A 72,089-nucleotide genomic window follows, 5' to 3' on the forward strand; every position below is an offset into this window, starting at 1 on the left:
GAAGTATTTCAGAAACGTGTGCACAATACATAATTAATTTTCTAATGGTAATACATTCTACAAATTATTACAATGTGGTTTCTTGAAGAGAGCAGTATTTCAAATGAAGAAACTTAGAATTTCTCGTGAGGGGATGATCTATGCCACAGAAAATCTAGGTAAAGTATTTTACTCATGTGTGCAACCGTTGATATTTCGGCTTTTCAGGAAAATAACATGCTTTAAAAATTTAATGCAGATAACGAAAATCATCAAGTTACAAGAATTCACAAAATGCCTAATATACTTGAAAGAAAATTATGGAAACTTCTCAGGACCAGAAATAAATAAAGGTAACGATCTAGAGAAGTATCAACCTAAGAGGCCAGTGCTCCATTTAGATGCATCTGATCCCAAGGATGTCAAATCCATGTGGGTTGTTCAGTTTCTAACAAGGCAAATGGAATAAACATAGATGAACTGATTGCAGGCATCCCCAGTGTGCTGTCTTCCATATGTGAGAACTAAATTATAAATTATGTTACACAAAAGGAGATAAGTTACTAGCGTGAAGCGTTAGATAAATTATATGGCACATAAAACTGAGATATGAGGTTTGTATTTACATGATTGCCAATATAATAAAAAAGAAAAATAATGTGGCAAAGAACTATGAGATTGTAAAATCATATTTGGAAAAGAGGCAAATGGAAAGTAAACTATTGAAAATGTGGTAAAACTAATGTACAGCATACAAATTACACATTAAAATAGGCTGAGCTGATGAGAGGACTAATAAACTGAAACGCTGAGCACAATTAATGTAGTCATATACTTGTTAGAAGGCAAATTAATACAAAATACAAATATATTTATTTATATATGAAGATTACCTGGGAAGAAATGTAAAATATTTTGTTTTACTAGACTATATAAACGGGAAGGTATTACTCAAAAAATCAGTGACTCATAAGTTTCAGAAATTGGAAACACATGAATCCTATCAAAGAAATAATGGTTTTGGTTATTGTGAATACTGCTTCAATAAACCTGGGAGTGCAATTATCTCTTTGACATACTGATTTTATTTCCTTTTGATATATACCCAGTGGTGAGATTGCTGGGTCATATATATGGTAGTTCTATTTATAATGTTTTGAAAAATTTCCATGCTGTTTTTCCGACCTGGCCGGGGCTCCGACAGCTGGGCATCCTGCCGCAGTCCCTCCCTCAGGATCCCCCCACCCTCCGCCTCCCAACAGCTCGGGCTTTTTGCGTTCGCTGTGGCTGCTGCTTCTGCTGCCGCAGCTTGGCATTGGAGACACCTCGTCCTCCTCTCAGGACAGATCCGTGAACCCATCCGCAGCGGCGGTGAGCGATGCCTTCCCTCTGCCGCAAGGCGCCGCCTGCAGAGCCTGACGCGTCCGCCACGCCCAGAGGGTACCTACAGCTCAGCGCCGAGTTAGTCCTGCTGGCGGTGGCCAGGGAGTGACTGGAGTAGCGGGACACCCCTGGGGAGCAGGCGAAGGAGGAGCCGCAGCCGCCACGTCCTCTCTTTCCCCAGGGATGTGCAGAATTACCATGAAATTATGACTCCTCATCCTAAGAATTACCAATGGGAAAATTGGAGTCTAGAAAATATTGCCATCATTTTAGCCCACCGGTTCCCCAATAGCTATATTTAGGTGATAAAGTGCTCCCGAATGCATTGCACAGACTCAGTTGCCATGACGATTTTGTGAAAAGTAACATGTTTGGTTCCCCAGAACACAATACTGACTCTGGAGCTTTTAAGCACCTTTATATTATTAGTTAATGCTTTTAAGTCAGAATAGTTTATCAAAGAAAAATTTGAATGGTTGGAATAAGGACTCCACGCATGTAATTGCAGTCCAGTTTCCTGATACTACAAATCATTTCCAGGGAGAAAAAGAGAGGACCTGTGAAAAACCTGATGAGTTGGCTATGAGTTTTTATCCACCATCACTAAATGATGCATCTTTTAATTTGACTAGATTCAATAAAGATTGTATTGTTTTGAATCAGTTTCTTTTTGAATTGAAAGAAGCCAAGAAACACAAAGATACAGATACTTTCATTAAAAGAATAAGAACAATATATTGGCTGGAGGGTGGTCATTCCGTGGGAAGTAATACCTGGGTTACTTATCCACAAGTCTTGAAAGAATTTGTACAGTGAGGGATTATTGTTCACACCCATGTAACACTTTACCAAGTACATGATCCAAAGAGATCTTGGATTGGAAAGGAGCAAAATAAATTTGTTTAGATGCTTGGGGATATTGGTATGCAGGTGACTAGCTGAATTCATTTCACAAAGGAAGCTCCCTACATAGAGAATCCCTTCAGAGTTCATGAAGTATTTTGAGGCTACAAGTATATTGATGTACTTGTTCAGTGGAAGAGCATAAGCACTTTGAGTGTTATAAATTCAGATAATGGAATGTAATTCATAGGTGCATTGTCAGTTTTGGGGAAACACACATTCCTGAAATATGAGTGAAACATGCAATAGTATTTCTTCCTTGGGAATGTGAGCAGTTTTTAATTTATGTTGAGTTAGAATTAGTTAATTTAAAATATAACAAGGTGGTTTGTGATAATACTGAGGAGATATAAGACCCTTAAAAGGAAAGTTACAACATAGTACTTCTAGAAGATAACTAAAATTGTTTCTGTTGGAAATAGTGATTCTCTGAGTAATGTTATTAATTGTGGTGATATTTTAACAGTAATTAGCTATTTTGGCACTTAAAACTTGAACAGAAACAGTTTATTTCTCTTCAAACAAAAGCAAAGGCACAATGTTGTTTCCTATCAGTTTGGAATAACTGTACCCTGCCTCTTGTGTTTTGTAAACTCATTCACTCATTCTTTAATGTGCCACCAAGTACTTTTTTCTTCAGAGTCAAAATATATTTGTTTCCCAATGTCCAAAAATGTGCAAGAGTGTAAAGCTGGTTTTTATAAACATAGCCATGTGATGGCATGTGCCGTTAGTCCCAGCTACTCAGGAGGCTAAGGCAGAAGGATCCCTTGAGTCCAGCCTGTAACGCACCATGATTGTGTTTGTGACTAGCTACTGCACTCCAGCCTAAGCAACATAGTGAGACCTCATCTCAAAAAAAAAAAAAAAAGAAAAGAAAAACAGAACAAATTAGACTTAAGTACCATCACTTAATTTTTAGTTGACAGTCTTTAGTTGATTGTTTTGGATAAGACATTCTGGGGCTTCTTGAATCTTGGCCAAAAACCAGTTGTTTTTGAAAACTGTTTTAAATTAAGCATATTTATGTATTTTGGATAAAAATCAACTACAAAGAAAATTTCATTTTTTTCATTATATTAGTCTTTTTGAAAGAGAACAACTTAGGGAAGATAAATATATAATGCTCTATTTGTCAATGCTGTATTAAAAAGGAAACAGATTTCATATATCTAAATCAATGTTTCTCCAGAGTCATGACTTTGTCTCAAAAAAAAGTTATTTTTGGCCAAAATGCAAAATTATATTGCTGTGAGGACAGTCACAAGGAATAGCTTAAACATCATCCAGCCTGAGGCCAGATCAACATATGACAGTCACAATTTCAACTCTGAACTGCATCCATGTGTGAGATTTTGAGTCTCACTAGTGGACTCTGCCCATGTATGAGGTTGACAATCCTAATTGTTTTCTACATGTGTCTATGAGTATCACAAGGTCACTGTTTGCTGGGCCCTGTTATGTAACTCTCTATAAACCCCAAGGGGTTTATAAAATACATGTGAGTGTCATAATCTTCTGTGGCCTTTTTAGAATTAGTAGACCAAGGACCTTGTTGTTGCCCTAAGCCTAGCTATTAAAGTCAAAATTACTCTTTCTGGCTGGGTCCATGTAAGAAAGCTGTCATCATGACTGTGGCCTGGGCCTAGGTATAGGTCACACCCCACCTGCGAGCAGGAACAGGGAGGAAAACCACATCACCTGAATGCTGGGACAGGGAAATGTCAGTATTGTTCAACTGGTAGGACCCACACAGGAAAGTCACATCACCTTTGTGCTAGGCTCAGTGATATGTCACAATGCCCACTGTAGACAGAACCCTGTCAAAAGAGTCATATCACCTAGGTGCTGGGCCCAGCAATATGTCACAATCCTCCTTGTTAACAGGGCCCAGTCATGAGAGGAGATTCATATCACCTAGAAGATATGCCCAGATTTCTGTTACAAACCTTACTGGAGGCAGGGCACAGGCAGGAAAGTAGAGTATCATCACTCAGGTGATGGGCTCACAGACACATTACAATGTCCCTTGTGGGTATGATCCAGACAGGACAGTCACATCAGCTCAGTGTTTGGGTCAGTTGTATGTAATAATCCCAACTGTTGGCAGGGCTCATGCAAGGGAGTAAAGTCAATCAAGTGGTGAGAAAAAAATTGTATTTCAAAGTCACACCTACAGGAAAGTCCAGGGATGAGATTCACAGTCCCACACATTTTCTGACTCCTAGGGTAAGAGACAACAGCTTCTGTGAATTTTGTTAAAGTACACAAATCACAATCTCAATGGTGGACAGAGTTCATGCATGAAAGCTCCAACCACACCTGCAAACAGTCTAATTAGAGCAGCCACGGTCTCACAGGTGTGAGACCTGGTAAGTCACCATTCTACCTGTGAACTGTATCCATGTATGAGAGTCACAATGTGAACTTTCAACTGATCTGGGTGTGATATTCAGAACCTCAGCAATGGTCTATGTCCCTATAGGAAGATGACATTCCTCTCTGTACGTCATGTGTGCATGGAAGAGTCAAAATGCCACCTGTGTGCTGGGCCTTTATTAGTCACCCTCTGTGCCACTTAGTGGCTTCATATGGTCTGCATGCGAATGAAAACCTGCTCTAAGATTTCATGATGGCATAAACCCATGATCCTACATGTTGCCCTAAGTTGAGGCATGAGAGTCAAAACCTGTCTTATTTGCTGGCTCCATGTATGAGAGTCATCAACTCAACCTCAAACAACACACATTAGAAGAGTTAGAGCCTAACATATTTGCTGAATCTTAGTCAGAGACTCACCATCTCACCTGAAGGCGGGACCCACATATAACAGTAGTAATACCACCTTTGGACTGCCTTTGTGTGTGAAATTCAGAAATTCAATGGTGGGCTGTGTCCATGTGGGAGTGTGAAAAACTTTACTGTCAGGAGTGTATGCAATGAGAGTCAAACCTTCAACATTGTACTGGGCCTTGTTTTATTATTCTTTGCAGCATCTATGGGTTTTTATACTACATGTGAGACTTGCAATCCACTCTGAAGCCTTTGTCCTTATATAAACCCATGATCTTACTTATTGCTCCAAGCCCAAAAACGAGATTCAACATCTCTTCTATTGACTGGTTCAGATATGAGAGTCATTACCATGCCTGTGAGCTAGGTTCAGCAATGAGTCACCCATGTTAATTATGGGCAAATCCACATGTGGCAGTCAAAATTCCAACTGTGGACTGTGTCTACAGGTGAGATTCAGGGCCTTCACAGTGGGCTCTGTCCATGTGTGAGACTGACAATTTTAACTGTTAGCTGTGTGTTGGGCCCTGTAATGACAGTCTCTGTACCACCAAAGGGCATTATCGAATACACATAACCTTTCTAATGCTTTGTGATCTTTCCAAAAGTAGGAGCCCGAAGTCATGATACATTGTCAAAAGCCCAGCTAGAAGAGTCAAAATCTCTTCTATTGGTTGAGTCCATGTAGGATAGTCATCATTATGCCTGTGAACTAGACCCAAGTATATATGACAATACCACCTGTACGCAGGAACCAGGAGGAGAGCCATATCACTTAAATGTTGAGCCAGAGATATGCCAGTTTTCATTTTGAGAAGAGAACCCTGGCAGGAAAGTCACATCACCTGGTTGCTGAGCCCACTGATATTTCACAGTGCCTTCTGTGGGCAGGGCCAAAGCAGAAGAGTTAAATTACCTAGGTGCTGAGTCCAGCAATATGTCCCAAATTACCTTTTGGACAGAGCCCAGGAAAAAAAAGAAGAGTCATATGACCTAGGTGATGGGCACAGAGATATGTCATAATGCCCTCTAGGAAGAGCTCAGGCAGGAGAGTTATATCACCTAGAAAATATGGCCCAGGTATATTTCACATTCCCATCTATAGACATTGCTTAGACAGGAGAGCCACATCACCTGGGTGCTTGGCCTAGGTATACGTCACAATCTCATGTTTACACGGGTCCCAGGCAGAAGAATAAAATCAATCAGGTGCTGGGAAAAAATATGTATCAAAATCACACCCACAGAAAGGTCCAGGGATGAGATTCACAATACTGCATGTGGTCTGGCTTCAAATATGAAACTCAACACCTTTTGTGAGTTCTGTCCAAGTAACAGAGTTACACTGTCAACAGTGGACTGGATCTGTGAATGAGAGCCCCAACCTCATCTGAAAAAAGTGTCCTAATAAAGGAGACAGCCTCACAGCATGTTTAATCTTGATCCAAAAGTCACCGTCTTAACAGTGGTCCAGATCCATATATGAGAGTCACAGTTTCAACTTTCAATTGCCTCCAGGTGTGAGATTCAGAACGTCAACAATGGGCTGTGCCCATGTAGGTGAAAGATAATCTTTACTGTTAGCTAAGTGTGCAGACAAGAGTCACAATTTCGTTTGTGTTATGGACCCTGTTATGAAACTCTCTTTACCACCTGAGGGCAATGTGCAATATGCTTGAGTGTTGTAGGGCTCTGTGACTTTTGTACAATTAAGAAACCCAGAACACTACCTGTTGCCCTAAGCCTAGTTACTAAAGCATACATCTATTTTATTGGCTGGGTTCAGGTATGAGAGTCATTACTGGGCCTGTGAGCTGGGTCCAGAAATGAGTTACCATGCCACCTGTGGCCAGATTTACATATAGCAGTCACAATTCCAACTGTGGACTTCATCTGCATGTGAGATTCAGGAGCTCACCACTGGGCTCCCTTCATGCATGAGGGTGACAATTCTAAATTTCAGCACGATGTGGCTACAAGAGTCACAATATCACCTGTGCTCTGGTTTGTATTATGAAACTCTCTTTACCACTCAAAGGCTTCATAATATATGGGTGTGTGTGAGAATCTTCTGTAACGTTTTACAAGTAGGAGACTCAGGACCTTACCCTTTGCCCTAAATCTGTCTATAAGAGTCAAAATCTCTTCTATCAGATGGATCCACATCTGAAAGGTATCATGATTCCTCCTGTGTGCTGGGCCTAGGTAGAGGTCATAATCTTAGCTATGGGTGAACAGAAGGCAAGAGAGTCACATCACCTGGGTGACGGGCAAGAGATATCTTACAATCCCTTCTGTTGACAGGTCCCAAACAAGGAGTTACATCACCTGGATGCTTGGCTCTGTGATATGTCACATTGCCCAGTGCAGGCAGGGCACAGGCAGGAGAGTCACATTACCTGGGTGCTTGGCCCAGTGGTATGTCACATTCCCTTACGTAGGGAGGGCACAGGTAGCTAAAGGGAGTCATATTACCTAGGTACTGGGCTAGAGCTATCAGTCTCTTGGTTGTTCAGGGTGAGGGTTATGATCTCTTTAGACATCCATGTAACAGAGCCCCAACTCCTTCATCCTCAGAAGCAAAGGCCAGTGGAAGCCAAATAAGGCTTGAAAGTTAAGTCTTCTAAAAAGGCAGAATGTCCTAGGCTTTGGCCTCTCCTCTTTAAGCACAACCAGATCATAATCTCTCTTTTGGCTTCTCACTATGCCGCGCACTGGAACAAGGCTCCTGACTCCACACCCTCGTCTTTTCACCTCTGTAGGTTTATTGGGCAGACCAAAGACCCGGCGACCTGAACTCTGGGACAGTCTGGGGAGAAGCAAATCCAAAAAGGGTTGGGGCAGCGACGGCTGAGCTCCCACAGGTGCCCCGGACCAAAACTGCAGGCCCAGGCTGTGGTCCATGTGGCACTTGGTGCAGGTTCTGCGATGCCACTGGAAGGCCTGGAAAACCCACTGCAGCTGCTGCTTCTTCCTTTTCTTAAGCGCTGAAAGGTAAACACTTTCCCAAGCTTTTCAGATACGGCCAGGCACCCCCAACTGAAAAGGGGGATAATTGCATTCTTCATCATGGTTTATCACCTCGCCCAAGCACCAGCCAGCCCCAGCTTCGCCAATCCAGCTGCTCCAGGCTGGAGGAGATCCTGTCAAGTCTCCTCCCTGAAACTCCACTCCTCCTCTTTTTTTTCTTCCTCAACCTCTGGCATACTTTTGGTCATCCTACTTTTCATCCCAATGGGGCACCTGATACCATAAAGACCTGGGAACCCCACTGATCACAGGTCCTGCAGGGGTCAGGCAAACATACAGGAAGTCCAGAAGGACAGTCATCTGCCACCTCCAGTACGAAAAGAACAAAACCCCCGCACTCCATGAAGAAGTCAGGAACCCAGTGAAGGCTGCAGGTCCAGCCCACAACAACCTATGTATGTGGGGTGCTCCATGGCTCACGTGTGTGTCCTGCAGGCTGGAGCCCAAGCGAGGGTTCGCAATCTTTGTTCCAGATGGGGAACTACTGCCTCGGCTTATTACCCAGGCTCCCTGATGGGGAAAGGAAGGAAATGGCAAGAATCTTCAGCACAGCAAATCCCATCGTTCTGGCAGAGACAAGTCCCACCTGCGTGCTGCACCAGCAGCCACAGGCTAGAGGCAGTCACATCAGGCCTCCCTCCTACAACATTTTGTTTTGTTTTGTTTTTCAAAAGGCCCTAATCACCTACTTTCAGTCATCCTCCTTGTCACAATGGGGCACCTGACACCATAGAGACTCGAGAAATGTACAGATCTGGGGTCCTGAAGCGTCCAGGCAAAGGTGCTGGGAGTCAGAGAGGAAAGTCCTTTGAAGCCTCCAGAAGCAATGTAACAGGACCCAGCACTGCAGGAAGAAGTGGGGCACCCAGTGGCAAATGCAGGCCTACGTGTAAGGTGCTCCCTGTCCCTCACCTGCTCCCTGGAACCTGGAGCCACGCCTAGGATGGGGATCTCCATTCCAGACACAGAATAAGCTCTTGGCTAACTCACCCAGCACCTGGCCATGCCAGAGAGAATCTTGGCTGGGGCTTTCCCATGGTCTGCAGTGCCTTCCACTTTGGGCCACCCTAATAACACTTCTCCCACAGGGACTCCGCTGTGTCCAGCTCACCAGCCTGGGGTTTCTCATCACCCAGTGATTCCAAAAGAAACAGTCTACAATGACATGACCAAGTGCCAGAAACAAACAAACAAAATATCTGAGGAAAGTCCATTGGTTACTTCGATTTTTCAAAGGTAACATTTGTCCCTCCTTGAAATCTTAAGAGTGCATGAACAGGCTATTCTAATGGACATGAAATTCACATTAAAACTGATTGACAGATGAATTCTGATTCTAAGGTACTTTGTATTCTCAAATTGCATCTGCTTACCCTGCCCCCCTCAAAATGGAAGAGTGATGACTATTTGTCTTCTTAGCACTGTGGGGATGCAGAGCCTTAGATGGAAGTGTGTTAAAAACAACACTCCATAAAGGGCTGCCACTTCCAATTTTCAAGCAAGGTGGGAAACCAACTGTGATGTATGAAACACTGCTGGCCAACGTGCACAATTAGTGATACAAAATTGAATAATATAAACTATTGTAAATATGTGTGGACATTGTGGCAATTTGGACATCAAATAACACTGCCAAATTCACGAAGAGAAAGCTGTAACCTCATGGTTGTTATGAAGCTTAACTTCTGGGTACTAGAACCTATCAAAATTTCTCCATGCCAATCTGTCCAAACAAACATTGAGATGTTTATTTCTATAAAATTCCTATAGAATCTTCCTGGGCATGACCCTTCTAGCCCCATCCTCACAGCACTGGTGCCAGTGGAACTGCACTTGCTCCTGCCTCCCCCTATATTTTTAGGAGTGGAAATATTTACTGACAGGATGGATTGGGAGGGTACTGAGGTCTCCTGGGTGGGTGGGTCAGGTCTACTGCAGCCCAAGCCTTTTTATAATAAATAACTTATAGGTAAATTAGAAAAGAATAAAAAATGGAACTCATTCTCTTTCTTTGCTCACCACAAAGAGAAACACAGCATCTAGAGATGTCTGTTGGAGCCAGGCTTGTCCTGGGAAAGTAAGAAGTGCTGAGCAGGAGCCCTGGGATAGAGGGCAGGTGAGATGGGGCTCCCAGGAAGATACAGCCAGGGTCAGGCCTGGCTGACAGCCAGGGTCAGGCCTGGCCCACTCACGCTGGAAGGGGCCTTCTGAAGGCCAGGAAAGATGGTCCAGGACACTGAAACTCAAGTGGCCTATCTGAGCCAAAGATCTGTCCAGGTTGCAGTGAATCTCATCAGCCCTGCCAACAGGGGGTCTGATCAGCCCTGAAGAGCTCCATCACTGGAGGCAGATGGCTGGTGGATGGGTCAGGAGAGCTGCCTACTGCCAATGTGGGAGTCCACTCGGTGTGGGTTTACTGCGCCCCTCAGTGGCCTGGATAACCTGCTAAGGCTGCAGCTTCTTCCCGTTTTTGAGCAAATGGGGGCATGTATCATTCCCGAAGGTTTTCAGATAATCCCTGGTGACCCCTGGCAGGGGGTGGTTATCTTGGCGATCCCCAGCCAGGCCTATTGACTTGCCCCCAGACAATACCCAGCAATCCCGCGCCCACCCAGGCGCTTAAGCACTTGTGGTAAGCCTCTTTCTGGAAGCTCGCTTTCTGCTCGCCCTTTGTCTTCCCCACCCCAGTACTTCTGGCCATTCTCGTTGTCATCACAATGAGACAACTTGCTCCTGGAGACTCAGAAACTGCCATGCAGACCTTGAGTTTTTCCCAGGCCCGGCCAACAGGGTGGAGAATCTTCCATCTCCTAAAGGAGCAGAATAGACCAGGCATGTGTGAGTTGTGCCCCTGTGCAGGCTGCAGGAGCAGCTCACGACAAGGCCTGAACATGGGGTGCTCCCTCGTTTGTCCTTTTTTCCTGGAGGCTTGGGCTTGCCTGGCCAAGGTTGCCCTTCAGGACAGGGAATCAGAGCTTTTTGTGGCTGCCTTACCCAGCCAGGGCAGCACCAGAGAGAATCATGGCTGAGGCTTTCCTGTTGGCTGCAGTGCCTGCCCCTTTAGGGTTTCCACAAACACATCTTCCCTGCAAGTAATCCACCATGTCCTGATTGCCAGACGAGGCTTCCTCATCATTTGGTGATTCCAAAGAAAATAATCTACAGTGGAATGACCAAGTTCTAAAACAGGAGCACAAAAATAATCTGTGGAAAGTCTGTTTGTCATCTAGATGTTTCAAATATACACATTTTCCCTTCTTGTTATATTCAGTCGTGCATGAAACCGATATTATAATAGATGTGCAATACACTAAAGCTGATTAAAGGATGAATTCTTATTCTAAGGTACTTTGTGGTCTCAAATTTGTCTGTTCCCACCCCCCAGGACCCCCTTAAAACAGAATAGTTATCACTGAGAGCAGAGGTAGAAAGAAACTAGCTAGGCAGATAGAGCAAAGAGTACTCAGCGTTACATCCCTTCTAATGAAAAGCAGCCCAAAAAAATCACATCTCTTTAACAAAGAGCAACCTGTAAGTTCAGGCTGCAATCATAGATAAGCAAGCTGGAAGCTTGTATGGGCAGGGATGGCTGCAGCTTCATGGATAGAAATGACCAGCTTGGGCTAGATACATCCAACATGGGGGGCTCCACTCCTCTTTGTAGCACATGCACTGTAGGAAAGAGATAAGCAACTTGGAGTAGCTCAGGCTAAAAACCCGCCTGCATAGTAAAAGGTTGGGGTATGGGCTGCCAGAGATTCATGCTGTATGCATATGACACACCTGGTTCTGACCAGTTTTTCATGCCCTATGTAGAGAAGATACCCCCTCCCACTAGCTTAACTATAAAAACCCTTGCATTTTACTGCAGAATGGCAACTCTTTTTCAGGACGCTTCTCTCCTTCTCTGCAGCAGAGAGCTGTTCTCTTTTTTTCACTCATTGTACTTTTGCTCTAACCTCATCCATGGCATGTCTGCATCCTTGATTTCCTTGGCCCTAAGACCAAGAAGTTCAGGTATAATCCCAGATGACAAGGCCAGTTCATCATAACTTGTCTCATTACCTATTGAGATGTGGAACCTTTGATGAAAATGTGACCAAAAGGATATTTTATAAAGCGCTCTCTCTTCCAATCTTCAAGCAATGTGGGAAACTATCCATGATGTATAAAAAACTTTTGGATGAAATGCACAATTTCTGATACAAAAATGAACGCTATAAATTACTCTATGTATGTGTATTATGGCCATTCGCACATCATCACACATTGCCACATTTAGTGAGAAGAACCTGTGAACTCGTTCGTGGCTGTTAGGAAGCTTAACTTCCTCATACTGTCACCTATGAAAGTTAGTTCTCCCTGCATTTCTTGAAACCAACCTTGAAATTTCTATCTTGTACACAATTTGTAAATATACTCAGTGAGCTTCACCCTTCTGCTCCCACCCTCACAGCACTGGTACCAATGGAACTACTTGCTTATGCTTGCATTGCACCAGCTGACTCCGGCAGTTATCTAATTTTTCTTGAGGTCATAAACATTTAGTGACAGAATGGAAAGGGAAGGTACTGAAGCAACGGCTGATGCCTTCTGGGTGGGTGTGCAGAGCGCTCCTGCAGCCTGGACATCTTCAAAATAAATAGGTTATAGGTCAAGTTAGAGAAAAAAAAATTCTCTCTTTCTTTGAACACCACAAAGAGAAAAGCACTGGATCTAGATTTGTCTGTGAAGCCAGGCTTGTCCTGGGAAAGTGAGAAGGGCTGACCAGGAGCCCTGGAAATGGAGGGTAGGTGAGATGTGGTCCCAATGGACAGACCGCTAGGGTCAGGGCTTGGCACACTGAGGCTGCCAGGGGCATTCTGAAGGCCAGGGAAGATGGCCAAGGACACAAGGCTGAAGCAACCCGTCTGAGCCAAAGATCTGTTTAGGTCCTCCTGAATCTCAGCAGCCTTGCCAAGGTGGGCATGATCATCCCTGGGTATCGGAGACACTGGAGGACAGCAGCTGGTGGGTGGGCCAGGAGGCCTGTCTACCACACAGGTGTGATTTCACTGGCAGGTGAATTGCAGGGAGTGGATAAGGAGAGAGTTCAGTGTGGAAATCTCTCTTGGTGAATCATCAGGAAGGTGAAATCTTCAGCATTCCTTCAAACCCGACTTGTGGGATAGCAATTCCAGTGAAGCTGGGACAAGCTGGCAGTGCTCAACGAGGCCTCCCAGATGCCATGTCCCTTTCTACCACAGCTAGGCCTGGATTGGCATGTGGACATCCATAGAGTCCAGAGGATGAGACCCTGGTCAGTGGAGGTGCTGGTATGTGGTGTGAGGCCAGGTAGGGCAAGCCCTTCAGGTGGGAGGAGGAGCCAGCCTCTCCTGTGGTGTCCTGGACAAATCAACACTCTCTTTCGGCCTTTGTTTCCTCATCTGGAAAATGCAAAAAGCCTGTTGTGCAGGCCTCACAGGGTCGTGATAAGGGGAAAAGGAGAAAGGAAATTTTAGAATTCTTGTGCCTTCCTCTTCCTGAGAGGGATGATGGTGGGATCAATAGTGATAGCCACATGCAACTGAGTCTTGGAAGGCCCTGTGAGGAAGGTGTTCCCATCACACTTCCCAGATGATGAAATAGTCTCAGGGAGGCCTGGATGCATGCCCAAGATTACACACAAAATGAGTGTTGGAGCTGGGAGTAAATCTAGAATCAGGGCTCACTGGAGGTGGTGGAAGCATTGCACCAGCTGCCTCAGACAGTTATCCAAGATCTGAGGTTGGTGGGGCTGGGTTGTTACTCAGTGAGGAAAGCACAGTCTCACTGACCCTGTTTCTAACTCTGCTAGGTAGGGACCATTTCAGAGAGTCCAGATGGGGTTGCAGCAGCGGGTGAGTTGGCCTGTGGCAGGGAGGGGATCCAGGGAGTCAAGGACAGGGCTCCTCCCTCCCAGCTGGAGTTCTCCACATCAAGAGAGCAGGGTGTATTCCTCTTCCAGCCCTGCCCTCCTGTGACCACAATGCTTGAAATGCCTTCATTAGAGAGCCCAGAGAAAGATCCTGGGAGAGCTGGGTTCAGAGTGGATTAGAGGAAATGTGAGGGTGGGGACGACCTGACTTTGTGACTTATTAAAATCCCACCATAGAGGTAACAAGGAGGTGCTTGGTGTCTTTGGAGGTCATCTGTGGAAAGAGGGAAAGATTTCGGGCAAAGAGATTAAGGGTCTTTGGCTGCGCCGAGTGAGAGACTTGCATACGGGGGTCAAGGAGACATGGGTTGGTGAGAGTTCAAAGGATAGGCCTTGTGCAGGAAGCTGAGAATTGGTGCTGATCACTGCTACCACCTTGATAACACAGGCTGCTGTGACCCCTCTGGGCACACTTCTTATTGACCTGCATATGCTGGAAATTTCCATAGAGGATTATATGAATGTGAGTGAGACTGGGGCAGGCAGGCAGGGTGGGGACCAGGATCCTGAAGCTTGTGAGGACAGAGTCCTGGACTGAGTCCTGAGATTACAGAACTCAGCAAATCTTTTTTCCCGAGAGCCTACTAGATGCCCCTGTGAATAAGGGTGTCAAGTCGGTCTTATCTATGAGTGACAGAGGCTCCAGCAAAGAGGCCAGTCCCTGTTCCTTGAGTAGCGAAGCTGCAGAGCTAAGTCTCAGCCTCTGCCTTAGGTGGTACCCATTGGAGAAGACAGAAATTGGGACCCTCCTAAGAGGGGCAGTTACTAAATTGTTGAGTATCTTCTTTGTTTCCAAGGCCTCAGTTTCCCTCTCTATCATCACAGAGAATTAGGGAAAAGGTCACGGAGCCTCAGTGTCCCTTCTGTGCAGCCTGATGCAGGTCTAAGTCCTGTTGTATGAACATGTCCTGACCCTGGCGGCCCTGGTGGTGGTGCAGCATAGGAAGGATAAGGGATGAGGTCTAGTCATGGGCCAGGGAGCCTTTCTCATTAATCTTGGCTGTCTGCCTTCTAGGGAATATAATCAACACTAATAAAGGAGGAAGGTGAGCAGCTGGCGCTGTTGCTTTGAGGGAGGATGGTAATGTGAAAGTCAGAGACCACCGTGGGGAGGACACTCCCTGGCTCCATCCTCTGCATCTTAGATTTATTGGGACAGTTTGATACACAGAGAAGGAGGAGACCCATCCCAATGGAGGGTTTGATTAGAGGAATATAATCAATGATAAATTCCTAGAGGAGGGACTTTTTATAATCAACTCTGAGAACAGGTTGGAGCTACATGGGATTGGAGGGGAGGGTGGAGCCCCTTAAAAGAAAAGCCCCAGAGACTGCCCCTGCCCTCTCCCTCCCCCACAATTTCCATTTATTATCTTCCACCCAGGAGCTGTCAGAATCCTGCCCTTCCTTCTGTCTCCAGATCAAAGTCCTTCAGGAAATGCAACTACTTCAGTGACAAGAGATAATTATCATCTTCTGACAGAGGAGGAATTTGGGGTTTGGTCCCAGTCCATGAAGTGGCACAGTCAGAATAAAAGGTGAGAGCTTAGGAGATTAGTGGAGGGTAGAAGAACACTCTATCTTGTGACCAGCTTCAGAGAGCCTGGGGCCATGGCTTCCTGGTCAACATTAGGCCCTGCTGCATGGTGACCCCTGGGCAGGCAGTGGGAAGCCTGAGGTGTGGCTCCTGGTAGCCTCACAACTGCCACTATTTCCTGAAGCTCCTATTTGTTCTGTCAGCTAAGCCCCCATCCCAGTAGGCCAGCAACACACTGAAGACCAAGAACAGGCCATGGTGAATCTCAGGGCCACTGAGTGCCTGGGCTGGCAGGGGCAGAGTGCTTCAGGGCTCAGTGACATTTGGACTGAGCACAGGCTTTGTGAGTCATACAGCTACACTGAGCTCCCAGCTTCACCGTGATCAGCCCTGTGTCGGGACAGGGGCCTCACTGTTCTGGAACTTGAGACACCATAGTCATAAATTTAACACACACTTCTAACTGCTTTTTCTTTTTTATCTGTCTTTCTCTATAATCACCATGTACTACTGGTCTCTGTGTTTATTTAAACTAATAAACATGTTACACAGTGTGTATTATTCTTCCTCATGATTTCTTTACTATATTCTATGATTCCACCCATATGAGGTACTTAATGTAGTTTCATTCATAGAAACTAAAAGTAGAAAAGCAGTTAGTTCCTAGAGGACAAAAGGAAGGTAAAGGGGGGACTGTTCTTGAACAGGAACAGAGTTTGAGTTTTGCAAAATGAATAAAATTCCCTGTGAATGTGGATGATGGTTGCAGAACAATGTGTGATTAATTCCTGTGACCTGCACTTTTAAAAATCGTTAAAATGGTTAATTTTATGTATATTTTACCACAATGTTAAAAAGGACTTTTTAAAATGAACGGACTATAGATATCTGCAACAGCATAAATAAATATCACAAATATAATCTTACATTTAAAAATTGATGTAAAAGTATCCATACTCTGTAATTTCTTGTATATTAAATCCAAAAATCAAAACTGAGGTTCTGGCTTCCACTAATGATGAAGTAGCTAGTTTAACTAACAGTCTCACAGAGAAAAATGATGAATCCCAAAGTAGCTAGTTTAACTAACAATCTCACAGAGAAAAATGATGAATCCCAGGTAAAATATTATATGTTATTATAGAAACGCTTCTATATATAATAGATATACGAAATATGTGTGTATAAAAACTGAATGCATATTTCAGCTGTGCCCTCTATAGAAGAGATAAGTATTGAAGTTAGAAGCCAGCCCAATTAACACCCTCTTTAAAAAACAACACTCTTCAAATGGACAAAACAGAATCCAGAGTCTCTTCAACTCTTCTATACAGTCTCTAGTGCACAATTTTCCAATTCAGGAGATGCGTGAAAACACATGAAAATATAATACATGCACAAGATAAAAAGCAGGCAGAAGACATCTCCAAGATGTCCAAGACATAATCAGCAGACAAGAATTTGAAGGCAGCTATTATAAGCATGCTCATGGGGGCAAAGGAAAATATTCTCATAAATGAACAGATGTGGAACATCAGCAGAGAAATTAAAAATGACCACATAGAAAAATAATAAAAATAATTGTGAGCTTTTCTATAAATCAGAAACAGAAGACATAGCAATATAATTTAACCAATCTGAGGATAGAAGTAAAAATAGTTCAAAAGAAAATGAACAGAGCCTTAGAGATCTGTGGGATGATTGATTCTGAGAAGAAGAGAGAGACAGAAAAACTTAAATGGGGTAGAAAAGCAAATCAACAAAATTTAAAGAAAATAAACCGAGGCTTAGAGACCCATGGAATGATTCAGTCTGAGAAGGAGAGGAGAGAGTCAGAAGAATTAAAAGGGTTACAAAAATAAATCAACAACTAATATCTGAAAACTTTCAAAAATTGTTCAAAAATCTAATTCCTTTTTAATCTAAAGATCCACAAACCCCCCACAAAAATACAAATAAAACCATACCAAGGCTATATTGTGGTTTAAGAAACTAGCAGACAGGACTTTCAATTGACTTGATATGATTTATTATTTTTACTATTTATAAGAATGGAAATAAGTTCTCCTTAGAGTTTTTTTCTTGGAGAAAGTCTGACATGTGAGGCACAGATGACAGTTATTAAAGGCAGATGACTTTCCAGCCTTGTCTTAAATGTTCCATTCTTTACCTTAGAAATTATTTAAATTTGTTTCTTCCAAATACTGTAGTAATATTGTTGCTCCAAAGAGATGTCCCACGGAGATTCTGCTCTTGTGTGTCCACCCTGCAGAGAGCTGAGGCAGTTTCTGTGACAGTTTCAGAAGCAAGCAGTCGTGCAGTACTTAATCTAAAAAACTTAATGGAAACATGAATTAAGAGAATGATCACTGTTTAGTTCTATCAGCAAACTATTAAAAGTGATCCAAAGAGGGTATTTATAAAGAGTATTAAAAGATTTTCCAAGGGAGCCTTATTCTGGGCAGAAACGCAGACACTATCGCTGACCTCACCACAGAAACTACCCTCATGTGTTGGGAGGGACCAAGGGGCGCTCTGGTCCTGCTGACCTGCGTTAATCACGGCCAGGAGGTCCACACTAGGACCACGAGGCCTGGGAAGCAGCCTGGGTGGGGTCAGAGAAGTGGTGGATGTGGCTCCCAAAGTGGCTTACGGGGTCCCTTTCCTGTGGCTGTTTCTTTACTGGATGCAGCAGGGTCAGGCCCTTCCCCTGTGACGTTTTCTCCTCTTTATTACAGTGGCGGGAGCGTCCCCGTGAGAGGCCCGACCCAGGTGTGGGCCACGCTGGGAGCCCAAGGACCAAGCGGCGCTCCTGGGATGCAGAGGAGGATTTGTGACAGCTTAGGGAACAGACAAAATGGTTTCGAAAAGGCTAATGGCAGGTGACTAAGGACACGATGTTTTCATTACTGGCAGTGAACTGACGGTTTCAGACACCAACAAGGGGGCTTCTCAGGGGATCCCAAGGAGCCGAAGAACTCCCAGGTCGCCCGCCGTTACCCTACGCCCAGGGACAGGCTACACTTAGCATGTCTGAAAGGGTAGGCCCGTTAGCCCCACCCCTAGGAACGGGTGCACTCCGCATGTGTAAAAGGGCAGGACCTTTACCCCACCGCTAGGGACGGGCTGCACTACGCATGTCTGAAAGGGCGCGACAAGAGGGAGGAGCAAGAAGGGGCGGGGCGGGGTGGAGGGGGGGAAGGGGGGGCAAGAAAAGGGGGGGAGGGGGCAAGAAAAGGGGGGGAGGGGGCAAGAAAAGGGGCGGGGTGCGCCCAACATCCGGCGGAGAAGTATTACCATGGCAACCCTCCCGCGCAGGCCATGAGAGGCAAATGGCCCTTTGTTGGTTAGCGGGAAATCGAGACCCTAGCAGGGGGGCTTCTCCCTTGTAGAAGCTTGAGAACTGCCAGGTCCGCGGCCGTTAACCCGCCACTGGGATGGCCGCACTGCGCATGTCTGAAAGGAAGCTAGAAAGGGAGGAACGAGAGAGGGTGGGGCTGAGGGGGAGGCAGTGTGAGAAAAGGGGCGGGGCGCACCCAAAGTCTGGCGGAAGAGCGTTATCCTGGCAACCCTCAGGCGGCGGCCGAGAGAGGCCACCGGCCCTTTGTTGATCTGCGAGAAATCAAAATACAAACGTGACAAGCATTCGCCTGCAGCTCGAGGAGACAAGGTGTCACAATTACAAGGGGAAACTAGCCGCCCTAGCTCCACTGCCTCCCCAGCACGAGAGGTTTGAGAACAGAAAGGCTTCCCTCCGCAGGGCGAAACTGCTGGGCTGCCTGGAAGGCCGAGGCAGGGAGCGGAACCGTCTTCAGGAAACTTCGGGAGTTCCGGGGTCTGGTCCACTCCCCGGCTGTTGTTCTGTTGTTGGCAGGGCAGAGGGTCTAGGATGCCAGCCTGCTCCGGGCTGCGCTGTGCGCCTAGCCCAGGGCGGGGGAATGCGGGGCGACACCCGCCTCCTGGTGCATGCCAGGAGTTGTAGTCTCTTCACCGGTTCCCCACGGTGGGTGGTGGGGCTGCAGGAGGACAATTCAGATTGAGATAGGAGCGGAGGCGGTGCGCGGCCGTGCAGGGAGGGGCCGGGCGGTGTAGGCGGCTTCATTTACCAAGCTTTGCTGGCCATTGTTTCCGTGCCAAACCGTTGCCAAGGGGATTGTCAGGAGAGGTACTTGAAGGGTAGGCCTGGGCTGGCCAGTGAGGAGGGTGTGTTTTTGCGAAGTGCACCCCGCCTTTGCCGAAATCAGGAGTGTCTGGTTCTCACTCACGCGGCTCCCTGCTGCTCAGGTCGATTTTCTCTCCCACCCTTACCCAGGCTCTTTCCACAGCATCACCCCTGCCACAGCTCCTGGAGCCACCTGCTTTCCTAAGTGGCTTTGGAAACTGGGCTGAGGTCCCAAACGGTGTCCACTGTGCTGTTGCTCTCCGCTCTCTCCAAGCAAAACACAAGCACAGCCGCCTTTGAAAGACTCCCACCGCCTGGCCTGGGAATGCAAAAGTTCAGAGCTTTGCAAGAAGTGACCATGGGCTATGGCTTCGTGAAAATGTCACCCTCACCAGTGCCTTTTTCGCGGACGTGGAGGAATGAGGGAGGGTAATCACTGGGTTACCAAGGTACTGCTAAGAGCAGAGGAGAAAATCCTAGTTCCCAGCCATGTGTCTTGTGTGACATTTCACCAACCCATTTAAGTGTGCAGGCCCCCAAATATCTACCTAAAGATTATGATAATTTAGGCATTTTACACTTAAAATTGTTGGCCTCATGTCCACTGAAGCCTGACTGGCCAGTGTCTCAAAGACCCAGATGATGACCTGATCCCTCAGGAACAGCTGGTGTTCCAGCTTTGTGGAGGTGAATTTCAAGGTATGGAGTACTTGGGGGATCGTTGAAACCTGTCAGGCTCAGGAATAGATGGTGCTCCAACTTTGTGGAGGTGAATTTCAAGGTATGGAGCACTTGGGGGGTCTTTGAAACCTGTCAGGTTTCATATCTCTGCTTTGTGTGAAAAGCTCATCACCTACAGTAGTCAGGGATGTGCCTTTACTTACTGGTGCTGATCTGTTGAAACTTTATGTCTAGACAATGGAAACATTCAGGAGCATTTCTGCTTGCATGTAGCCTCTTAATAATTGACGCCCTAAAGTCCTATGTCCTCAGGGACAGTTCCTTTGATTCCTGGGTAGTACCAGCTTTCATGCTGTTAAATCTGTAAAAAGCTGCGCGTTAATCTCCATGAATATAAGACCTTGTTCTTTCTTATTTAAATGCCCCACTTTTTTTCTTCTCTTGTCTTATATTCTGAGCAGGATTTCAAATACTGTGTTTAAAGAAGTAGTGAGAGTGGGCATCTTTATCTTAAAATAAATCTTAGAAAAGATTTCAACATTTCACCATTGACAATGTTAGCTATGGGCTTGTCCTATAGCTAATAAAGAACGTATCTCTTTATTTTGAGGTATATTCTTTCTATACCTAATTTGTTATAAATTTTGTTAGGAATGGATTTTAAATTTTGTCAAAATAATTTTAGGCATGCATAAAAAGTCATGATTTTTAATCTTTTTGTTGTGTAAGTAAGGTGTATAGCATTTATTGATTTCCACATATTAAAATATTATTGCATCCCAGGAATAAATCCAACTTGATCATAACATCCAACTGTGTTGCCCAGGCTAGTCTCAAACTCCTGGATTCAAGAGCTTCTCTCCTCTCAGCCTATGAAAGTGCTGGGATTAAAGGTGAGATCCACTATGCCTGGCCATATATATATATATGTATATATAATAAAATTGTATACATAATATAAAATTGTATATTATATATACAATTATATATATACTATATATATACAATATACTATATATAATATATACAATTGTATATTATAAAATTGTATATATAATAAAATTTGTAAATAAAAATAACCTTATATACAAGGATAAATTCAAATGTCCACGGTGAGGTCTGGGCTTCAGCATAAGGAGGAAGTCTTGCCTGAAAAGGGCTGCAGCTTGGAACTTTTTACCCTGTCGTCATGTGGCTATGAGTTGGTTCACATCTTCTTCCCTTGGCTTTTAAAGGCAGGTTTACATATACCTACTCACAGCAAAACACCCTCATATATATGGTCTGTTAATTTCTAGAACATTTTTATGTGGTTCATGACTGTAATGTGTAGCACATGTAGTTTTGTACATGGATAGTATATTTTATATAGTATATTTTATATAGCTACTTTCTATTACACATCACTAAAATACATGTTCAGTAAGTGCTCACTTAATGTCATTGATAGGTCCTTGGAAACTGACTTTAAGTAAAACAAAATACTATATGCCATGGAAAATTAACTTTTGTTTATATCAATTAGCCAATGGTAAATTTGGTTTTATTATATAGTATATTGTTTTACTTAAAGTCACAGTTTCCCAGAATCTATCAAAAAAGTGAGAACATGCTGTCATTAGTGTTATAGTATATAGTACATTACAATATTACACTATTATAGTATGTTATTGTAGTCTTAGCAGTTGATAGTATAATGTGTTTCAGTTTCCCCCAAGGTCACAGAATTATCCAGGCCAACCAATAACAACCTCCTGTGGGAACTAGGAGCATCTCCCCCTCTTGATACTATAAAGCCTTCCCCAACATCTCCTGTTTGTTCTCTCTGCTCCCAGGTGCAATGGCTGTGTGGGTCTGTATACCTTACATAGCTTTCTCCTTCCATGATTATATGTAATGAATAACTGCTGTCAATCTCATCTGTCCAATGACTGGTGCCATGGTTTAACTATTCCAATAGCCTTAGGGCAGTAATTTCTCCCTCACCAATGGGGTAAAGGGGAGGCTAATCAAACAATTCACAACACTAACTGGATTAATCACCCATGACTGAGGACATCTGCTCAACTTTAACTGCTTTTGGTCTACTGGTTTCATGATACATTAAAAGTCACCTCTGTCAGAGCCATCAGTTTGTGGTGGGCTTTTGCTTTGGTCTAAATAGTAATTTGTGGCCTTTATCATGAGTTGCCTTCCCTGCCCACACTAAAGCACACATTACCTAGACATAAATGTTCAATGGACTCTTCTCCCGCATGATGTGTCATCATGTTTAGCCTGTGTTTGGCAGGCAGTTTGCAAGACACTTGCGTCTCAAGGCAGTGAAAACACAGCACCTTAATCAGTCAGCAGTTCAGTCCTGATTACCAGGAGTCCAGCTGTATCCCTGTGGTCGCTTCATTGGTCTGCTTACTATTACTAAATGCCTGGGTAGTCATCTGAACATTGTTTATTATTGCACACTCTCAGGACAGACCCAGGGATGGTCTTCTGTAAAATTGCAAAAACAAAAGGGACTTTTACTTTGGAGAGAATTATGCTTGTCACTCAGTTACTCTAAGAAGTGCTACTGTCATGCAAGCAAGAACAGTGGCCTTGTCTTTTCTGAGCTGCTGCTTCCTTTGCTGCTGTCACGTACAATCTCATGATGAGGTGCGCATTCCTTGTGCCTTATGGCTCAGGCACTGATGAGTCATAAAAAGGAGAAAGAGAATTTAATATTAGTCCCTCCCAAAACATCTGGGGTAGTTCTTTCACTGTAAAACCCCTAGTCATCATGTGAGCTTTTAGCACTGCTGCTTACCAGTATGCCAAAGGTGCAATCTTATGATCAGAAGTTTGATGGACTCAAAAAAAAAAAAAAGTACCATAATGAATACGGGTGCTAATCCCAGTGAGATGGAGAGGCAGTAAACACCTTCTTCCAAAGAGAAGACAGATTACAAATAAACAAATAATGATATAACTCAAGAAACTAGAAGAGGGAGAACTTATCTTAAAGTTAGCAAATGATGAAATTAATTAAAAAAAAGAGCAGAAATAAATACAATGAACACTAGAAAAAAAAACAGAAAATGTAGAAAAAATGTAAGAACTTGTTTTTTTTTGAAAACATAAAATCTTCTTATCTTTAGCTAGACTAAGAAATAAATGCTCAAATAAATAAAATTAGAATTAAATGGAAGATATTACAACTGGCAAAACAGACATACAAAAGGTCATAAGATTGCTATGTACATAGACTCCTACTTACAATGATATCCAAACAAATTGTATAAGGGAGAAGACATGAATAAATTTCTAGACATGTACCACCTACCAAGACTGAGCCATAAAGAAATAGAAAACATGAATAGATCAGTAATGAGTAAAGAGTTTAGATCTGATGACTTTACTCCTGAATTTTACCAAACATTTAAAAAGAACCAAATCTTTGAAAAAAATTGAAGAAACAGGAATACTTCCAAACTCATTTTATGAAGCCAGCATTACCCTGATAAAAAAACCAGAGATGGACATTACAAGAAAAAAAAATTACACACCAATATCCCTGATGAACATAGATACAAAATCATCCACAACATAGTTGTAAATGAAATTCAAAAGCACTGTAAAAGGATCATTTATTTGATGTGGGTGCCCCGCATCCCACCTTTTCTTAAAAAAATGAAAAAAAATAGTATGGCATGGTCATGCGTGTCTGTGGTCCTAACTACTTGGGAGGCGGAGGTGGGAGGGACACTTGATCCTGGGAGGTAGAGGCTGCTGTGAGCTGAGATCAGGCCACTGCACTGCAGCCTGGGTGACAGAACAAGATCCTCTCTCTCTTTCCCCCACTTTGTGTGTGTGTGTTGTGGGGAGGGGTGTGGGTGTGGATGTGTGTGTGTTATTCAAAATGAAAACAATATAATGACAATTATTTTTATGTACATTTATATTGTTTGGAGAAACAGTATCACTCTGTCACCCAGGCTCAAGTACAGTGGTGTGATCTTGGCTCACAGCAACCTGTGCCCCCTAGGTTTAAGCGATTCTTCTGCCTCAGCCTCCCAAGTAGCTGGGATACAGGTGCCCACCACCTTGCCAAGCTAATTTTTGTATTTTTAGTGTAGATATTGTTTTGCCATGTTGGCCAGTCTGGTTTTAAACTCCTGAGCTCAAGTGATCACCCACCTCGGCCTCCCAAAGTGCTGGGATAACAGGCGTGAGCCACCATGCCTGACCAATGACAACTATTTTTAAATTTTAGATTTTACAATCTTTCTGTCCTCTTGACTTTTGAGGCAGCCTGAGCTTTGAAAATTGGCAATCCTCTATTGCAGCAATGTGCAGTAGAAGTAAAACGTGAGCCACGTATGTCAATTAAAGTTTTCTAGTAGCAGCATAGAGAAAAATATGAGTGAAATTGATTTTAATAACTTAGCCCAATATATCCAAAATATTTTAACATATAATTAGAATGAAATCATTAAATATGTATGTATAGATATAGATATAGATATAGATACAGATATAGATGTAACTTAATCTCTAAAATACTTTCTGGTATTTTTCCCTAGCATATGTCAGTACATACTGTGTACAATTCAGGTGCTCAGTAGCCTGTTGTGGCCAATGGCTGCCACATTGCAGGTGCATCTCTGAGGGCTCCTGACTTTTCTGACCTTTGGGAGGTAAAGGGCATGAATTCTCTTTTTCTGCCAGATAGGAGTGAATGCCTCTTCTCTGCCAATATCACTCCTGTTTCAAGGGTAAGAGAGGTGGTGCACTGAGAGACAGGAGGGACCTACAGGAAACAAGTGTCCACAGGCAGACCACTGCTGTCCACTGCTGCTTGGTGTGGACTCATCACTCCTCCAGAAATCAGACAGAAGTCCAAAAAATGGGGACCCAGAAGGGGGAAACCTCATGTTTTTAGATCTGTCCATAGCCTTAATCTCCAGAATTTAGATGTCAAGAGACTAGATTAAAGGCAAAACTTTTATCTTTCAATTTGGCTTTGGCAAATTAAAATAGAAATAGAAATGTGTCACTATAAAAATCAATTATATACAAAGGAAGGCAATAAGAGCAGAAAAGAGGAGAAAATACCTACAAGAAACAAATAGAACTATTAACAAAATGGAAATATTCCATTCTTTTCAGAATTAAAATGAATATATACATGGAGTGAAATATACACTGGAAATACGTAAATTGGCTAAAGAGATTTAAAAAAAACAAGATTTATTTTCTGTTGTCTGTAAGAAACTCAACTTACATCTAAGCACACAGATAAGCTAAAAGTGCCAGTAAGAAAAATACCTTCTAGGAAAACTGCAATCAAATGACAGCAACATGTGTCAGAATTATGCAAAATACACATTAAGTCAAAACTGAAACAACAGACAAAGAAAGATGTTATATAATGATAAAACTATCGATTCACTGGGGAAGCTGTGTTAATAATAAATATATGCACACTTCACATCAGGGTTCCCAAATGTATAAAGTTAACATTGACACAAATGAAGAAAGAAATGGCTATGCAAAAATAGTAAGAGACATAATTACCCCACTACCCACTATCAGTAATGAATAATAAAGCCAGACAGAAAGTTAACTTGAGAACAGAGAATTTGAATAACACTGCAAACTCTAAACCTAACAGACATATAGAAAACACTAGTCACAGGGAATAGAAGTGAAAAACAAAACAAAACAAAAGAAACAAACACTTCACACAACAATATCAGAATACACAATTTTTTCAATAGGTCATGAAACAGTCTCCTGGGTTGATGACCTACTAGGACACAAAACAAATTTTGCTAAATTTTAAAATGGTAAAATATGGGCCAGGGATGGTAGCTCATGTCTATCATTCCAGCATTTTGGGAGGCTGAGTTGGGAGGATTGAGTGAGTTTAGGAGTTCATGGCCAGCCTGGGCAACATAAGGAGACCCTGTCTTTACAAAATATAAAATTAAAAAATTAACTGGGCGTGATTGCATGTGCCTGTACGTCCAGCCACTCAGGAGGCTGAGGTAGGAGGATTGCTTGAGCCTGGGAGATTGAGGCTGTGGTTAGCCATAATTGAGCCACTGTTCTCCAGCCTGAGTAACAGAGCAAAACTCTGTCCCAAAAGAGATTAAAATATTACAAACTGTCATTTTTTATTAAAAGGGAATACAATTAGAAATCAATAGCAGAAAAAAATACTGGAAAATCTACAAATATGTGGAAATTAAACAACCCACTCTTTAGCATGCTCTTGTTCAAGGGTCGGAAGACAATATTGTGAAGATGTTCACACTACCCAAAATTATCTACAGATTCAATGTGATCTTTGTCAAATTTTAACTGTCATTTCATTTGCAGAAATACAAAAAACTTCTAAAACTTATATGGAATCTAAAGTGAGTATCAAGAGCCAAACAACTTTCCAAAAACATAATATTGGAGATATCACACTCCTTGACTTCCTAATTTATTATAAAACTACAATAACCAAACTCTTTGATACTGACATGAAGGCAGACAGACAGACCAGTGGAACAGAATAGATCACAGGAATAAACTCTCATATATATGGCCAAATGAAGAGTTATTTTTATATCCATATTCATTGCAGCATTATTCACAACAGCTGATCGGTGGAAGCAACCCAAATGTCCCTCAATGAATGAGTGGATAAAGACAATTTGGAATATACAAATAATGGAATATTATTCAGTTTTTTAAAAGCAGGAGATCTGATTATTTTTACACTAAGAATAAATCTTGAGGACATTATGTAAATAAAATAAACCAGTCACAAAAGGACAGACACTGTTTGACTCCAGTTAAATAAAATATCTAATGTAGTTAAATTCTTAGAAACAGAAAGTAGAATAGTATCAGTCAGAGCCTTAGGGGTGGAGATAAAAGGGTAGTTGTTTCATAGGTATTGAATTTTAGCTTTACAACATAAAATCATTTTAGCGATATGTTGCATAACAATGTGAATATATTTAAGGTTATTTAACTATGTACTTAATATATTTAAGATGGTAAATTTTATGTGTTTTGAGTACATTAAAAATGAAAAACTTTCTAAAGAGATACATATTTATAACCTTTTTCAAAAATTACCTTCAAATCATAAAAATGTCAGAAAAACAATAAAGAGGCCAGGTGCAGTGGCTCATCCATGTAATTGAAATACAACAGGAGGCTGATGACGGAGAATAGCTTGAGGCCAAAAGTTGGAGACCAGCCTGGGCAACATAATAAGACCTCATCTACAAATCACAAACAAAAGGAAACTGGCAAATTAAAAAATATGTGAGACTTAAAACAGCACACTCTTGACCTCTTGTTCAAGGGTCAAAAAATTTAATATTATTAAGATGTCAATACTACTCACAGTGAAACACAAATTCAAAGTATTTTCTATCAAAATCCCAATGTTACTTTTTTTAGAAATATTATTTTAAGTCCTAAAATTCTTACGGAATCTCAAGGGACAATGAGTAGCCAAAGTAGCTTTGGAGAACGAAGTTAGGGGTGTCACACTTCCTGATTTCCAAACAGATTACAAAGCTATAGAAATAGAACCGGAAAGACAAATAGATGATGGAACAGAATAGAGAACCCAGAAATAGACCATCATGAATATCATCAAATAATCTTCAAACAAGTTGCCATTACCGAACAACAGGGAAATAACGGACCCTTTAACAAATAGTGTTCTAAAAGTGAATATCAAAATGGAAGAAAATGAAATTGGACTTTTGACTTGCACCATATACAAAAATATCTTAAATAAATTAAACAAATGTAAGTAAGATAGCTATAAAACTCTTAAAATATGAGGTAAAATCATGACATTTGTCTTGGTAAGTTTTTTAAATATGACATTAAAAGCAGAAGTAACAAGAAAAAAGCAGAAAAATGGGACTACCTCAAATGTAATAAGCTTTCTGGACATAAAAGAAACATTTAATGCCACCTAAGAAATGAGAAAAAAATTGCAAATGATATATTTGATAGAAGTTAATAACCAGAATGTATAAACAACTTTAAAACTCAACAAAAAAAAACCTGAACAACCCTATTTAAAAATGGGCAAAACTCTCGACAGATGTTTCTACAAAAGAGATATACAAATGGCCAGGAGGAATTTGAAAGGATGGTCAAATTCACGGATCTTTAGAGAAATGAAAAGCAAAATCCCAATGAGGTATTACTTCACACTCATTAGGATGGCCACTATCAAATGAGAGAAAATAACAAATATTTTCAAGGATGTAGATAAATTGATATACTTGTGCACTGAGTGGTGGAAAAATAATAATGCAGCCATTATGAAAAATAGTACAGAGGTTCCTCAGATATTAAAAATGGAATTATTGTACTATCTTGTTGGGGGCCAAAAGAATGAGTGTCGTGACCAACTCATTATACCACTGGAGGCTATATGAGCAAACAGCCAACTGTTCTCATGAATGCAGGATGTTGGCAAGCTGACAACTGCATCTGCCACCAGAAGGAATGCTGAGGGCAGTCATGCCCCAGGCACAGTGTTTCTTGTGGTTATCTATAGAAACATCTGGAGCCTGTTGTATAAAGAAACCAATTATGTGAGCCTGTGATAAATCAGGCAGCTGACTAACCATTACCTCTTCCTCCCTGTTGATTCTACCTAATAAATATGAAGTGCTGTATAAGCTCAGGGCCCTTGTTCCCTAGAAGCAAGGAGCCCCCTGACCCCTTCTTTAAAACAGATCTTTTTGTCTTTGTCTTCATTTCTGCGTTTGTCCTTCTTCAGTCCCGAACTGACAGCCACAAGTGGCACCTGAACAGGGACTTGAACAAAGAAAGTCTGCTGGAGCAGAAAAAGTGAAACTGACCAGATGAACGAGAAACCCTGGGATGAGTCTGCCTACAGAGGATATAAGGTCAGTGTCCTAAAGAGGTACTGGGAGTGGGACGTTTCTGAATCAGGGTAATGTGGGGCAGAATTTATCTATTGAGGAGCAGCATTATGTGCAGTTGCTTAAAGTTTTACTTAAACAATCTGGTGCTCAGGTTAGTTCTGAAACACTGATCAAGCTGCTGCAGGAGGTTATCACGCATAACCCCTCATTTCTGCAGACAGGCGCTGTTGATGTGGAAAATTGGAACCGAGTAGGGGAAGGATTAAAATGGGCTCATCAAAAAGGTCTTAAAGTTTATCCTTCCTTTTTTTTCTGTTTGGAGTTTAGTCCGTACTGTCCTCCTGCCATTATCTCATTCTTACTCTGCCAAACCGCAGGAGCTATGTTCTGAATCTCAAATTTTGAAAGACTCTTTTGTCCCACCCACAACACCCAAAGAAAATAATAAACAGGAGAGGGAGGATGAAAATTGGCCTCTACCACCCCCTCCAGTAGCAGAAACACCTGTACCGTCTCCTTCAGTAATAGAAATAGAGACCCCAATGCAAAGAATTCTATGCTCTGCTACCATAGCTGGAGAGCCCTTAGGACATTGCACTTTCTCTATTTCTGTAAGGCCCGATCCAAATAATCCACAGCAGTTTATTCGTGAACATGCCTCGCTAGAGTTCAGGTTGTTGAAGGAATTAAAAGCTAGTGTAGTGAATAATGGAGTACAGAGCCCATTTACTTTAGGATTGTTAGAATCTGTGTTTTGAACTATGTGCCTTCCACCCTTTGATGTAAAGCATTTGGCTCACACTTGTTTGTCTGCTAGTGCATATCTGAAATGGAATTTAAATTGGCAAGAACTGTGTGCAGACCAGGCTAGACGGAATTGTGCTGCTGGACACAGGGACATTACAGAGGATATGCTGTTGGGTAACGGCCCTTATTCAGACCTGGAATATCAAATGACACTCCCAGATGCTGCTTATAAGCAGCGTGCACTGGCTGCTAAATGCACCGGGACCACAATTCCAGAGGAAGGGGTCCCAATACAATCCTTTTTACATGTCATGCAAGGGTCAAAGGAGCACTATGCACATTTTCTTGCATGATTACAAGAGGCAGTGAGGCATCAGATTCCTCTTACCACTGCTGCAGAAATGCTAACCTTAACTTTAGCTTTTGAGAATGCAAACATGGATTATAAATGTGCACTGGGTCCTGTGAGATGTACTAAAAACTTGGGAAATTTTCTCAAAACTTGTCAAGATGTGGGAACTGAGCTTCATTGCTCTACAACGTTAGCTCAAGAAATGGCTAATTCAGTAGTTAACAAATCTGAAAAGGGCTAAGGGTCAAACCCTAAAATGGGAAAATGTTATAATTGTGGAAAAATCAGACATTTCAAAAAGGAATGCCATCAGATCTTGGGCAAAAGGGATCTTATAATGCAATACCCACCCTTCAGCAGAAAAAATTCCAGAAATTTGCCCTTGTTGCAATAAAGGAAATCACTGGACTAATCAATGCAGTTCAAAATTTCATGAGAATGGCACCCCTCTGTCGGGAACCAAGAAGGGAGCCTGGACCTGATCCCCTCAAACAATGAGGGCATTTCCTGTCCAGGCCACAACCCCATTTCAGGGAGGAGTCTCTAGAGGAACATTGATTCCCTTTCCCCAGGAACACCCAGAAGCACAGGAATAGATCTCCCTGTCAGAGAATGGGTTACATTAGTTGGAGGAGACAAACCCACTAAAATTCCCACTGGTATTTGGAGACCTTTGCCAACAGGATATATGGGATTAATTTTGGGTAAAATCCATCTCAACTTACAGGGCATTACTGTAGTCCCAGGATTTGTTGACTGTGATTATGAAGGAGAAATTCAAGTAGTGGTAATATCACAAGATTTGTTGGTTTTTGAACTGGGAGAATATGTAACTCAATTACTGCTTATACCCTGCAAGTTGTTTCCTTTTCCACATAAGTAGAAACGAGAGAATCAAGGATTTGGGAGTACAACTAGGAGGAAAATTTATTTATCAGAACCCATAGCATCTAATAGACCCACCTGTACAGTGCAAATTAAAGGAAAAAATTTCTATGGGCTTATGGATATGGGAGCTGATGTGTCAGTAATATCTAAAAACAATTGGCCCCCATCCTGGCCCCTGCAATTAACTCCTACATCGCCAGTGGGAACAGGAACAACTCAAAGTGTTCAACAGAGTGCTGAAATTTTATCCTGTCTCAAACCAGATGGACAGTCATGTACTTTTTAAATTTATTTTGCAAATGTAACTGTTAAACTATGGGGCCAAGATTTACTTACAGCATCAGATATAAGACTTGCAAATGAAACTATTGACAATCCAGGGTTCAAAATGTTAAAGAAAATGCTATGTCAGGCAGAAAAGGCTTAGAAAAGTCCCTACAGGGAAACACTGATCCTATATCAATCGCTGGGCAAACAGATAGAAAAGGGCTAGGTCATCAGAATTTCTGATGGGAGTCACTGATATTTCTCCCCCATCCACTGCTTTACTGCTGGAATGGCTGACTAAAAAACCTGTATGGGTGGATCAGTGGCTCCTATCACAGGAGAAACTAACACAATTCCATCAGCTAGTAAAAGAGCAAATGGATGCAGGACATATTGAAGAGTCAGTTAGCCCCTGGAATTCATCAGTATTTGTAATTCCTAAAAAGTCAGGAAAATGATGACTGCTACCTGATTTGAGAGCTATTAATGCACACATTAAACCAATGGGTGCATTACAGCAGGGTCTGCCATCCCTGGCAGCCTTTCCAGGAGGCTGGCCTCTGAAAGTAATATATCTTAAAGATTGTTTTTTTTTTTTTTTTTTTTTTTTTTTACTATTACATGAGCAGGATAAGCATCAATTTGCCTTTTCTGTGCTTTCTGTTAATCAAAAAGAGCCGGTCTCTCATTATCAATGGAAAGTCTTACCCCAAGGCATGCTTAACAGCATTATGTCAGCATGTTGTAGGATGGGCATTAAAGGAGCCTCTGAATATGTTTCCCAGAGCCTACATCACTCATTATATGGATGATATTCTTTCTGCCCCTCCTACAGATCAAATTTTGTATCAGTTATTCAGATAAATAAAATGAGCTTTGACTAAATGGAATCTCAAAATAGCTCCAGAAAAGATGCAAACAACCTCCTGATACCAGTATTTAGGCACTATTGTTACTGAAAGAAGTGTTCGGCCTCAGAAAGTAGTCCTCCATAGGGACAGATTACAAACTTTGAATGATTTCCAAAAATTATTAGGGGACATTAACTGGCTGTTCCCAATGCTAGGTATTCCTGCTTATCAACTCAAACACCTTTTTCAGACCCTTCAAGGAGATTCTTCATTAGACTCTCCTCAGCAACTTACTAAGAAGGCAAAAGCTAAGTTACAACTTGTAAAGCAGATGTTTTGGCAATGATATGCCTCCTGGCTACAGCCACAAAAGGCTTTGCTTCTGTTTATTCTTCCTACCCCCCATTCAGCAACAAGAATTTTAGGCCAATTCATAGTCAAATCTGTAGTAGTATTAGAATGGCTTTTTTTTAAATCCAATCAGACAGTGAAATCTTTGCAAGTTTATCTTTCTTTAATTACTCAACTTATAACAATAGGTAGGCATAGATCAAAAATGCTTATGGGATATGATCCAGACAAAATTATTGTTTCCTTGGAACAATACGCTGCAGCATGGGAAATGTTGACTGCATAGCAAGTTGCTCTTGCAGATTTCATAGGAATAATAGATAACCATTATCCATCAGACAAAATTTTGCAATTTTATAAAGTTCACCCTTTTATTCTCCCTGTAATCACTCATCACAAGCCTATTCCAGGTGGACAGACCTATTTTACTGATGGTTCTTCCAAAGGACACGCAGCTATTTATGGACCTAACATACTTAGACAATAAAGACCTCTGGAGCTTCAGCTCAACGCTCAGAATTAATGATAGTTATTCAGGTTTTACAGATCACCACTTCATCTCCTATTAACATTGTTTGTGATTCAGCCTATGTTGTAAATGTATCCAGTCGCACTGAAACTGCCACTGTTAAGAGCACCCTAGAACCAGAGCTGCTTCACTTGTTTCTAAGACTTCAACAAGCTGTTCACTCTCATGCTACTCCTTTTCATGTTTCTCATATTCACTCTCACACACAACTTCCTGGACAACTATCTCTAGGTAATGATAAAGCAGATAAACTAATCGGTTCTGTATTTCAACAAGCCCAAGCTTCTCATGCATTACTGCATCAAAACACCTCTGCCCTTACTCGTATGTTTCATCTGCCTCACGGACCGGCTGCAGCTATTGTGCCAACCTGCCCCACTTGCCAGCATGTTCCTGGTGTTGCACTTGTGGAAGGATGTAACCCACGAGGCTTGGCACCAAATGAAATCTGGCAGATGGATGTTACACATATAGCAGCCTTTGGGAAACTCAGCTATGTTCCTGTGACTATAGACACTCCCATATGCTACATGCCACATGCCAAACGGGAAACAGCTGGCCATGTCCAACAACATTGTTTGTCATCATTCACCCATATGGGGGTCCCTAAACAATTAAAAACCGACAATGGACCTGCTTGTGTTAGTCATGCTTTTCAAAATTTTTTTTACAGTTATGGGCAATCACTTATAAAACAGGAGTTTCTTACAATTCTCGAGGACAAGGCATTATAGAGTGGGCACATCAAACACTACAGTGTATGTTGTAAAAACAAAAAGGGGGAATAGGAGACAAGCTACCACCTCCAATAAAGTTACATTTAGCCTTATTTACTTTTAATTTTTTGACTCCTTGTATGGATAGTAAGACTCTGGCCAAACAACATTGGCAAATGTTAGAGGGAAGGAGGAAAGTTTACCCAAAGGTACTATGGAAATCCCCAGAAGAAGGACAATGGAAAGGCCTGGTGGATTTACTGACATGGGGATGAGGGTATGCTTGTGTTTTTACAGGAGATGGATAAACCATGTGAGTGCCTTCAAGTTGTGTGCGACCATGGAATGGGAGACTAGAGGGATACATGGATCCCAGCTACAGGCCCAACTCCTCCAATATGAGCCATGAGCCAGTTGAATCTGAATGTGAAGATGGAATGAAGACCAACCAGAGTCACACTGACATCAACCCTCATAACATGGGGTCAGATCAAGGAAACCACACCAGAAGCTGAGAAACTGGTGTAGTGCCAGGGTCAGGCAAAAACCCCTGACTCCATGTTTATGGCCATGCTAGCCGTAATATCCTGTGCAGTATGATTTTTCTGTGCAGAAGCAAAAACATATTGGGCATATTTTCCTAACCCACCGGTAGTGTGATCATACTCTGAAGCAGCACTCCTCCTGAGATATATCATGATCAAGGAGCATAGGTACCAGGACCTCTAACTCCCCCTGACACAGAGCAATTAGACTCTCAGAACAATGGTATCAATTATACCACTCCATTGGAGGGACTTCCTTTATGTGTCACCCAGGATACATTGCTCAACTGCAGTTACCTTGCAGTTCGATCCCAAGAATGGTTGAGTTACCATAAAAAAATTATGCACCTATTAGACCTTAGCTTTATTAATATTACTGGTGTAGTTACTAATCACTTCTGGCCCCATCACCCAAATTGTACTGATTATACAGAATGGGCTCCCTTTGATAATTCTCACCCCCCTCCTTGGGCCCACTGTCTTGGCCCCTTAGTTAGACAACAGTCCATGTTAATGGGAGCCATTATTGACTGGGGTCCCTGTGGTCATTTAGATGTGAGAGATGAGAATCAGACCACATGGCATAAACTTCACTGGCACTGGTGGGGAAACTTTAACATCTCTTTGCTTCAACACACTGGGATTCAATCCCAATCTGCCATGCAACTTGCTTGGCATGGAACGGGCTTTAGCCCGTCTTTGCCTCAATGGCATTATCAAGGAAAGAGAGGTCCAATTCAGGAGTCGATGTGGAAGGCAGCACTCCCATTTATGAATGGCAGCATTTGGGTTGGGACACTATCCAATAATAGTAATAGTGCTCAATGCAGTTTAATGTTACCTTTGTAAAAAATATTTGCAATTTGTGTTTTTAATCCCTATGTTTTTCTAGCAGCAAAAAAGGACCAACTCCAGGTAAACAATGCCCAATTGAATTGTGATTCCTGTCAACTCTATCATTGCCTTAATCATAGCACAATACAAACACACAGCAGATCCACCCTAATAATTCTAGGTCGCATTCCTGGATTATGGATTCCTGTAAATCTATCTGAGCCTTGGGCAGCCACCTCCACTTTACATTTTGTAAAACTTCTTACTCAGCTTACTCATGGCACTCGTAGAGCCTTAGGCATGATAATTTTTACCATAGTCTCCTTAGTTACATTAATACCCTCTGTTGTGGTGTCCTCAGTAGCACTGGACAGCTCCACTCAAACAGCTCAATATGTAGAAAATTGGATGCATACCGCTGACCAGGCACGGATGTTTCAAAATAAAACTAACACTGAGATACAAACAGAAGTGGCAATGTTCTGTGGCTAGGAGAACAAGTACAAAGCTTGAAGTTGCAGCAGCAATTGCGTTGTCACTTTAACCATACTCATATTTGTGTAACCAATTTGGAATATAATCAAAGTGAATATCCATGGAAACTTGTAAAGGCCCATTTACAGGGAGCTGTTACATCCAATGTTACTTTTGATATTAATGATTTACAAAGTAAAATTCTAACAGCACCTCAATATCTTTTTCGTAATTATTGGAATAATGTTATTATGTTTCTGTTTTTTGTTCATAGTCTGTAAAATCAACTGGAACACCAACCAGCAATTGAGAGCTGCATAGCCTGCAATTACCTTTATTCAATTAAATCAAAAGCAGAAAGGGGGAGATGCTGGAGGCTGAAAGAATGAGGGTCGTGACCAACTCAGTATACCACTGGAGGCTATGTGAGCAAACAGCAAACTGTTCTCATGAATACAGGATATTGGCAAGCTGACAGCTGCATCTGCCACCAGAAGGAATGCTGAGGACAGTCATGCACCAGGCACAGTGTTCCTTTGTAGTTATCTATAGGAACATCTGGACCCCGTTATATAAAGAAAGCAATTATTTGAACCTGTGATAAATCAAGCAGCTGACTAAAACTGTTACCTCTTCCTCCCTGTTGGTTCTACCTAATAAATATGAAGCGCTGTATAAGCTCAGGGCCCTTGTTCCCTAGAAGCAAGGAGCCCCCTGACCCCTTCTTTACAACAAATCTTTTTGTCTTTGTCTTCATTTCTGCATTCATCCTCCTTCATTCAGTCCCAAACTGACAGCCACATGCTCTGGCAATCCCATTTCTGGATATCTATATGAATGTGCAAAGCAGGACCTGAAAGAAACATTTGCACACCCATGTTTATAAGAGATTTATTCTAAAAATCCAAAAGGTAGAAGCTACTTGAATGTCCCTTGACAGATAAATAAAATAAAATAAAATATGATATATACATATAATATGATTTAAAAAGAAAATCTTGGGCAGGGTGTGGTGGCTCATGCCTGTAATCCTAGCACTTTGGGAGGCCAAGGTGGCCAGATCACAAGGTCAGGAGATCGAGACCATCCTGGCTAACACGGTGAAACCCCATCTCTACTAAAAATACAAAAAATTAGCCAGGCTTGGTGGCAGGTGCCTGTGGTCCCAGCTACTCAGGAGGCTGAGGCAAGAGAATGATGTGAACCCGGGAGGCGGAGCTTGCAGTGAGCCGAGATTGCACAACTGCACTCCAGCCTGGGCGGCAGAGTGAGACTCTGTCTCAAAAAAAAATAAATAAATAAAATAAATAAATAAATCACACACTGCAATGACAGTAAATCTTTAGGACATAATGTTAAGTGAAATGTGCCAGGAAACAAAGTGACAGTGAGTGTATGATTCCTCTTATGATATATCTTAAGTAGTCCAACTCACAGAAACAGAAAGTTGAATGTCAAAGGCTCAGGAGAGGGTAAAATGGTCAGTTGACGTTATGGCTATTGAATTTTAGTTTTGCAATGGAAAAGCTCTAGAAGCCTGTTGCATAACAATGTGGATATATGCAACACTACTAAATTATGCAATTACAAAGGTATAGACTGGTAAATTTTGTTGTGTTTTATTACAATTAAAATATTGTAAAGTGATACATAAAAGAGACACAGAGTTATAAACTTTTCAGAAAATTACCTTCAAATTATAAACATGTTTTTCTCACACAAAGATAACATAGATTCGTCAAAAAATACATGGGTAAATTAAGACTATTTACATGACTACTCTCCTGAACAAGTTAAAACAACTTTTGACACCAGCCAAGAAGAGAAATATGCAAGATAAGAATAATTGGAGTATATTTATAGAGGCAAACAAATACATGATTTTATTGGTGGTAGATATAGCTGATTCATATTTTAATTAAACCCCACATCGACTTGACGTGTACATAGAGTTGCAGATTTACATCCAAAATCATAATATGTAGGTAAAACCAAATTCACAAAACAGGAATGTCAAAGAACCTACCCCCAAAAAGAAGCACAGTAATATGAAATTTCAAAACAAGAATGAGAGAAACATTAACGACAACAAAAACACTTCTATATAGGAACATAGATGTACAATTAAGAAAGAATCCGCTTAGATAACTACAATTTCCCGCTGTGACCTTGCACTGGTGGTGAGCACAGATTTTGAATCATGACTACGTCAGGGAGATGCCCAAGGGGACAGACAGTGCCACCTCCAGAGAAGCCATTGCTTCTCCTCCTGCCGCTGCTGCTGCTGCCCCCACCGTCCACTGCACCTGCAGCCTCCACTGGGCGCCAGACTCCTTCCTGGAGTGGGGAGGTCCTGTTCCTTCTGGAGCGACAGACACCCTTTCTCCTGGCCTCCTCGCTTACTAGCCCGGCAGGTGCTGGACCGGAGATCTGAGCTGGTCCTGCATCTCTGAGGAGCTAGGAGCCCGGCTGGGAGAACGAGGAGACGAGCTGTGGGGAGAAGGGGCGACAGGAACGCCAGGCTCATGGGGCCGCTGGCGGCGGCCTGGGTATGGCTGGCGGCTGAATGGTCAGAGGTACGAGAGGTGGCCACCGTCCCCACCTTTGGCCCTCTAGCCGGTATTCATACATTCTGTGCTTAACAAATGGAAGCGGCAGTTGGAGCTGCTGCTCCGGGAGGTGGAGTGGCCTGGCAGAGGGCGCACGACTGCCACCTGCTGCAAGGTGAGCTGGTCTGCAGCCTGGGCCCGCAAAAGGCCGCTCTTGTGCAGGACACACCGCTGCCCTTGACCCTCTTGCTCCCCCGCCTGCTGTGCAAAATGCTTAGGTCCCTGATCTCGGGCTTTCCTGGCAAGTGCGCTGTGGTGGGGAGGCAGCAGGGAGGAGGGGTTTTCCAGGAGCCCTGAACAGAGGATCTTGGCATAAAGAGGAGAGAGAGGTGGCTGACTGGTTCCAGTTGTAGGTAGGGGGGCAGCAAACCCCATGGGACACTGTTTTTTCAGGGAGACTTCAGTTCACTTCTTATCTTTTCTCCACCCACTTGAGCCTCTGAGAATAGAGGAGATGAGGCTGTTTTAAATTGGCCTAACTATAATGGTCTGGACCCTTGCCCCAGGGCAGACCTAATTTTGGGGCTCTGCAGCCTGGGGGGTCATGCCTGTCCACCCCAGGTGTCTTCAATATAGGGTCTAGTTAGGCCTGGGTGGCAGTGATGCTGAGATGCAGCACGACTTGGCCAGATCTTCGCCTGTTACAGGACATTATAGCCTTCAGCGCCCTGTGCCATTTATCTCACCTCCAGAAGCCCCTGTGAGCCTCAGTGTTGCCAGGGCCCAGGCCCTGGCTGCCTCTCTATTAGGGTCCCATCTTATGCCTCCTAAATGCACCAGGGTCTCACTCTGCCTTTCCCCCTTTCCCAGAACAGGCCCCTTCAACTCCAACAGAACATGTCTGGACTATGTGCATCCCTCTTCAGTGTTAAAACAAAGAAAACAATTTATTTTTTTCTCACTGAACATGTAACTGATTTAACATATAAGGAGGTCAGCTTTATGCATAGATCTATGCATGTAAATATATACAAAAATTCTAACGTTGTGGGAAAATTAACATACTTACACTTTGTTCAGTTATTTTATAGTTTTCTCTCTCTCGCTCAATTGCTTTTTTTTTTTTTTTTTTTTTTTTGAGACAGAGTCTTGCACTGTTGCCCAGGCTGGAGTACAGTGGCAAAATCTCAGCACACTGCAGCCTTTGCCTCCTGGATTCAGGAGATTCTCATGCTTCAGCCACCTGAGTAGCTGGAATTACAGGCATGGGTCACCATGCCCAGCTGTTTCATGTGTTTTTAGTTGAGACCAGGTTTCACCATATTGCCCAGGCTGGTCTCGAACTCCTGGTCTCAACTGATCTACCCTCCTTAGCCTTGCAAAATGCTGAGATTACTGGCATGAGCCAGCATGCCCGGCCTACCTGTCACTATCTCTATGTTTATTTGTTCAACAGGAAAATTCTCAGTGAAGACTCCTCAGTATGAAGGAGATAAGCTTGCACAATCAGTCATTGATAGATGCTTAGTGGAAAAACTTCCAATTCCCACTTACAGCTCTCAGAGCTAGGATTAAAAACTCCTGGTCATAAACTCATGTGATGAGAAGTTATAGCACGCCCTCATTTTCTACGTATCCACCTGTATTTATGGTTGGCTTTTGAACTTGCTAGAAGGGAAAGAAGTGCAAATGTGTCCTCCTTAGAGCTACTCTCCTCCCCTTGGTGGGTTTCCAGTTTGTGCATTGTCCAGATGGCCCAGGAGCTGATGATCAAAGGGAAGAAGTCATGTTTGTCATGAGAATGCTATGCTGCATCAGGATTCAGTGAAGCTGTTCACCGCCTGGAGCCCATGCAGCCTCAAGAGGCAGGATGGAGCTCAGAAACCATCACTGAGGTTAGAAAGTGAGCACCAAAGTTGAGGGAAGCCCACAGGAGTGAGCCAAAATGCTCCCTTTGGATTTCCAAGTGGTTGCTGCTGCTTCTTGCATCAGCCTTGCTTCTGACCACAATGTGTTCCTGGTGCCTTCTTCTTGGCATTTTGCTGTTTGCATCCAAGAAAAATAGTCCTGCATGGCAGTGGTGAGAAGGATGGCTGCCTGCTGAAGCTGATTTGCTGGTAAGCTTTGCAGCCTGTTAAGCAGAGCCTGAAATTCTTTCTCACTGAGTGGTGATTCAGACCTTGGAGGGTCCTCCCCTTGTGGATCTGCATTCAGAAAAGACTGTGCCTTTTCCTGAAACTCTGGGTTTATAGGAGATCATACAGATGGCTGGTGTGGTTACTCCAGCAGATGGATGTCTCCTTCGTAGCTTGTGTCTGTTTCTGTCACAGGGGAGACTCAGTGTGCATGGGCTGCTAAGGTGCTCCTGCTTCAGGTTGAATCATGACATCCTGGCACCTCTTGCCCAGGCTCCACCACTGCTGAAGGTGGGATTTGGCCTGTTGACCCAAACTCTAAAATTGTGGCTAAGGATGACCAGGCTGAGGCTGTCCTTTAAGGCAGAACTTCCAGGTTAGTGTCTCATTTTTCTTGTCATCCTGAAATTTTCCTTTTGACAGAGGCCAGAAACAAGTCTGTGTATGGGACAGCCTCCCTCCTAGAGCTCATACCATTGACACATGACTCCTGAGTGCCGGAAGAGGTTGAGAGAACTCTCCCATCTGCACAGCCTGTCTCATGCAGAATGCAGATGGATCCAAAAAGTCACAGGATGTGGGAGGTGAAGGAAGAGCTGATAAAAATGAAAAGTGGCTGGTGAAAGAATAGGAGGCATGAAGAGGATGAGACCTGCCTGGGGCAGTGCACATGTTTTGTTCCAGCCAAACAATCAGATGAGGTCTTGGGCTTTGACCTGGTGCCAGGGAATTCATAAGCCCCCTTTTGCTGTGGCCTGGGAGCTGAGGTCTTTGGTTCTGAAACCAAATGTAAATTTTGGACTCTGGAATACCTGTCTGTTTGGCCAGTTTCTCTCTACTGGTGATCGCAGGAGAGGAATTATCCTGTGAAATTTTGTGGATTCTTCTCAAAGGCTTCAATGAGTACACTGATTTGTGGTTCAGTAATGGATATCCCTTTCCTCCTGCCTTCTTATTTGACTTACACCATCAACATTAACTATGGCAGTTATGGTAATATCATTCTTTACAACAGAGGAAACTTCAAGTCATTCATTGATGATATCAAAGCCTCATTCTCCTACATTAAACATTCTCCTACATTTAGCTTCTTGAATCTTCTATGTCCACTGTCTAGAAAACCTAAACACATGAAGTACCACAAACTAGAAATAAATACCTCAATAGGCACCAATCATAAAAGTAAATCCAAGAAGGAACAGAATATATGAACACACATATAACAAGTAAAGGGATTCAATTAATTAAAAATCATCACAAAAAAAAAGCCCAGAGCCATGTGGCTTAACTGATAAATTCTACTAAACATTTAGTGAAGAATTAATGCCAACTCTTCACAAGGCCTTCCAGAAAATAGAAGACAATTATTGGGAACACTTCCCAATTTGTTCTATCAGGCCAGTATTACCCTGATACTAAAGCCAGACAAAAGCATCACAAGTAAATATGAACATAGATGAATTTCCCTGATAAATACACAAACAGAAAATCTCAAAAAAGAGTGAAATGAATCAAGAATATATCAAAATGACTGTACACCATGACCAAATGGAATTATTTCACAAATGCAATATTGATCTATCCAATAATCAATCAATGCATTACACAAAGTAATAGGATAAAGGAAATTAACAGAGAGGTTTTTTCAACAGACACAGGGAGCATTTGACCAATCCAATATTCATTCACAATCTCCCTGGAAAAGAGGAGTACAAGAAACTTTCTAGATCTGCTAAAGGGCATCAATGTGAAACTTACAGCTAACCCCATAATAATAAAATACTGGTTGTTGTGTCTCAACATTTGAGAACAAGACAAAAATGTTAACATCCAAAGAAATTACATAAGAAAAATAAACAAAATCATCAGTGTGGGAAAATAAGAGGTTAGAATTCTCTATCATTGCAGAGGACATAATGTGAATATAAAATTTATAAGAAATTCATTAAAACGCACTACAACCAGTGAGTTCAGCAACGTCACAAGATACAAAACCAATATACAATGTTCAATTGTACTTTTATGTGCTAACAATGATCAACCTGAAAAAAAAATTAAGAAAACAATTCCATTTGTGTATGTATGAAAAAGAAAAAAAATATTTAGGAGTAGATTTAATTAATTGCAATTTTACAGTAAAAAGAAAAACAGTTAAATAACTTTTAAAAACTGAAAAAAATAGGCATCAAGGTTTATTTAGTTAATATTATTCCATTATTCAGTGTATCCATTTAAACTCCACACAATAAAATAAAGTATATTTTAGCATTATTTTTAGTGTAATAAATACAGGTTGGTAGAAAACTCATAAATATAAAAGGAACTAATTCTACATGTCCAGAATAGCCCATTCTAGTTTTTCTATTTTACATCTACTGTAAATCAAACAGATTTTTTTCCATGTTTTATAGTGGGTCTTAATATAAAATCCAAATTGTTAAATATGTGAGATTGATTATAAGCTTGCCAAGGAGGTTTTTACTCAGTGTGGGAATTTGGAGAGCATAAAGCTGCAAAGACAGAAGCAAATGCTTTTGAATGAATTATGAGGGACGATACTCACAGGAGTGATTCCCACTTTTATCAGTTTACTCATGTAATCTTACTTTAGGAGAAACTGACTTTCATTTTAGACATTGGTTCATCACAGATGCTAAATGAACCAGCACCAAGTTTATATCCAGGAGAATGGCTCACTGTAGAGGATTTTGTCTCCTGGCTGATGACATGTTCTGTCTTTCATAGGCTACTCCAAAACTTTTGTAATGATGGTAGAGTTCTGTAAAGTGGAGCCTCAGGCCTGCTATCCCCATGATCCTGGCCAGCAGCAGCATCTCCCCTGAGCATGGTGACGTAGGGCATGCCATTGACACCCACTTTGCTGGTGTTCACCTCCACATACTAAGTTGCTAGACAATTTGCAGTGGAATTCCATTTTGCTGCATCTGGCTGTCCAGAAGCCCTGCAGGTAGAATGGGATGGTCAGGAGAGAACACTGAAAGAATAGATGGGAGTTCACAGGCTGCCCACCCTCCTGCCCTCTGCCCACGGGCCACAGCCCTCACCCAGCTGTCCAGTGTGTATGTCTGCTGAAGGCTGCTGCACTTGTTCTCCATCACAGAGGTGGGGTGACAGCAGTCTGAGGGCACCACACTCCATGATCAGCCTCTACTGTTGGTGCCAGAGCTCCAGATAGAAGGGCAGGTGAGCCAAAGACAGGTCCCACCTTCCACATCCAGCCCACATTCCCACCAACTTCCAGGCCCACCTCCATATGCTGATGTGATGCTCTCCTTAGAGCTCTTGTGGTTCTTCAGCCAGGAGATGGAGAGAGTGGGGTTTCAGGAGTAAGGCAGTGAAAGTTGGTTTGGGTGGCCACCATGGTTGGTGGTTTCCTGTCCATCCACTTGGTCCAGGTCCAATAAGGGGCCTCTGCTGGTGGAAGCACACATGAAGGCCATAGCTAAGGTTAGGAGCAGAGACCTATCTGACCAGACCCCCAATTCAAGGTTGCCCCACCCACCCACACCCTCTCTTTTCTCTCCTGTGTAGGGAGATTGTTGGCCTTTCAAACACCTCTTCCTGGGCTGAATAAGGATTCCAGGAGCTTCAACATAATGTGCCCACCCAGTCATGCTCAGAGCTGGGCCCTGTGTCCCCTCCCATTCCCTTTGCTTCCCACAAGTGGCTGCTCCTACTGAGAGGTCGGGGTGCTTCATCCTGGCCTGGAAACCTCAAAGAATAATGGAGTCTCCAAGGGATCCCCCACCCACCCAGGGAGGCCAACAGGGAGGGCCCACCACGAAGGGAGCCCAGCAGGTAGCCCAGCTAAGTGAATGAGCCAGGGCAGGCATTGGGAGCAGTTTACCAGGAGAAGAAACTCAGCCCCTTGCAGAGCTGGGAGCCTCAGAAGCAACAGAGAAGCCTCGCCCCGCAAGACTCTGAGTCCCTAAGCCACCCCCTGCAGAGCTCCAGGGCACTGGTGAAGATGGCCTCCTGGAGGCCTCAGCTCTTTTTTGTGCTAACGTCCAGGGCTGTCACCATTCCGCCCCCGCCCCCCTCACAGCGGAACTATTTTTCTTCTTTCTGGGGCTGGGGTGGGGCTGCCTTCCTGCCTGGATTCATGGGTAGGCTGGATTGCCTTACCCCCAGGAAAGAGGCACCAGGGGCCCAGAAAAGAGGAAGGAGGCAGCCCCTTTCCCACAGTGACCTCCCCGCCATTCACATGCAGCAACAGGCCCACCTCTCAGAGTAGGATGCTGAGGCACAGGTGGGAGACACTGGGAAGTAAAGTGGGAAGTAGAGAGACACTGGGAAGAGGCACCTCTCACAGCTCTGAGCTGACTTCCAGCCCTCCAGGGATGGGGGAAGGTAGACCCATTGGTGATGAAGACAGCTTAGTGAGCTGTGGCAGAGGAAGTCCCCAGGACTGGGAGACGACAGTGACTCAACGCTATTCATTTCTAGACTGTGCCTTCTGAAAGTGGCCCTTCAGTTACCCCCACAGCTTGAGGCCACACAAGCCTGGGATGGCCAGTCAGGCAGACGCAAGCAGGGATTCAGGGGGAGTGCACTAGGGTGTGTGGGCAGGGGCAGAGGCCGTTGAGGCAGGTGAGGAGAAATTTTCATCCTCTTCCTGGTCTGCCCCTCTCCTGAGGTCTAATTTCCTCTATTCCATCTGCCTCTGGCTCCCTGGCTGGCTCCTCTTCACTCTCTTGCCTGTTCACCCCAGAGGTCCCAGGGACTCAGCCCACCACAAATGGTCCCCAAGTTGTAGCTGCCCCTTCCGTGTCCATCCCATGAGGACCCTCATCTGCCTGAGCATATCTCTGGGCTCCTCTGAAAACAGAAGCCCCACCTCACTGACTGCTCCATGGCTAGGCAGCGTCCACCTGCCACTGTTCCAGGCCAGAATGACTGGGCATTGTCCCCCTGCCTGCTCTCTCACACCTACAGCTCATCTCCCCAAAATGCTGTTGGCACCCTTCATACAACCCCCACAGCCACCCTGCCCTCCTGCTGGGCTGTAGCTTTGGTCTCCTGGTGCCTTAACCCCTTTGTCCATCTGACCCTTGGCAGCCACCTGAGCCCCTGAGCACTGCTGTGCTCACATCTGCAGTAGTCCCCTCACCCAGAGCCAACATCAAAGTCCCCACAGGCCAATCCTGGCCTCCTCACTGCTCCTGGAACCCCAGGGCCCTGTGCCCCAATCTCCCCATCTGCAGCATGGGTGTCTCCTCCTACCCCAAGCCTGCCCCCCAGAGCTCAAGACATCCAGAGCCATCTAATACATATGTAATACATACAAATTACATAACAATTTGTAATACGTTGTACTACATACACATTTTTATATGAATTCATCGTAATACATACAAATTATGATGTCATAATATATTGTGATGTGACAAGACACATGAATTATCATGTCATAATACATTGTGATGTCATAACACATACTAATTATGATGTCATGATATATTGTGATGTCATAATGCATATGAATTATGATGTCACAAGACATATGAATTATGATGTCATGATATCTTGTGATGTAATAAGAATTGTGACATCATAATATATCATGATGTCATATGCATGCAACCTATGTCATGATATACTGCAATGCCTTAATACATACCAATTATGATACAGTAATATGTTGTGATGCCATAATATATTTATTTATCATATTTATCATATAATAACATTTTATCAGATATTTTTATAAGAAAATTAAGTGAAATTTTGTAACATTAACATATAAAGAAGCTTACAATCATGATGAAAGATGAAAGAGGAGCAAGCATCTCACGTGGTAGGAGTGGGAACAGGAAAGATGGGGGAGAGATATGCCTCACTTTTAAACCACCAGATCTTGTGAGTACTCACCGTGACAAGGACAGCACAGAGCCATGAGAAATCCATCTCTATGATTCATCCACCTCTCACCAGGCCCCACCTGTAACATCAGGGATTAAAATTCAATATGAGATTTGGAAGGGAAATCTAAACTATATCATACGACCTTTAGAAAAACAGATGAGGCTGGGTGCAGTGGCTCATGCCTGTAAACTCAGCACCTTAGGAATCCGAGGTGGGCAGATCACAAGGTCAGGAGATTGAAGCCATCCTGTCTAACACGGTGAAACCACCCCCGTCTCTACTAAAAATACAAAAAAATTAACCAGGTGTGGTGGCACTCACCAGTAGTCCCAGCTACTCGGGAGGCTGAGGCAGGAGAATCACTTAAACCCTAGAGGCAGGTGTTGCAGTGAGCTGAGATCATACCACTGCACTCCAGCCTGGGCAAACAGAGTGAGAATCTGTCTCAAAAAAAAAAAAAAAAAAAGAAAAAGAAAAAAAGAAAAGAAAAACAGATGAAATATTAATGGTTTCTACAGATACTTTCATTACAGAGCAAATGGATAAATGATTGAATTCAACATTCTGTGGTCAGAAGAGAGAAGGGAGGTGTATAGGGGACTTTGACTGCATTTGTTCTACTTCCCTTATGCTGTTGTTGTGAGTTTTGATGTCACCACCTGAAGGGGGTATTCATGGACAGAAGAATTATTGCTATTGTTGTGATTATTCCTCTTTCTTTTGTATTAGTAAAAATAAATCTTTTAGCTTCTCATATAATTTTCTTTAAAAGTCTGAAGAGTTTTGGTTAAATTCTTTGTTATTGTGTGTTATAAAAATTGACAGGGAAATGGCTAAATTTTAGCCATTTGTTAAAATTACACAAACTCTAGGAGTCCAGTTTCTATTACGCAGGCTTAGGAAAGACAGAACTGAAAACACTCCACCATCATAGACATCAGACGCATGGGGCTCACTTTCTGTCCCAGCCCTGCCCAGATCCAACCTCTTCTAAGGCCTTACCCAGGCCTGGCCTCACCCTAGAATCTCCTCTCACAGAACTAATTAAAGGAGATCAAAAATTTGAGTGGTGGCTCTTCCTGCCTCTCCTTAGCTGGTGCCTACAATTTCCTGAAAATAAAAAGCAGATAAATGGGAGCAAATAATTATCCATTTGTGGGTCACAATTTCTTTTTCATTGAAGCCAGTGCTTGTAGAGACATCCCACCTAGCAAATTGTTTTTCTGCAGATCCAGTAGATGCTCTACAAAGCACAAGAAAGTCAATATAAATACCAAAAATCCCTCTGAACAGTTCACCCTTTCTATATCCGTTCCATCTGTCTATATAGATTTTATTCTACACATTTTCTTTTTATGGTAAGTAATTTTAAAAATGAAAGAAAAAATAGAATTGCTGGGCCCTTCATTTAAAGCCTAGGAATTACAGAACACTTAGCAGCCAACTACCAGGGTTGAGGATTCACTCACATCATGTGATGTCTGCAGCACAGTGCTGTGTAACAGACTTCTGAACACATAGTACACACTCAGTAAACATTGTATTAACTCATTCATACATGTTTTTCAAATGCAGACTTACTCAACCATTGATGCCTTCTCTAGGCTCTATAACCTTTAAAGAGCCAGCAGAGAATAACGTGTTTGTATATAGTGATTTGTGGTTTCCACTTTGGGCCAAAAGGATTTGTGTTGTGGTAAGAGTGTTGGGTGTCAGGAACTTTCTGTGCTGTTCCTACTTTCTCTATCTGAGTGCTACTACAGTGGATATAGTGGGAGAATCAACAGCATTAAGGGGAGACTTTAAGAAGCCAATTCATGGACCCCTTCCAAACTTGCAGAATCACATTACTAAGAGAGAGGCCTGGAATCAGAAATGATTTATATGTACATTGAAACTTGAGAGGCAATGCTTTGCTAAGTGGCTCTCAGCCTAGGCATCCAATCATAATCGCATGACCACTTTAAAGAAATACCATCACCTGTGCTCTCCCCACAGGTTCTGTCTGTTGAGCTTGGTGGGCTGATGCATATGGTTTTAATCAGGAAGTCAAATTGTCCATCTTTGTTGATTACATAATATTATATCCAGAAAAATCTAAAGACCACCAAAAACTTTTAGATTTGATAAAGAAATTTAATAATGTTTTAGGATACAAAAATCAATGTAGAAAAAGTAGTAGCATTTTCATACACTAATAATGATCAAACTGAGAACCAAATTAAAAGGTCAGTTTTTTTTACAATAGCTACAAAAAAGTAAAACACATAGAAATATAATTACTCAAGTAGGTGAAAGATCTCTACAAGGAAAACTACAAAACTCTGATGAAATAAATTGTATATGACACAAACAAATGAGAAAAACATCACATTTTCATGGATTGGAAGAAGTATTATCATTAAAATGACAAAACTGCCCCAAACAGTCTACATATTAAATGTAACTCCTACCAAAATTCTAATGTTAGTTTTTATAGAATTAGAAAAAAATTGTATTTATATGAAACCATAGAAAAGCCTCAACAGCCAAAGCAAATTTGAGCAAAGACAACGAAGTTGGACATATTACATTATCTGACTTAAAGTTATTCTAGAAGGCTTTAATAACCAAAACAGCATGGTAATGGTGTAAATAGATGCACAGATCAATGCAGCAGAATAGAGAACCTAGAAATAAAGCCATATACCTTCACACAACTGATCTTTTCCTAAGTCAACAAAAACACACACAGAAAAATGACATTTTATTCAACTTATTGTGCTAGAAAAATTATGTTACTATATGCAGAAGTATGAAATGGAACCCCTAACTATCACCATATACAAAAATGAACTCAATATGGATTAAAAGTCTAAAATGTAAGACCTGAAATGATAAAAATTCTAGAAGAAACCCTATGATAAACTATTCTGGACATTGGCCTAGACAAATAATTCATGACTAAGATCTCAAAAGTAGATGCAACTAACAAAAATAGACAAATGGAACTTAATTAAACTGAAAAGCTCCTGAAAAGAAGCTTTTGTTTAATAGGTGAGCAGATAAGCTATGGAATACAAAAAAATGTTTGCCAGCTATGCATGTGACAAAGAACTAATGTCTAGAATATATAAAGAAATCAAACATCTCAACAAGAATAAAACAAGAAATTTCATTAAAAAGCAGACACATAATGGGAAAAGATATTTTTCAAAAGAAGACAATGATGGCCAATAAGCATGTAAAAAATGCTCAACATTGCCAATGATCAGAGAAATGCCAATTAAAAACCACTGTGAAATACCATTTTACACAATTCATAATGGCTAATTATTAAAAAGCAGAAAAATGATAGATATTGGTAAGGATACAGAGAAAAGAGAATACTTATACATTGTTTGTGGGAATAAAATTTTCTACAACCTCTATGGAAAACAGTATGGAGATTCCTCAAAAAACTAAAAATAGAACTTCCATTTGATCCAGCTGTCCCACTACTGCATATCTACCCAAAGGAAAATAATTCACTACATAAAGAAGATACCCACACTCATATGTTTATTGCAGGATTATTCACAATAGCAAAGATATGGAGTCAATTTAAATTTATCAATCTATGATTGAATAAACAAAATTTGCTATACATTTATACCATGGAAAACTACTCAGACATAAAGAATAAAATTAGGTCTTTTGCAGCACCATTAATGGAACTGGAGGCCATTATTGTAAGTGAAATAACTCAGAAACAGAAAATCAAATACTGCATTTTCTCACCTATACATGGAAGCTCAATAATGCATACACTTGGATATAGAGACTGGAAAAATAGACACTGGAGACTCAGAAAGAGGGGAGGTTGGTAGAGGGGTTAGAAATGAGAAAACACCTAACTGGGACATGAGCACCATTCAGGTGATTGTTACACCAAAAGCACATACTTCATCACTATGCAATATGTCCCTGTCATGAAACTTCATTTGTACTAACATATTAATAAAGAGAAAAAAACTGACTTTTATCAAGAGGGCAGAATGAATAGACCTTCTACTTTCCATAAATTCTTAGGCAGAAAAATAATTTTAATAAAAATAAATAAAAAATTGTATATTATACATATTTTACAGAATCTATATTATATAATATATATTATATATGTAAAATATATTATATATTATATATTTATATATATATAAAATATATATATATGGGTCAGAGTCTCACTCTGTCACCCAGGCTGGAGTGCAGTGGCATAATCTCAGCTCAATGCAACCTCTGCCTCCCAGGTTAAAGTGATTCTCCTGCCTCAGCCTCCTGAGTAGCTGGGGTTACAGGCGCCCACCACCATGCCCAGCTAATTTTTGTATTTATAATAAAGACAGTGTTTCACCATGTTGGCCAGTCTGGTCTTGAACTCCTGACCTCAGGTGATCCATCTGCCTCAGCCTCCCAAAGTCCTGGGATTACAGGCATGAGCCATCGCACCTGGCCAATAATATTGTAATATAAGAATGGTATAAAAAGATAATTTGATGAGTTAGAGTAGTTCTTAGTGCAGACAATATGCAAGATTCTAAGCCGTTAGACATTTGTAGACAGAATATCTAACAGTGTAAAGTAAATAACACGAAGATTCATTGGCAATGAGAAATTGACATTTTTCAATCGTATTAGATGACACTAAAACCATTATAAAGTTTACTGTTTTGTACATAATAAAGGATCATAATGTCAAATAATTTCATTAAAAGTTTGACAAATTAGGCATATAAATAGGCAGCATGTTGACCAGTAAACAGAAAATACACATTATTTTCAAAGACCAAACAAAATTATTTTTATTTATTTATTTATTTATTATTGGTGGGGGAGCAGCTTTATTAGCTGGGGATACAGTGGGGTCCTCTCCCTGGGAGGTGGGGTCTTTCACTGGTCACCCCCGGCAGTGGTCCAGGAGGTGCCATGCAATTCAGTGTTCATGGATTCTAAAAATTAATATTGTTAAAATATCTATACTGGACAAAGTCATCAACAAAGTTAAAGAAATTTCCATCAAAATTTTAATGCCTTTAAAATAAGTGTAGAACAAACAATTCTAAAATTAGTATAGAGCCATGAAAGACCCCAAACAGGCAAATACTGTGAAGAACAAAAGGCTGAATGCCTCAAACTTCCTGATTTCAAACTGTATTACAAAGCTATAGTCATTAAAGTAGTATAGAATCTACATAGGAACCAATGAAACAGAATAGAGGACACAGAAATAAATTCACCCATATACAGTCAACTGGTCCTACTAGGAAAAGATAGAGACATCAAGAAGTGGTTTAGAAAAAACTAGATATGCACACACAAAAAGTGAAACTTTCTTATATCATCACAAAAATGAGTTTAAAATTAAAGCCTTAAACATAATAACTGAAATCATGAGTCCTCTTTAAAAAATAGGAAAAAAGCTCCTTCACCCTGGTCATGGCAATGATGTTTTGGATTCTACACAAAGAACACAGTCAACAAAAGCAAAAATAAAAAAATGGAACTATATCAAAGTTTCTGCATGATAAAAGAAAGAATCAAGAAAATATAAAGACAATATATGGGATGGGAGAAAATATTCGTAAACCATATGTAGGATAATATGTTGCTATTCAAAATATACATAATACTAATCAGTATGAAAAAAAGCACCCACAGGAGAACAAAACAAAAACCAATTCTCTGATTAATTGGGCAAAATGTCCGTTTTTCCAAAGACATACAAATGGCCAGCAGGTATATGAAACATTTCTCAACATCACTAATTATCAGTGTAATTAAAATCAAAATCAAAATGAGAAATCACCTTATCATGGTGTTAGGATAGCTATTATCAAAGTGTCAAAAGAACAAAGTGTTAGGGTGCACAGAAAGAGTATTTGCACACAGTTGCTGAGCATGTCCACTGGTGCAGCCATTACAAAAAAAAAAAAAAAAAAAAAACAATATGGAGTTTCCTTAAAATTTTTAGACTTGAATAACCATTAATCCCAATTTGGAGTATATAGCCAATGGACACAAAATAAGTATAGCCGAGGACATCTGTATTCCTCTGATACAAATAGATGGATAAACTGTAAGAGAGAGATAATTTCAGCTTTAATAAGGAATGAAATTGTTTTAGTTACAAAACTATTGATGAACCTTGAAGACATGATGCTAAATGAGATCAGTAAAATACAGAAAGGCAAATATTGCATGATCTTATTTGTATGTAGATATATAAAAAAAAGAAAGAAACGGGGAGAAGGGTAGTTAGCATGGGCTAGGTAATGCGGAAAGGAGGAGATATATCCATTGAAGGGTGCATACCTTCAGTTATATAATGAAAAACTGCTGAGGACCTAATGTGCAGAATGGTGACTATAGTTAATAATAACGTGTAGTTGAAATCTGTTACTAAAGTAGACCTCAGGTGGTTTCACTACACACACTGAAATGTATAAAGTAACTATGTGAGGTGTTAGATAGGTTAACCAGTTTCACTGAGATAATTTAAAGATGTATACACATCTCAAAGCACTCTATTGTATACCCTAAATAAATACACTTTTCAATATGTAAATGTGGAAAAAAATTAACAGTAATCAGCAGGTTACATCTAGCCACATGTAAACTTTATTTAAAATTGTTGGCCACTCTTTCTGGCTCAACCTGGGAACAACCGGAGCACTTCTGGCCCCTTGACTTTGACACTCCTCCCACTGTTCCTGTACTTGGGAAGATATAATAGTTCCCAGGGGTGGGCGGGTGCAGTGGCTCATGCCTCTAATCCCAGCACTTCGGGAGGCCAGGGAGGGTGGATCACCTGAGGTCAGGAGTTGAAGTCCAGCTAGGCCAAAATGGTGAAACCCTGTCTCTACTAAAAATAGAAAAATTAGCTGGGCCTGGTAGCCTGTGCCTGTAATCCCAGCTACTCAAGAGGCTGAGGCAGGAGAATTGCTTGAACCCAGGAGGCAGAGGTTGCAGTTAGCTGAGATCATGTCACTGCACTCCAGCCTGGGCAACAGAGTGAGACTCTGCCTCAAAAAAAAAAAAAAAAAATATATATATATATGTATTTCCCAGGGGTTTTTCACATCCCAGGCTGTGCAGATCAGGGAGGGCTATCAGCAGTCCCTTTACTCATTGCCCACAGACCCGTTTGGCTCCAGGAAATGCGTATCAGGGTGTCCAGGCGGGAGCCACAGCAGCCAGCAGGGAGGAGGCTGCCTTTGGCTGCCTGCAGTCTTGTGGCCTCATCTCACAGAGTTAAACTTTTCTTTGATTCAGCAGTTTTGAAACACTGTTTTTGTCCATTCTCTGAATAGACCTTTTGGAGTTCATGAAGGCCAATTGAGAAAAAGCAAATATCCCATTTCAAAAACTAGCAAAAAGCTCTCTGAGAAACCGCTTTCCTCTGTGTTCATTCATCTCACAGAATTAAAACTTTCTTTTCATAAAGCAGTTTGGAACCACTATTTTGTAGAATCTGTGAAGGGATATCTGGGAGCACATTGACGCCTATGGTGAAAAAGAAAATATCTTCAAATAAAAACCAGAAAGAAGCTTTCTGAGAAAGTGCTTTGTGATATGTCCATTGATCTCACGGGGTTAAACCTTTCTTTTCATTCAGCAGTTTGGAAACACTGTTTTTTTTCCATTCTGTGAATGGACTTTTGGGAGTGCCTTGAGGCCAATGGTGAAAAACTCAAATGTCCCAGGGTAAAAACGAAGAGGAAGGTATCTGAGAAACGGCTTTGTGATGTGGGCATTCATCTTGCAGACTTAAAACTTATTTTCATTCTTCTGCTTGGAAACACTGTTTTTGTCCATTCTGCAAATGGACATCTCTGAGCTCTTTGAGCCCAGTGGCAAAAAAAGTGAATATCCAAGGAGAAAACGTAGAACTAACCTATCTGAGAAACTGCTTTGTGATGTGTGCATTCATCTCACAGAGTTAAATCTTTCTTTTCATTCAGTATTTTGGAAACACCATTTTTGTAGGGACTCAGACTGGATATTTGGGAGTGCCTTGAGGCCTTTGTTGGAAAAGCAAATATCTTCAGATAAAAACTAGAAAGAAGCTCTCTGAGAAACTGCTTTGTGGTGTGTGCATTCATCTCACAGAGTTAAACTTTTCTTTTGATTCAGCAGTTTCAAAAAACTGTTTTTGTCCATTTTGTGAATGGATTTTTGAGCATATTGAGGTCAATGGCAAAATATCGAATGTCCCAGGATAAATACTAAGAGGGAGTTACCAGAGAAACCACTTTGTGATGTGTGTATTCATCTCACAGATTAAAACATTTCTTTTCATTCAGCAGTTTGGAAACTCGGTTTTTGTAGAATCTGCAAAGGGATATTTGGGAGTGCGTTGAGGTCTATGGTGAAAAATATAATGACTTCAGACTAAATCTAGAAAGAAGCTTTGTGAAATACTGCTTTGTGGTGTGTACATTCAACTCACAGTTAACCTTTCCTTTGATTCAGCAGTTTGGAAACTCTGTTTTTGTTCATTCTGCAAATGGACATTTGGGAGCACACTGAGGCCAAAGGTGAAAAATCAAATGTCCCAGGATTAAAACTAAGAGGACCCAACCTGAGATATCACTTTGGGATGTCTGCATTCATCTCACAGAGTTAAACTTTCCTTTTCATTCAGTAGTTTTGAAGTACAATTTTGTCCATTCTGTGAATGGACATCTGGGAGCTCATTGAGGCCAATGGCAAAAAAGCAAATATCCCAGGATAAAAACTAGAAGGAAGCTATATGAGAAACTGCTTTGTGATGTGTGCATTCATCTCACACAGTTAAACACATCTTTTGATTCAGCAGTTTTGAAACACTGTTTTTGTCCATTCTGAGAATGGGCAATGTGAGTGCATTTACTCCAGAGGTGAAAAATGTAATGTCCCAGGATAAAAACAAAGAGGAACCTATCTGAGAAAGTGCTTTGTGATGTGTGTATTCATCTTGCAGATTTAAACCTTTATTTTCATTCAGCAGTTTGGAAACATTGTTTTTGTAGCATCTGCAATGGGATATTTTGGAGCACGTTTAGGCCTATGGTGAAAAACAAAATACCTTCTGATAAAAACTAGAAATAAACTTTCTGAAATACTTCTCTGTGTTGTGTGCATTCATCTCACATATTTAAATCTTTCTTTTGATTCAGTAGCTTGGAAACTGTTTTTGTCCATTCTGTGAGTGCACATTTGGGAGCTCATTGAGGCCAATGGCAAAAAATCTAAAGTCCTAGGATAAAAACTAGTAGGAAGCTATCTGAGAAACTGCATTGTGATGTGTGCATTCATCTTGCAGAGTTAAATCTTTCATTCGATACAACAGTTTGGAAACATTGTTATTTTCCATTTTGATATTGGACATTTGGGAGCTTGCTGAAGCAAATGGCAAAAAAGTGAATAATCAATGATGAAAACTAGAAGGAAGCTGGCTGAGAAACCACTTTATGATGTGTGCATCCATCTTGCATATTTAAACCTTTCTTTTGATTCATCAGTTTGGAAACACTGTTTTTGTCCATTCTGCAAATGGACATTTTGGAGTTCATTGATGCCAAAGGTGAAAATAAGAATATCCCAGGAAAAAACTTGAAGGAAGGTGTTTGAGAAACAGCTTTGTGATGTGTGTATTCAGCTCGAGGGGTTAAATTTTTCTTTTCTTTCAACCTTTTGGAAACACTGTTTTTGTAGAATCTGCAAATGGACAATTGGGACCTCATTGAGTCCTATGGTGAAAAAGAAAACATCTTCAGATAAAACGAGAAAGAAGCTTTCTGAGAAACTGCTTTGTGATATGTGTTTTGACCTCACAGAGTTATACATTTCTTTTGATTCAGCAGTTTGGAAACAGCTTTTGTCCATTCTGCGAATGGACACTTGGGAGTTCATTAAGGCCAAATACAAAAAAGTGAATATCCAAGGATAAAAACTAGAAGAAAGCTCTCTGAGAAACAACCACATGATGTGTGCATCCAGCTGCAGGAGTTCAATCTCTCTTTTCATTCAGCAATTTGAAAACACTGTTTTTGTAGAATCTGTGAATGGACTTTTTGGACTTCATTCAGGACTATGGTGAAAAAGAAAATATCTTCAGATTAAAACTAGAAAGAAGCTTTCTGAGAAACTGCTTTGTGATGTGTGCATTCATCTCTCACAGTTAAACTTTAGTTTCATTCAGCCATTTGGGAACACTGTTTTTGTGTGCATTCATCTCTCAGAGTTAAACCTTTCTTTTGATTCAGCAATTTTGAAACACTGTTTCTGTCCATTCTGCAAGTGGATGCTGGGAGAGCATTGAGGCCAATGGTGAAAAATCAAATGTGCCAGGATAAAAACTAGGAGGTTCTTATCTGAGAAACTGCCTTGTGATATGTGTATTCATCTTTGCAGATTTGAACCTTTCTTTTCATTCCCCAGTTTGGAGACTATGTTTTTGTCCATTCTGCAAATGGAGATTTTGGAGCTCATTGAGGGCAATGGCAAAAAACAGAATGGCTCAGGATAAAAACTAAGATGAAACAATCTGAAAAACCTGTTTGTTCTGTGTGCATTCATCTTGCAATGTTAAATCTTTTCATTTAGCAGTTTTGAAACACTGTGTTTCTCATTTCTGCAAATGGACATCTGGGGACTCATTGAGACAAATAGCAAAAAGGTGAATATCCCATGATAAAAACTAGAAGGAAGCTATCTTAGAAACTGCTTTCTGATATGTGCATTCATCTCACAGAGTTAAACATTGCTTTTAATTCAGCAGTTTGGAAACACAGTTTTTGTAGGATCTCTGTTGGGATATATGGGAGTGCATTGAGGCTTATGCTGAAAAATAAAATACCTTCAGATAACAAGAAAGAAGCTCTCTGAGAAACTGCTTTGTGATATGTACATTCATCTCACAGGGATAAAACTTTCTTTTGATTCATCAGTTTGGAAAGATTCTTTTTGTCCATTCTGTGAATGGACTTATTGGAGTTCCTTGAGGCAAAAAGCAAAAATTCAAATGTCCCATGATAAAAACTAAGAGGAAGCTATCTGAGCAACTGCTTTATGATGTGTGCATCCATCTCACACAGTTAAACCTTTCTTTTCATGCAGTAGTTTGGAAACTATGTTTTTGTCTATTCTTTGAATGGACATTTGGGAGCTCATTGAGGCCAAAGGTGAAAAATAGACTATCCCAGGATCAAAATTACAAGGAAGCTATCTGAGAAACAATGTTGTGATGTTTGCATTCATATTGCAGAATTAAAACTTTCTTTTGACTCAGCAGATTGGAAACACTTTTTCTGTAGAATCTGCAAAGGGATATTTGGGGGCGCATTGAGGACTATTTTTATAAAGAGATTATGTTCAGATAAACACTAGAAAGAAGCTGTCTGAGAAACTGCATTGTGATGTGTGCATTCATCTCATAGAGTTAACCCTTTTTTTTTGATTCAGGAGTTTGGAAACACTGTTTTTATGGGAGCTCTTTGAGACCATTGGCAAAAAAGTGAACACCAGGATAAAATCTAGAAGGAAGCTATCCAAGAAACCACTTTGTGATGTGTGCATTCACCTCACAAACTTACACCTTTCTTTTTATTCAGCGTTTTGGTAACACTGTTTTTATCCTTTCTGGGAATTGATACTTGGGAGCTCATTTATGCCAATGGTGAAATAGCAAATATCCCAGGATAAAAACTAGAAGAAAGCTATGTCAAAAACGTCTGTGAGATGTGAGCTTTCATCTCACAGAATTAAACCTTTCTCTTCATTCAGCAGTTTGGAAACACTGCTTTTTTAGGATCTGTTAAGGGATATTTGGGAATGCATTAAGGCCTAGAGTGAAAAGGAAAATGTATTCAGATAAAAACTAGAAAGAAGCTTTCAGAGAAACTGCTTTGTGATGTGTGCATTCATGTCACAGAATTAAACCTTTCTTTTGATTCAGTCGTTTGGAAACACTGTTTCTTTACATTCTGCCAATGGACATTTGGGAGCTCATTGAGGTCAATGGTGAAAGAAAGAATGTCCCTGGATCAAAATTAGAAGAAAGCCATCTGAGACACCACTTTGTGATGCATGCATTCATCTCACAGAGTGAAACTTTTCTCTTTACTCAGCAGTTTTGAAACACCGTTTTTATACAATCTGTGAAGGGATATTTTGGAGCACTTTGTGGTCTATGGTGAAAAAAAAATTTTCAGATAAAAACTAGAAAGAAGCTTCCTGATAATTGCTTTGTGATGTGTGGATTCCTCTCACAGAGTTACAACTTTCTTCTGATTCAGCAGTTTGGAAACACTGTTTTTGTCCATTCTGTGAATGGATATTTCAGAGCTCATTGAGGCCAAAGGCAAAATAGCAAATATCCTATGATAAAAACTAGAAGGAATCTATCTGAGAAAACGCTTTGTGATGTGTGCATTTGTCTCACAGAGATAAACCTTTCTTTTGATTCTGCAGTTTAGAAACACTGTGTTTGTCTGTTCTGCGAAGGGACATTTGGGAGCTCCTTGAGGCCAATGGAGAAAAAGTGAATATGCCAGGATAAAAAGTAGAAGGAAGCCCTCTGAGAAATTGTCTTTTGATGAGTGCATTAATCTCACAGAATTAAATGTTTCTTTTGATTTTGCAGTTTGGAAACACTGTTTTTTTCCATTCTGTCAACTAACATTTGGGAGTCATTGGGGCCAATAGTGAAAAAGTCAATATCCCAGGAAAAAAATTAGAAATAAGGTTTCTAAGAAACAGTTTTGTCATGTGTGCATTCATCTCACAAAGTTAAAGCTTTCTTTTGATTCAGCAGTTTGAAAACTCTGTTTTTGTTTATTCTGTGAATGTATATTTGGGAGCTCATTGAGTCCAATGACAAAAAACGAATATCCCAGGATATAAACCAGAAGGAAGGAATCTGAAATACCAATTTGTGATGCTAGCATTCACCTCACAAAGTTTGCCTTGTCTTTTCATTCAACAGTTTGGAAACACTGTTTTTGTAGAATCTGCAAAGGGATATTTGGGAGTGCTTAGAGGCCTATGGAGACAAACAAAATATCTTCAGATAAAACCTTAGAAAGCTTTCTCGGAAACTACTTTGTGATGTTTGCATTCATCTGACAGAGTTAAACATTTCTGTTCATTCAGCCATTTGGAAACACAGTTTTTGTCCATTCTGCAAAGGGATATTTGGGAGCTCATTGAGACCTATGGTGAAAAAGAAAATATCTTCAGATATAAACAAGAAAGAAGCTTTCTGGGAAACATCTTCATGATGTGTACATTCATCTGACAGAGTTAAACCTTTCTTTTGATTTGGCAGTTTGGAAACAATGTTTTTATCAATAAAGTGAATTTACATTTGGGAGCTCAATGAGGCCAAAGGCGATAAAGAAAATATCCTAGCATAAAAACTAGAAGGAAGCTGTCTGAGAAACTGCTTTGTGGTGTGTATATTCATCTCACAGTTTTAACCCTTTCTTTTGAGTCAGCAGTTTGGAAAGACTGTTTTTGTCCCTTCTGTGAATGCGCATTTAGGATCTCATTTAGGTCAATGGGGAAAAAGTGAATATCTCAGGATAAAAATTAGAATAAAGGTACCTGAGAAACCGTTTTATGATGTGTGCATTCATCTCACAGAGGTAAAGCTTTATTTTTATTTGGCAGTTTGGAAACTGTTTTTGTAGAATCCATGAAGGGGTAATTTGGAGTGCTCTGAGACTTATGATGAAAAAGAAAATATCTTCAGATAAATACTAATAAGAATCTTTCTGAGAAATTGCTTTGTGATGTGTGCATTCATCTAACAGAGCTAAAACTTTCTTTCAATTCAGTCGTTTGGAAACACTGTTTTTGTCCATTCTGTGAATGGACATTTGGGAGCTCATTGAGGCCAAAGGCAAAAAAGCACATATCCCAGGATAAAAACTAGAAGGAAGCTAGATGAGAAACGGCTTTGTGATGTGTGCATTCTGCTCACAGAGTTAAATCTTTCTTTTCATTCAGCATTTTAAAAACACTGTTTTTTTAGAATTTGAGAAGGGATATTTGGGATCACAATGAGGTCTGTCGCGAAAAAGAAAATATCTTCAGATGAAAACTGGAAAGAAGTTTTCTGAGAAACTGGTTTGTGTTGTCTGCATTCATCTTAAAGTGTGAAACTTTTCTTTTGATTCAGCATTTTGGAAACACTGTTTTTGTACATTCTATGCATGGACATTTGGGAGCTCATTGAGGCCAAAGGTGAAAAAACGAATATTCCAGGATCAAAATTACAAGGAAGCTATCTGAGAAACTGCTTTGTGATGTGTACTTTCATATCACAGAGTTAAAAATTTCTTTTGATTCAGCAGTTTGGAAACACTCTTTTTGTAGAAAATTCAAGGAACTTTTGGGGACTTATTGAGGACTATTTTTAAAAAGAAATTATCTTCAGATAAACGCTAGAAGGAAGCTGTCAGAGAAACTGCATTGTGATGTGTGCATTCGTCTCACAGAGTTAAACGTTTCTTTTCATTCAGCAGTTTGGAAACTGTTTTTTTAAATCTGTGAAGGGGCATTTGGCAGTGCATTGAGATCTAAGATGAAAAAGAAAATATCTTCAGATAAAAACTAATAAGTGTCATTCTGAGAAACTGCTTTGTGACATGTGCATTCATCTCAAATAGTTAAAATGAGCAGTTTTTCAGATAAAAACTTTCTAAACCTTTCCTTCAATTCAGCAGTTTGGAATCATTGTTTTCGTCCATTCTACAAATGGACATTTGGAAACTAATTGAGGCCAATGGAGTAAAAGGGAGTATGCTAGGATAAAAACTAGAAGGAAGCAATCTGAGAAACAGCTGAGTGATGTGTGCATTCACCACACAAACTTAAACCTTTCTTTTCCCTCAGCAGATTTGAAATATGTTTTTGGATAATCTGCAAAGGAATATTTTGGAGCACACTTAGGCCTCTTGTAAGAAAGAAAATATTTCCAAATAAACACTGGAAGGAAGCTTTCAGAGAAACTGCTTGGTGATGTCTGCACTCATCTCACAGGTTTAAAGCTTTCTTTTGATTCAGCAGTTTGGAAACACTGTTTTTGTCTATTCAAACACGGATTTGTGATGTGTGCATTCATCCCACAGAATTAAACCTTTCTTTTGATTGAACAGTTTGGAAAGACTGTTTTTCTACAATCTGCAAAGATATATTTGGGATTACATTGAGTCTTATGGTGAAAAAGCAAATATCTTTACATTAAAACTAGAAAAACTTCTTTGTAGGTTTTATCTGAAGATATTTCCTTTATCACCATAGGCTTCAAAGTGCTCCCAAATATACTTTCGCTGATGCTGCAAAAACAGTCTTCCCAAAATGCTCAATTGAAAAACAGGTTTAACTCTGTGAGTTGAATGCACACATCGCAAGGCAGTTTCTCAAAAATCTTCTTTCTTGTTTTTACAGAAATATATTTCCTTTTTAAAAATAGGCTTCAGTGTGCTCATCACAAAGCAGTTACTCAGAAAGCTTCTTTCTAGTTTTTATCTGAAGTTATTCCTATTTAATGAATGCTGCTGGGAAAACTGGCTAGCCATATGGAGAAAGCTGAAACTGGATCCCTTCATTACACCTTATACAAAAATTAATTCAAGATGGATTAAAGACTTCAACATTAGACCTAAAACCATAAAAACCCTAGAAGAAAACCTAGGCATTACCATTCAGGACATAGGCATGGGCAAGGACTTCATGTCTAAAACACCAAAAGCAATGGCAACAAAAGCCAAAATTGACAAATGGGATCTCATTAAACTAAAGAGCTTCTGCACAGCAAAAGAAACTACCATCAGAGTGAACAGGCAACCTACAAAATGGGAGAAAGTTTTCTCAACCTATTCATCTGACAAAGGGCTAATATCCAGAATCTACAATGAACTCCAACAAATTTACAAGAAAAAAACAAACAACCCCATCAAAAAGTGGGCGAAGGACATGAAGAGACACTTCTCAAAAGAAGACATTTATACAGCCAAAAGACACATGAAAAAATGCTCACCATCACTGGCCATCAGAGAAATGCAAATCAAAACCACAATGAGATATCATCTCACACCGGTTAGAATGGCGATCATTAAAAAGTCAGGAAACAACAGGTGTTGGAGAGGATGTGGAGAAATAGGAACAGTTTTACACCGTTGGTGGGACTGTAAACTAGTTCAACCATTGTGGAAGACAGTGTGGTGATTCCTCAGGGATATAGAACGAGAAATACCATTTGATCCAGACATCCCATTACTGGGTATATACCCAAAGGACTATAAATCATGCTGCTATAAAGTGCACACATATGTTTATTGTGGCACTATTCACAACAGCAAAGACTTGGAACCAACCCAAATGTCCAACAATGATAGACTAGATTAAGAAAATATGGCACATATACACCATGGAATGCTATGCAGCCATAAAAAATGACGAGTTCATGTCCTTTGTAGGGACATGGATGAAGTTGGAAATCATCATTCTCAGTAAACTATCTCAAGAACAAAAAACCAAACACCGCATATTCTCACTCATAGGTGGGAACTGAACAATGAGAACACATAGACACAGGAAGGGGAACATCACACTCTGGGGAATGTTGTGGGGTGGGGGGAGCGGGGAGGGATAGCTTTAGGAGATATACCAAATGCTAAATGATGAGTTAATGGGTGCAGCACACCAGCATGGCTCATATATACAAATGTAAGTAACCTGCACATTGTGCACATGTACTCTAAAACTTAAAGTATAATAATAAAAAAATAAAAAAAAAGTGTTTCCAAACTGCTGAATCAAAAGAAAGGTTTAACTCTGCTAGATGAATGCACACATCAGAAAAAGGTTTGTCAGATAGATTCCTTCTAGTATTTATCCTGGGATGTTTGTTTTTTCACCATTGGCCTCAATGAGCTCCAAAATGTACTTTCAGAGAATGGACAAAACAGTGCTTCCAAACTGCTGAATCAAAATGATCGCTTACTTCTGTGAGATGAATGCACACATCACAAAGAAGTTTCTATGAAATCTTCTTTCTAGGTTTTATCTGAAGATATTTTCTTTTTAATCAATAGGCCCTTATGTGCTCCCAAATACCCCTTTGCAGATTCTACAAAAACAGTGTTTCCAAACTGCTGAATGAAAAGAAAGATTTAAGTCCTTGAGCTGAATGCACACATCACAAAACCGTTTCTCCAATAAATTCCTTCTAGATTTTATTCTGGGATATTCACTTTTCCCCATTGGCCTCAAAGAGCTCCGAAATGTCCATTTGCAGAATGGACAAAAAAAGTGTTTCCAAACTGCTGAACCAAAATAAACGTTTAACTCTGTGAGATGAATACACACACATTACAAAGCAGTTTCTCCGAAAGCTTTTTTCTAGTTTTCATCTGAAGATATTTTATTTTTAACCATAGGCCCCAATGTACTCCCAAATATCCTTTCACAGATTGTATAGAGACAGTGTTTCCAAAATGGTGAAAGAAGAGAAATGTTTTAATCTGCAAGATGAATGCCCACATCATGAAGTGGTTTCTCAGTTAGCTTACTTCTACTTGTTATCCTAGGATATTCTGTTTTTCACCATTGTCCACATTGAGCTCCCAAATATCCATTCACAGACAAGACAAAAACAGTGTTTCCAAACTACTTAATAGGTGTTTCCAAACTGCTGAATCAAAATAAAGGGTTAACTCTATGAGATGAATGTGCACATCACAAAGCAGTTTCTCAGAAAGCTTCTTTCTATTTTTTATGTGAAGATATTTTCTTTTTCACAATATGCCCCTATGCACACCAAAATATCCCTTTGCAGAATCTCCAAAAAAAGTATTTCCAAACTCCTGAATGAAAAGAAAGTTTTCCATCTGAGAGATGAATGCATACATAACAAAGTGGTTTCTCAGATAGCTTCCTTCTAGTTTCAGTCCTGCAATATTCGCTTTTTTACAATTGGCCTAAATGTGCTCTTTAATATCCCTACACAGTTTCTACTAAATCAGTATTCCCAAACTGCTGAATAAAAAGAAAGGATTAACTCTGTGTGATAATTGCACACATCAAAAGCAGTTTCTCAGAAGACTTCTTTCTAGTTTTTATCTGAAGATATTTTATTTTTCACCATAGGCCTCAATGTGCTCCCTAATATTCCTTTGCAGATTCGGCATAAACAGTATTTCCAAACTGCTGAATGAAAAACATGGTTTAATTCTGGGAGATTAATGCACATATCACAAAGCAGTTTCTCATATAGTTTCCTTTTACTTTTTATCCAGGGATATTCGCTTTTTCACTATAAGCCTCAATGAGCTTCCTAACGTCCATTTGTAGCATGGACAAAAACAGTGTTTCCAAACTGCTGATTCAAAAGAAAGATTTACTTCTGTGAGATGAATGCACATATCACAAAGCAGTTTCTCAGAAAGCTTCTTAGTAGGTTGCATCTGAAGATATTTCTTTTTTCACATATGCCTCAATGCTCTCACAAATATACCTTTGCAAATTCTACAAAAACAGTGTCTCCAAACTGTTCAATCAAAAGACAGTTTTAATTCAATGAGATGAATGAACATATCACAAAGCAGTTTCTCAGAAAGCTTCCTTCTAGTCTTTATGTGAAGGTATTTCCTTTTTCACTGTAGGCCTCAATGGGCTCCAAATATGCTTTTACAAGTACTACAAAAAACAGTGTTTCCAATTTTCTCAATCAAAAGAAAGGTTTAACTCTGTGAGATGAATGCTCTCAACATAAAGCACTTTCTCAGAAAGCTTCTTTCTAGTTTTTAAGTGAAGATATTTCCTTTTTCACCATAGGCTTCAATGCACTCCAAATATGGTTTACAAGTACTACAAAAACAGTGTTTCCAAATACCTCCATAAAAAGGAAGGTTTAACTCTGTGAGCTGAATGCACTCAACATAAAGCAGTTTCTCAGAATGTATCTTTTAGGTTTATCTCTGAAGATATTTCCGTTTTCACCATAGGCCTCCTTGTACTTGCAATTGTCCCTTTTCAGATTCTACAAAAACAGTGTTTCCAAACTTCTCAATCAAAAGAAAGGTTTAGCTCTCTGAGATAAATGCAGACATCACAAAGCCTTGTCTCAGAAACCTTCTTTCTAGTTTTTATCTGAAGATATTTCCTTTTTTGGCATAGGCCTAAATACACTCCAAAAAAGCCCTTCACAAATTTTACAAAAACAGTGTTTCCAATCTGCTCAATAAAAAGAAAGTTTCGACTCTGTGAGATGCATGCCCACATCACAAAGCAGTTTCTCTTAAAGCTTCTTTCTAGTTTTTATCTGAAGATATTTCCTTTTTCACCCTAGGCATCAATATGCTCCCAAATATCACTTTCTCAGAAACTTAAAAAACAGTGTTTTCAAACTGCTCAACCAAAGAAAGGTTTGACTCTGAGAGATGAAAGCACGCATCAAAAAGCAGTCTTTCACAAAGCTTCATTCTAATTTTTATCTGCAGATATTCCCTTTTTCACCATAGGCCTCAATGTGCTCCTAAATATCCCTTAGCAGATTTTACAAATCAGAGTTTACAAACTGCTCAATCAAAATGCAGTTTTAACTCTGTGAGATGAATGCACACATCATGAAGCAGTGTCTCAGAAAGCTTCTTTCTAGTTTTTATCTGAAGATATTTCCTTTTTCACCATAGGCCTCAAAGTGCTCCCAATTATCCCTTTGCAGATTGTAAAAGAAGACTGAATCTAATCTGCTCAATCAAAAGAAAGGTATAACTCTGTGGGATTAAACCACACACCACAAAGCACTTTCTCAGAATGCTTATTTTGAGTTTTTATTTGAAGATATTTCTCTTTTTCAGGATAGGCTTCAATGTGCTCCCAAATATCCCTTCCCAGATAATACAAAAACATTGTTTCCAAATGTTCAATCAAAAGAAATGTTTAACTCTGGAAAATGAATGCACACATCACAGACCATTTTCTCAGAAAGCTCCTTTCCAGTTTTATCGGAAGATATTTCCTTTTTCACCATAGGCCTATTTGAGCTCCCAAATATCTCTTCCCCAATTCTACAAAAACAGTGTTTCCAAACTACTCAATCAATAAAAAGTTTTAACTCTGTGAGATGAATGCACACATCACAAAGCTGTGTCTCAGAAACCTACTTAACAGTTGTTATCTGAAGCTTTTTTTAACCATAGGCCTCTATGCACTTCCAAATATCCCTTCAAAGATTGTACAACAACAGTGTTTCCAAACTGCTCAAGGAAATATATGGTTTAACAACAAGAGATGAATGAACACATCAAAAAGCAGTTTCTCAGAAAACTTCTGTCTAGTTGTTATCTGAAGATATTTCCTTTTCAACATAGGCCTCAAAGCCCTCCCAAATATCCTTTTGCAGATCCCACAAAAACAGTGTTTCCAAGCTGCTCAATCAATACAAAGGCTTAAATCTGTGAGATGAATGCACACATCACAAAGCAGTTTCAGAGAGAGCTTCTTTCTAATTTTCATGTGAAGATATTTCCTTTTTCAGCAAGGCCACAACACACTCCAAATTTGCTTTTGCAGGTTCGAAAAAAACAGTGTTTCCAAATTGCTCAGCAAAAACGAAGGTTTAGCTCTGTGAGATGAATGGACTCATCACAAAGCAATATCTCAGAACTCTTCTTTTTAGTTTATCTCTGAAGTTATTTCCTTTTCACCATAGTCCTCAAAGTGCATCCAAGTGTCCCCTTGCTGATTCTACAAAAACAGGGTTTCCAAACAGCTCAATCAAAAGAAAGTTTTAACTCTGTGAGATGAATGCACACATCAAAAGGCAGTTTCTAAGAAAGCTTTTTACTAGTTTGCATCTGAATATGTTTATTTTTTCACATAAGCCTCAATGTGCTTACAAATATACCATAGCAGATTCTACAAAAACAGTGTCTCCAAACTGCTCAATCAAAAGAAAGTTTTAATTCAATGAGATGAATGAACATATCACAAAGCAGTTACTCAGCAATCTTCCTTCTAGTCTTTATGTGAAGATATTTCCTTTTTCACAATTGGCCTCAATGTGCTCCAACTATCCTTTTCCATATACTAAATAAACAGTGTATTCAAATTTCTCAATCAAAAGGGAGGTTTAACTCTGTGAGTTGAATGCACTCATCAAGAAACAGTTTCTCAAAAAGCTTCTTTCTAGTTTTTATGTGAAGATATTTTCTTTTTCATCATAAGCCCCAATGTGCTCCCAAATATCCCTTCTGAATTTCAACAAAAACAGTGTTTCCAAACTGCTCAATTAAAAGAAAAGTTTAACTCACTGAGAAGAATGCACACACCAAAAGCAGTGCCTAAGAATGTTTCTTTCTAGTTTGTATCTGAAGATATTTCCATTTACAACATAGGCTTCCATGTGCTCCCAAATATCCCTTCGCATATTCTACAAAAGCAGTTGTTCCAAACTGCTCAATCTGAAGAAAGCTTTAACTCTATGAGACGAATACAAGCATCAGAAAGCAGTTTCTGAGAAAGCTTCTTTCTAGTTTGTATCTGAAGATATTTCTTTTTTCACCATAGGCCTCAATGCACTCCAAAGATCCTTTTACAGATTCTACAAAAAAGGAGTTCAAAAAGTGCTCACTCAAAAGAAAAGTTTTACTCTGTGAGATGAATGCACATTTCACAATGCAGTTTCTCAGAAAGCATCTTTCCAGTTTTTATGTAAACATAATTCGTTTATCACCATAAGACTCAATGCTCTACCAAATATCCCTTTGCAGTTTCTACAAAGACAGTGTTTCTAAACTGCTAAATTGAAAGAAAGGTTTAACTATGTGAGATGAAAGCACACATCACAGAGCAGTTTATCAGAATGCTTCTTTGTATTTTTTATGTGAAGATATTTCATTTTCACTAGAGGCATAAAAGCGCAACCAAGTATCCCTTCACAGGTTCTATAAAGACAGTTTTTCCAAGCTTCTCAATCAAAAGGAAGGTTTAACTCTGTGAGCAGAATGCACACGTAGCAAAGCTGTTTCAGAGAAATCTTCTTTCTCTTTTGCATCTGAAGATATTTCCTTTTTCACAACAGGCCTCTGTGTGATCCCAAATATACCTTCGTAGATTCTACCAAAAACAGTTTTTCCAAACTGTTGAATCAAAAGAAAGGTTTAACTGTATGAGGTGAATGCATACATCACAATGCAGTTTCTAAGAAAGCTTCTTTCTATATTTTATGTGACAATATTTCCTTTTTCACCCTAGGCCTTAATATGCTCCAAATATCCTTTGACAGATTCCACAAAAACAGTGTTTCCAATCAGCTGAATCAAAAGAAAGATTGAACTCCGTGAGATTAGTGAGCTCATCACAATTCAGTTTCTCAGAAAGCTTCTTTTTAGTTTTTGTCTGAAGATATTTCCTTTTTCACCATATGCCTCAAAGTGTACCCAAATATCCCTTTGCAGATACCACAAGAACAACTTTTCCAAACTGCTCCATAAAAAGAAAGGTTCAACTCTGTGAAATGAATTCAAACATCACAATGCAGTCTTTCAGAAAGCTACTTTCTATTTTTTATGTGAAGATATTAAATTTTTCACCCTAAGACTCAATGCATTCCGAAATATCCCTTTGCAGATTCTACGAAAACAGTGTTTCCAAACTGCTCAATCAAAAAAAAGTTTAACTCTGTGAGATGAATGCACACATCACAAAGCAGTTTCTCAGAAACTTCTTTCCAATTTGTATCTGAAGATATTTTCTTTTTCACCATAAGACTCAAAGGGCTACAAAATATCCCTTCACAGATTCTACAAAAACAGAGTTTCCAAACTGCTTGAACAAAAGAAAAGTTTACCTCTGTGAGAGGAATGCACATATCACAAAGCAGCTTCTAAGAAAGTTTCTTTTTAATTTTTATGTGGAGATATTTCCTTTCTCAACATTGGCCTCAATGTGCTCATAAGACCCTTTTGCAGATTCTACAAAAACAGTGTTTCCAAATTGCTCAATGACAAGGAAGGTTTTATTCAGTGAGAATAAATCTCTCATTGCAAGGCAGCTTCTCAGAAAGCTTCCTTTTATTTTATATATCTGAAGATATTTCCTTTTCCCCATATGCCATAATGTGGTCCCAAATATCCAGTCTCAGTTTCTAGGAAACAGTGTTTCCAAACTGTTCAATCTAAAGAAAAGTTTAATTCTGTGAGATGAATGCACATATCTCAAAGCATTGTGTCACAATATTTCTTTCATTTTTTAAAGTGTAGATATTTCCTTTTTCACCATAGGCATCCATGTGCTCCAAAGAACCTTTTGCAGATTCTACAAAAACAGTTTTTCAAAACTCCTCACTGAAAAGAAAGTTTTATCTCTGTGAGATGTATAGACACATCACAAAGCAGTTTCTCAGAAAGCTTCTTTCTAGTTTTTATGTGAAGATACTTCCTTTTTCAACATAGACTCAATGGGCTCCCAATTTCCATTTGAAGATTCTACAAAAACAGTCTCCCTAAAATGCCCAATCAAAAGAAAGTGTTACTGCTTTGAGATGAATGCACACATCCCAAAGCAGTTTCAGAGAAAGCTTCCCTCTCATTTGTATCTGAAGATATTTCTTTTTTCATTGTAGGCCTCAATGCTCTCTGAAATATCCATTTGCAGATTCTACAGAAACTTTGATTCCAAACTGCTCAAACAAAAGAAAGGTTTAAACCTATCACACTAATGCACAGATCACAAACTGTTTCACAGAAAGCTTCTTTCTAGTTTTTATGAGAAGATATTTCCTTTTTCTCCACAGGTGTCTATGAGCTCCAAATATCATTTTGCAGATTCTATACAAACAGTTTTTCCCAACTGCTCAATGATAAGAAAGGTTTAGCTCTGTGAGTTGAATGCTCACATCCAAAGCAGTTTCAGAGAAAGTTTCTTTCTAGTTTGTATCTGAAGTTGTTTCGTTTTTCACCATAGGCCTCAATGGGCTGCCAAATATCCCTTCACAGATACTACAAAAACTGTGTTTCCAAACTGCTCAATTAATGGAAAGGATAAATTCTATGAGATGAATGTACACATCACAAAGCTGTCACTCAGAAAGCTACTTTCTAGGTTTTATGTGAAGATATTTCCTTTTTCACCTTTGGCTCCAATGCTCTCCCAAATATCCTTTTGTAGATTCTGAAAAAACAGTGTTTCCAAATTTCTCAGTCAAAAGAAAGGTTTAACTCTGTGATATGAATGCACACATTGCAAAGCAGTTTCTCAGATAGTTTCTTTCTAGTTTTTATCTGAAGATATTTCCTTTCTTTTTCACTTTAGGCCTCAATACGCTCCCAAATATCCCTTCTCCAATTCTACCAAAACAGTGTTTCCCAGCTGCTCAATCAAAAGAAAGTTTAACTCTATGAGATGAATGCACACATCACAAAGCAGTTTCTCAGAAAGCATCTTTCTAGTTTGTATCTGAAGATATTTCCTTTTTCACCACAGTCCACAAAGCAAAATCAAGTATCCCCTCGCTGATCGTACAAAAACAGTGTTTCCAAACTGCTCAATAAAAGGAAGGTTTAACTCTGTGAGATGAATGCACACATCACAAAGCAGTTTCAGAGAAAGCTTCTTTCTAGTTTGTATCTGAAGATGTTTCTTTTTTCACATAGGCTTCAATGCACTCACAAATGTTAACTTGTAGATTCTATAAAAACAGTGTCTCCAAAGTGCTCAATCAAAAGAAAGGTTTAATTATATGAGGTGAATGAAGAAATCACAAAAAAGTCTTTCAGAAAGCTTCCTTCTAGTCTTTATGTGAAGATATTTCCTTTTTCACCATTGGCCTCAATTCGTTGTAAATGTCCTTTTGCAGGTCTTAAATAAATAGTGTTTCCAAATAGCTCAATCAAAAGGAAGGTTTAACTCTGTGAGTTGAATGAACTCATCACAAAGCAGTTTCAGAGAAAGCTTCTTTTTAGTGTGTATCTGAAGATATTTCCTTTTTTGCTATAGGCCTCAATGCACTCCCAAATATCCCTTTGAAGATTCTACAAAAACAGTATTCCCAAACTGCTCAATGAAAGGAACGTTTTAAATCTTTGAGATGAATTCACACAACACAAAGCAGTTTCTCAGAAAGCTTCTTCCTAGTTTGTATGTGAAGATATATCCTTTTTCACCATAAGGCTCAAGGTGCTCCCAAATATCCCTTTGCAGATTCTACAAAAACGGTCTTTCCAAACTGCTCAATCAAAAGAAATGTTTAAGATTGTGAGATGAATAAACACATAACAAAGCCGTTTCACTGAATGCTTCTTTCTACTTTTTATGTGAAGATATTTGGTTTTTCAACAGAGGCATAAAAGCACAACCAAACATCCCTGCACAGATTCTACAAAAACAGTTTTTCTGAGCTACTCAATCAAAAGAAAGGTTTAACTCTGGAAGATGAATGTATACATCACAAGGCAGTTTCAGGGAAAGCGTCTTTCTAGTCGGTATCTGTACATATTTCCTTTTTCACCATAGGCCTCAAAGCACCGCCAAATATCCCTTCACAGATTCTACAAAAACAGTGTTTTCAAACTGCTCAATCAAAAGAAAGTTTTAAGTCTGTGACATAAATGCACACTTCTTAAAGCAGTG

The 72,089-nt window shown here is 40.4% G+C and overlaps 2 long non-coding RNA genes and 1 pseudogene across 4 annotated transcripts; 2 read left to right on the plus strand and 1 right to left on the minus strand.

The window, feature by feature from the left end:
- Nucleotides 1-133: 133 nt before the first annotated feature.
- Nucleotides 134-2,367, plus strand: LOC100455834 (mitochondrial protein C2orf69-like; annotated as a pseudogene).
- A 15,226-nt stretch (nucleotides 2,368-17,593) lies between these two features.
- On the minus strand, nucleotides 17,594-19,845 carry LOC129050758 (uncharacterized). Its single transcript, XR_008514502.1, has 2 exons — nucleotides 18,879-19,845; nucleotides 17,594-17,918 (listed from the first exon to the last, which is right to left on the minus strand). It is a non-coding gene; the product is annotated as an uncharacterized LOC129050758 (long non-coding RNA).
- Nucleotides 18,313-36,614, plus strand: LOC129050759 (uncharacterized). Of its 3 annotated transcripts, none has more exons than XR_008514504.1 (4): nucleotides 18,313-18,463; nucleotides 29,216-29,345; nucleotides 34,323-34,509; nucleotides 36,153-36,614. It is a non-coding gene; the product is annotated as an uncharacterized LOC129050759 (long non-coding RNA). The 3 variants fall into 3 exon arrangements; XR_008514505.1 differs by having other exon boundaries at nucleotides 18,330-18,463; nucleotides 34,323-34,338; XR_008514503.1 differs by lacking the exon at nucleotides 34,323-34,509 and having other exon boundaries at nucleotides 18,316-18,463.
- Nucleotides 36,615-72,089: the final 35,475 nt, after the last annotated feature.

The sequence above is a fragment of the Pongo abelii genome, chromosome 18, assembly GCF_028885655.2.
Source record: "Pongo abelii isolate AG06213 chromosome 18, NHGRI_mPonAbe1-v2.0_pri, whole genome shotgun sequence".
In the NCBI taxonomy this organism is placed as follows: Eukaryota; Metazoa; Chordata; class Mammalia; order Primates; family Hominidae; genus Pongo; species Pongo abelii.